Below are 72,089 nucleotides of genomic sequence, written 5' to 3'. Positions count from 1 at the left end.
TCTGTATTGTGTGAAAGTGCGTCCAATTCAGTCATCCGCTACCAGTCCTGCCATCTCTATCCATGAGCTCGGACACACAGGAGCCACCAAGACAGAGCGGACAGGCATCAGAAAACTCAAGACTGAAATTAAACAGGTGGAGTGAAGGGAGAGAAACCCATGCAAATTATTATTAAATGAAAGTATTATAATAATTTATAATGATAATGCTAAAAATAATAGTAATAATAATAATAATTATTATTATTTTTATTATTATTGTTGTTGTTGTTGTTAAAATGTATAGATATGTAGGTATTGTAATTATTTAATTATAATTATTAAATTAAGTTTATTATATCTAGAGTTTTCATAAATTCTGTTTGTTTTTACTGTGTCCTTAAATGACATTTCTATTATTTTGTTTTCAGCTTGATGACTCCAGACCCATAAGCGTGGGTTGAGTTTGCAATATATATATTTTCAGGCATGCAGTGCTAATACTTCAGAGCAGCTTTTTTTTGTGCAGAGCCCATTCTGTCTAGACGTCATAGCAACATTTGTTAAAACCATGAAACCAGCATTAGCATGATTCTAGTAATATTCATATCATACACATGGTTGTCAGTCATCTTTTTGACTGTACGAGTGTTAGTTTGTCATGTTTGTCAATACCTCAACTGTTCATTCATCTGAAATACTCCATTCTTCTGTTTGTTGTGCTTTTATCCTGATAGATCTATTCCAGCAGTCATTCCATCAGCAGTAATGTCACATCACCCCGATCCACGGTAACTCACAAAATAAATGACTAAAATCCTCTCCGCTAACCCCTGCTCTCCATTGTATCAAATATTATTATTACATTAAGTCTGCCTGAAATATTGAAGAGGCAAAACAGTGGCGCAGCGGGTAGCGCTGTCACCTCATAGCAAGAAGGTCACTGGTTCAAGCCTCGGCTGGGTCAGTTAGCATTTCTGTGTGGAGTTTGCATGTTCTTTCCGTGTTCGTGTGGGTTTCCTCCTGGTGCTCCGTTTTCCCCCACAAGTCCAAAGACATGCGCTATAGGTGAATTGGGTAAGCTAAAATTGTCCGTAGTGTTCGTGTGTGAATGAGTGTGTGAATGGATGTTTCCCAGTGTTTGGTTGCAGCGGGAAGGGCATTCGCTGCGTAAAATATATGCTGGATAAGTTGGCGGTTCATTCCGCTGTGGCAGCCCCAGATTAATAAAGGGACTAAGCCGAAAAGAAAATGAATGAATGAAAGATTAATCTGACTTGGAGCGGTTAATTAATTAAAGTTGTTTTCAATAGAAATACAAAGGTTATTTTTTGGTGTTGAGGGTTCCATGAAGAACCTTTAGAAGAAACCTTGTGGAATTAAAAACTATTCTCAACAAAGGGATAGTTCACCCTAAAAAAATAATTCTGTCATCATTTTACTGACCGTTTCATAAACATACAATATTTAAGTTTCTTTTTCTAATGAACATAAAATAAGAAATTAGTAGCCATTGACTTCTATATTTGTTTTTCCTACTACTGGTATCCAACATTGTTCAAAATATCTTCTTTTCTGTTCATCGAAAAGACAAGAACTGATAATAAATGTTTACAGCCACATTAGGGAGAATAAATGGTAAGCACATTTTCATTTTTGGAATTTTGGGTGAACTATCCCTTTATGGGAACCCAAAATACTCTTTCTTTGGCAAAAACAATGTTTTATTTAATTCTTACTTTTTAAGAATATGTTGTTTGAATACATTTGCTTTGAAAGACTTTTACCATTACAGCCAACTAACAATTTAACATGCCACATGTCAGTCTTTGTCTTTTTATGGTCATTTCACTTACTTATTATGGCCTGACATAATGACATCATAACTGTGTTTGTCTTTGGTGACCAGACGTCCTGTTTTTCCATAATTTCAGCTCTATTTTTAATGTGCCAATTAACTTTTTAGGCAAAAATGATCTATTGTCCTGTTTTTGTTTTTCCTGAAATGAAAAGTTGTCATGACTAACGGTAATCAATCATGTCTTGGAATATTCTGAGGACAAAATTACCATGAAATCCCTTTAACAATATATTAAAGGGATAGTTCACCCAAAAAATTATATTTTCGCCATTATTTACTCATCCTTTACTTTTTCAAAACCTATTGGAGTTTCTTGTTTCTATTGAACACAAGAGGATATTTTGAAAATGTTAGAAATGGAAAAGTATGGCTGTCGGTTTCAATCTTTCTTCAAAATAATTTATTTTGTCTTCAACAAAGCACATTTTCACTTTTCGTGAGCTATCTCCTTAATTTGATGATGACATTTATGTTTATTTGTTATTGGATATAATAAATATACAATTTTGGGAGGTGGGGTGATCCATCTCATATTGCACTCCCAAAAATCTGCTAACCCTATTTTTGTCCAAGTTTGTGTTTGCTTATCATGAAGCATGCTTTTTGTTGCTTTAGGTGACTTGCTCATTTTTAGTTTTGTGTTTGTGCATATTTCTGTGATAAACTGAGGATGGAGTTTTGTGAATGTGTGTAGCGATGCAGTAGCCCATCCACTCCCAGCGGGATCTTGTCTCCGACCGGAACAGGAGACTGTCACCTGCAGTGGGAGGAGCGGCAGGGCCAGTGGCTGAGAAGGCGCAGGCTGGACGGGGCCATCAACAGGGTCCCCATGGGTTTCTACCAGAAAGTCTGGAAGATTCTCCAGAAGTGTCACGGCCTCTCCATCGCCGGATATGTCCTGCCTTCTTCTACCACCCGTGAGGTGCATACACTTGCTTACAAATACAGTTGAAGTCAGAATTATCAGAATTATCAAATTCTGTTTAACAGAAAGACATTTTTTTCAACATTGATTGCAGATGACGGAGGGAGAGATTAAGTTTGCGGTGCATGTGGAGTCTGTCCTGAATCATGTTCCTCAGCCGGAGTACAGGCAGCTGCTGGTGGAAGCCATTATGGTGCTCACTCTTGTGGCCGACATGGAGATTCCCAGTGTTGGTGGAATTATTCACATCGACCGCATCGTCCACATGGCCAACGATCTCTTTCAGCAGGATCAGGTGACCATCATGTTTAAATATGCTATAATATACACTGCCAGGTACAAAAAGTGGCTGTTTATGTCGTGTTATAAACAGGGGATGGACAATGAAACTGAAATGCCTGGTTTTAGACCACAATAATTCATTAGTTTGGTGTAGGACCTCTTTTTGCGGCCAATACACATCAGCTTATCTTGGGAATGACAGATACTAGTCCTGCACAGTGGCCAGAGGAATTTTGAGCCAATCTTCATGTTTTTCTGGGTTGCTCCTCCAAAACACCCCAAAGTGGCTCAATAATATTTAAATCTGGTGACTGTACAGGCCATCGGAGATGTTCAACTTCACTTTCATGTTGATCAAACCGCTCTCTCACCAGTCTTACTGTGTGTATTGGTGCATTATCATTCTGATACATGGCACTGCCTTAAGGATACAATGTTTGAATCATTGGGTGCACATGCTCATGGTTCGGTAGTCCTTGGCAGTGGCACACCCATCTTCCGCAAGTATTGGCACTAGAGAATGTCATGATATTGAAGCCCAAACCATCACTGATCCACCCACATGCTTCACTATGGGCATGCAACAGTCTGGGTGGTTCTTTTCTTTGGGGCTTCTCCACACCGTAACTCTCCCAGATGTGGGAAAGACAGTGAATGTGGACTAGTCAGGGAACAATACATGTTTTACATTGTCCACAGCCCAAGATTTTTGCTGCTGACACCATTGAAACCAATGTTTGGTATTGCACGATATAGCATGTAGAGCTCCCGACGAACAGTTTTGGTAGAAACTAAAGAGTTAAATTCTGTAGCGAATTGGGCAGCTGTGGTTTTATATTTTTTGGATACAATCCAGGTTAGCACCCAGACATCCCTTCCAGACAGCTTCCTCCTGAGTCCACAGTTACTCCTGTTGGATGTGGTTTGTCCTTCTTGGTGGTATGCTGACATTACCCAGGATACCGTGGCTCCTGATACATCGCAAAGACTTGCTGTCTTGGTCACAGATGCGCCAGCGAGACGTGCACAAACAATTTGTCCTCTTTTGAATTCTGTTATGTCAACCATAATGTTGTGTGCATTGCAATATATATAAATACATACATATTCATTTAGTTACTTGTATATGTGTGTGTGTATTTAGTATACTATGGATATACAGTATTTGTAATATTGATTCGATGACTTGTATTGTCTTCATTTGTAAATCGCTAAGGATAAAAGCATCTGCCAAATGATTAAATGTCATGTAAATGTAAAACTAGCTTCATCAAAGTGTCCTGATTTTGTCTGGACTCCAGCTTTGCACATTTTGATCATTGTTTCGTGTTTGTTTTTATTGCAGAGATCCAGCGGGGCCAATGAGTATTTCTTGGAGCAAGATCCTGCCACAGGAATCTGTAACTTCTTCTATGACAGTGCTCCCAGCGGCAGCTACGGCACCATGACTTATCTTTCCAAGGCTGTGGTCACATATGTGCAAGACTTCCTTCCAAACAGCAGCTGTCTAATGCAGTAACAACTGCCAGTGACCTTCACTGCTGATCTATGACCAGTTACATCAAATCAAACGGTGAAAAATATTACTGAGTTCAGTAGCAAAGGACAAGCTGAAACAGGGAAAACACTAAAAATAATGCTGTGAAGAAAACAGACTGCAGAAAACGGACCACTGTGCTGTTCTGTGAACAATTCTAATTTAAAAAATGTAAACGCAAATAACTTTAAAAATAGTTAATTTATGTTTAATTTACATGACAGAAATATCTCTTTAGTCGCCTATACAGTATTTAATGATATTTGAATAATTTATCTTAATTTATCGTTTTATGTTTATAAACGTATGTTTTATTTAAATTAGCACTTAAATTCTTCAACTTTTTAGGCCACAAGACCCGTTCACACCATCCATGTGAAAAAACTATAGTAATTTAAAGTAAATACTATAGTGTGTTTTAACCATACTATAGTAAAGTGCGCGACGCAGTGGCGCAGTAGGTAGTGCTGTCGCCTCACAGCAAGAAGGTCGCTGGTTCGAGCCTCTGCTGGGTCAGTTGGCGTTTCTTTGTGGAGTTTGCATGTTCTCCCTGCATTCGCGTGGGTTTCCTCCGGGTGCTCCGGTTTCCCCCACAGTCTAAAGACATGTGGTACAGGTGAATTGGGTAGGCTAAATTGTCTGTAGTGTAGGAGTGTGTATGGATGCTTCCCAGAGATGGGTTGCGGCTGGAAGGGCATCCACTGCGTAAAACATGGCGGTTCATTCCGCTGTGGCGACCCCGTATTAATAAAAGGGACTAAGCCAAAAAGAAAATGAATGATTGAATGAATGAATGAATAGTAAAGTGCTTGAATTAATGTGTTGTGGTAATTCTGTAGTTGCTATTGTAGCCTAACAGCTTTAGGAATATAAACAAATGTTAAAACTAAATCATTCTGCAATATACCAAGACTTACTGTAGATGAAACTAAAGTATACTACAGTATTTAATACATTTTACTATAGTTCACACTACAGTATGCTGTAGCATTCTTTTACAAAGTTTTATAAATATTATAATATATACAGTATAAATCTCCAGGTTGGAGGAGAATCCTTACCCACAGGTGGAGGAGTTCAAGTATCTTAGGGTTTTGTTCACAAGTGAGGGAAGGATGGAACGTGAGATTGACAGGCGGATTGGTGCAGCAGTAAAGTTGATGTATCGGTCCGTTGTGGTAAAGAAGGAGCTGAGCCACATGGCAAAGCTCTCGATTTACCCGTTAATCTACGTTCCTACTCTCACCTATGGTCATGAGCTTTGGGTGATGACTCAAAGGACAAGATTTCGGATACAAGAGGCCGAAATGAGTTTCCTTCGCAGGGTGGCAGGGCGCACCCTTATAGATAGGGTGAGGAGCTCTGTCACCCGGAAGGAGCTCGGAGTAGAGCCGCTGCTCCTCCACATTATGAGTCAGCTGAGTTGGCTCGAGCATCTGTTTCGGATGCCTCCTGGACGCTTACCTAAGGAGGTGTTCCAGGCATATGCCACCAGGAGGAGGCCTCGGGGAACACGCTAGAAGGACTATGTCTTTCGGCTGGCCTGGGAACACCTCGGGATTCCCTCGGAGGAGCAGAAGAAAGTGTCTGGGGAGAGGGAAGTCTGGGGTTTTCTCCTAAGACTGCTGCCCCTGTGACCCGGTCCTAGAAAAGCGGATGAAAATGAGATGAGATGAGATTGACTATAGTATACTACATAGTATACTTGACTATAGTGTGGTTCAAAAACACTATTTACTATGAATTACTGTATTATTTTTTATGTAAGCAATGACAGTAACTGTAACTATATTAACAATAAAACTTGGTCTAAATATAAAAGACACGAGTCCACGTCACACCTACAAATATAATGGAAACACAGAAGCACAATATTGTTTCAGTCCCATTCAATTTAAGAATATTTTTAAAGAAAATTAAGAAAAAAAAATCAACAGCCAATCAGAAATCCTCCTATTTTAAAGAGCATTTAAAACAAAATGTGCTTGTGATAAACAGTGCATCATCATCCAATGATGTTAATATATTCATTCATTCATTTTCCTTCTGCTTAGTCCCTTTATTCATCATGGGTCGCCACAGCGGAATGAACCGCCAACTTATCCACCATATGTTTTACACAGCGGATGCACCTCCAGCCGCAACCCAGTACTGGGAAGCATCCATACACTTACATTCACACACATTCACTACGGACAATTAGCGCATGTCTTTGGACTGTGGGTGAAACCGGAGCAACCGGAGGAAACCCACGCGAACATGAGGAAAACTTACAAACTCCACACAGAAATGCCAACTGACCCAGCCGAGACTCGAACCAGCAACCTTCTTGCTGTGTGGCGACAGTGCTAACCACTGAGCCACTGTGTCACCCGATGTTAGAATAGTTATCATTTAATCATCCTTATTGGTGTGAACGGGTGTATATACTGTAGAACTCTGTCTAGATAAACAGACACTGTGCTAATAAAGTTTCAGACTTGTGTTTTCCATCAAATATTATCTTATAGCTTTCATGTGATACTTAGCTGGTGCTTCTAATTCAAAGACACAATACAAAGTGTAATGCCTTTGATATTTGTGAAAAATGAATCTGTTTTATTGCATGTAGACATGCAAGATTGTGGTAAAACCAAGCATGTGCAATTCTAGCTTGTAATGTTTTGCACAGGAAACCTGGCAAATCATGCATTTAAATCAGTGTTTAATGAAAACATATGTTTAAAAGTTTTTATTCATTTGAGAATGGGATAGTTCACTCAAAAAATGAACGCTCTGTCATATTACTTCATGACATTTTGAAAAGTGTTGGTAACCAAACAGTTCATCATTGACTTACTGTAGTATGAACGTCAACATTTGTTTAATAAACTCTTTTCAAAATTTCTTTGTGCCCACCAGAAGAACAATAACAACTTGAGAACTAAATGATGACCCAGTTATGTTTTCTTTAATTAAGAAAATGAAGAGATGTCAGAAAGACTATGAATAATTTTGTTAGGGAAAAATGTTTTATGTTGTGTTGTAAGTTTCAACCTGTGGATTTTAAAGGTCACACAGGCTTTTGATATTCTCTTCAGGACATTGACTATAGAAATGTGACTGTCTCGTCATTTTAAGTTTGTTATATAGTTCTATTACGTTCATGGAGAAATACTAAGGGAAGTACTGTATTTTAGCCTCCATTAAGCATTTGTTTGACCTCAAACTAATACTATAAAATTAAAGTAATTACAGAAACAAATGACTGGCTTATGGTGTGGATTTATATTTAATTATTCAGTTATTTTTATTTTTTTTAGAATGATGATTAGTTTATTAGTTAGTTAGTTAACTTTATTTGTCCCCATAGGAAAATTTCAGTTGCAGCATACACTCACAGAGACATCTGACATTTCATATTTGGCATATATATAAATAAATCATTTAAAAACCTAAAGTACCATGGTACCCCTGCTCTAAATAAATATCCAGTCTGCTGGACAACAACTGCAGTTGAGAGAGGAAGAATTAAAAAACTTAATTGCTTGAGGTATCAATGATAATTTTTCCTTTTTCTTACACGTCTGGGAACAGAATATCCACGACCTGATGGTAACAATTTGACGGTGTATGATAAAGAATGTCTCGTCACAATCATAATAGCCTTATTTATTACTCTTTCTTTATATATACTATCAATGCTCTATAGTTGTATTCCCCACATCTTACTGGTTGTTGTTACCCCCTTCCCCAGTGCCTCAGAAACATTTCCATGCCAACACATTACACAAAATGTTGTAATACTTTCGATAAAAGCACTATAAAACATTGGTTGTCAGCATTAACAGACAATAGTTTCATTAAGAAGTATGTTCTCTGTTGAAGCTTTTTCCTTACACAGTCAGTCCATACATCTCAAGTTTATTGTCCAACATCACACCCAAAGATTAAGTGGTAATTGGGAAGTTAAGAATATAGTTATAATTTAGTTTACAGTTTATGTTATTCTCATTTACTAATACGTTTTTTTAAATAAAGACATTACCGTTTGAACTAAGATGAACGTTTTGATTAATTAACATTAACAAATATTTAATTCAGGGGAAAAGTATAGATTGTCGTTAGCTCATGTTAGATAAAGCAACTTTTGTTAACTGTTAACAAAACGAAAGCCCTGTAAGTGGTATAAATAGTATACTAAATAGTGTTCTTTGTCTTTAGGTGTTTTTTGACCGATTGTAGACTGAACTAGGCATGGGCTGGTATAAGATTCTGACGGTATGATAACCTTGGATAAATAGTATCATGGTAACATGGAATTGTGATTACTGTTCTAAAATATATAATTTTTAAATGTCTGGGTAAAAACTAAAAAGCTTTTTTCCCCTTTAAACACAATATATTTTGTTTTGACAGACATTTAAAACATTCATTCATTCATTTTTTATTCGGCTTAGTCCCTTTATTAATCGCCACAGCGGAATGAACCGCCAACTCACCCAGCATATGTTTTACACAGCGGATGCCCTTCCAGCTGCAACCCATCACTGGGAAACGTCCATACATACCCATTGACACTATGGACAATTTCGCTTACCCAATTCACTTATACCACTTTTTTTTTTTTTTTTTTTTGCACTTGTTGGGAAAACCGGAGCACTTGAAGGAAGCCCACACAAACACAGGGAGAACATGCAAACTCCACACAGAAATACTAACTGACCCAGCTGGGGCTCGAACCAGCAACCTTTTTGCTGTGAGGCGATTGTGCTACCCACAGCACAACCATTCTGCCCCACAGTAAACATGTCAGGCTAAATCATTTAAATGAATCATTGACTTCTGCTGTCTTCATTAGTTTCAAAACACAGATTTCTTTACAATTTCAAATGCCATCTTTGGAGATCTTTTCTGCTGGAAGTTCTGTTTTCCTATAAAAAAAAATCTTACTCATACCTTAGAAACGGTCTAATAGAAAATTTTGGTGGTTTTAAAAACTTGACTTTTCCAAATCGTGGTATACCTTGAAAACGGTTATCGTCTCATGCCTAGACTGAACACTCAGATTCAGAAGAGTTCAGCTCAGAAATTTGTCTAAGGAAAAAAGTATATTTAAAGGGCACCTATTTTAACATTTTTTTTAAGATTTAACAGAAATCCTGAATGCGTCTGTACAGTTTCTAAAATACCTATCGGATAATATATTATAGCTTTTTAAATCTGGGAAATTTGAGCTGTTATGGTTTTGTAGCTGTTTTTGTTGCCTGTGCATTTTCATCACAGGTGGCCTTTAAATATATCACTGTCGTCCTCTAATGGCCGCTGTGGTGAAACTGCAGTTTCTGGTTGCTGAGAGTTCTCGCGAGACTTGCTCAAATGCGATCGCGCGCTAACTGAGTGAGTGCAGCAGTTCTGAGGTAAACAGAGAAACGGCGATTTCGCTTTATTTTTAGTTCGCTTCGAGCTCATCCTTGGTTCAATGGACTTGTTGGATATGTTAGACCAAACGGACTGTGGACATTTTAAGACCGAGTAAGAAACATACGTTAGAATTTTGTTCTAATAGTTATTCAATTGCTTCTCGTCACCGTGAAGAGACCTAACAGATATTAAAAGTTTGGGTTAGCGTTAGTATTTCTAAACTGAGTACGTTTCTTATTAACAGGTTAACGTTACACTTAAAATAATTACCTCAATTATTTGAAGTAAAGTAAATACTGACGACGACCTCAGTTCAATGTAAGTTATGTACAGTGTGTTATCTTAAAAGATTAAGGTAAAGTTGGTTTTATGTTTGCACATTTGGACTTTCTCCATAATAATATATTTTCATAAAAGTATTATTGAACAGCCAAAATGGGGAAATCACATCAGAAGCCAACGACTATCAAAGTACAACATTGTTCACAGTCACTTAAATAGTGCTAATGTTGTTTTGAAGTCATAATTATGTTACATGCGGTTTCAGATTAAATATTCAAAATACCATAGTAAACAATATAGGGATTGTTAAAATGACTGAATGTGCGAATATTAAACCAACTTCACCCCAATCATTAAAAGAGGCTTCCCAAAGAAAGAATTAACATTAGTTCGTTTTGTCTTAATAATTGTAACAATTTTGGTTGTGTTCAGGCTGAATATATTATTGAGGTAAAGTTGTTTGTAAAATTGCACATTTGGACTTTCTCCTTAATAATATAATTTCAGAAAAGTATTTTCCATTAAACCCAACAGTCAACTTTATCAAACGAAATGAGTGTAGTTAACTCAAAATTTCCTTCAAGTTAAATCTACTTATTTGAAAGGAGTTTTGAACTCAGTGTTAAAGGTAAAGAGTTAATTTAGTACTTACTTAAGTTACTCAGTTTGAGTTCTCTTCATTTATCAGGGTTTACTGTGCTCATATTGCTTCATTTACTCAAATGGATTAAATTTACAGTACTCATTAGGATTAATTTTTTACTTTAATGGTTTGTTGCAATCGATTTCCTCAAACGATTTGAGTTGCCTTAACTATTTGGGTTTTCCAGTGTACTGATCATATTAGCAGCCAATGACTAATTACAACATTGTTCAGTCATATAAATAGTGCTAATGTTGTTTTGAAGTCATGTGATTTCAAGCTAAATATTCAAAGTACCATGGTAAACAATAAAGGTAGTATGTAACAAGTTGTCACTGAATGAATGTGTGAATATAAAACCAACTTTACCTTAATGACTATATATATATATTTTTTTTCATCACTGTCATTTGTTGCTTTCATACATCTATGGTAGGGCTGGGCCGATAAGCGATATTTTATCGAATCGCGATAAAATTTATGTCAATAACAATAATAAGCTCTGGACTTTTTTACTCCATATTGATCAAAGAGCCAATCACACAGCAGAAATGTGCATTAATGGAAATCTAAAAGTGTGTTGATATTAGAAATGTTTCGAATTTTTGGCCACCGAAAATTTATCAGCCAAAAATATGTCATGCCATTTAATGGACCCTCTAATTTTTGTGGCTTCAGTTCAATATGGAAAATAATTATTGAGATTGCATTTTTGCCATATCGTCAAGCCCTAATCTATAGTACACTGGATGGGTACAAAAAATAGTTTCCAAAAACGTCCCATATAAACCTATTATTATAAATCAAATTCAATATTTAGTTCCAGTGCCGTTTGCAAGCAAAAAGGCATACATCTTTATTTATAAATTCCCATATTGTTAAAATACGGTGTGTAAGTGTGAGTTGAGACGGCGTAAAAAATAATGCATTAGAACAAATTGTTTTTGATCATTGACTTTTCCTAGACTATAATGAAATTAAAATCTTAGCTTTTATAAAATGAAAAATTTTAGATTTTTTTTTTATTTTTATTTTAATAGATTTTATTTTATGATAAAAACATGACATTATGTAGACAAACTGTAATTTAAAGGCTTAAGATCCCTAAAATTAATAAATATTTGTGACATCAGGACTGATGCTAAACACAGTATGCCAGTGAAGGTTTAAAAATAGATTAAAATATGCTACTTTAAAAGCAATCTCAAATTAAATGTTTCATTTAAATGTTAATTGCAAATACGTAAATAAATACTTTGTAAAAATGTAAATACTGTCACTCGACAGATAGAGGCAAAATCAGGTGCAGCTTGACTAGTATAACTCCATTCTGTTATGAATAAGATTGTTTTTACAGTAATAAGTTCATTATAAAACGTGAAAAACTGTATAGTGTATTAGTTAATACAAAGCAATTTTTTTTAAGCTATTTTTAAATATTATTAAATAAATTAGGAAGTACCCATGTCAGCTATATTTACCTTCAGCCCACTAGTCTCAATCTTATTTGGTTTTTGGCCCTTTATAAGAAAAAGTTTGGGCACCCCTGCACTAGAGTTAGCACAATTCTGTCATAAAGGGAGCCGGATAAAACAAGATGATGGGACATTGATAAAGCAAGCGATTGCTTCATATTTTACATTTCTGTAAAGTTCACCAAGCTTAAACTTTGGAATGTAGCAACATGCAAAAATTGTTGCATGAGCTTGCGTTTCTGGTCTGCCGCATTTGCGTGCATATGAATGGAAGTCTATAGGGTGAACAGTGCAGCTTTAAGGCCATCTAGTGTGCAATTTTTACCTATTGTTTAGATTGAACTTAAAACTATAATGACTAGTTAGTTTACATTTAGTCACTGATGACTATTGTTTTCAGGGCAAACGACTACTACCTCAATAACTTTCCTCAAAGACAAGTTTCAGGATGCTACAGTGAGGTAGAAAATCACTTTTTTATATAAGTCAGAATCTATTGCCTGGAAGAGATCTTGTAACGTGTCTATGATGTTGTTTGATTAATTAATGAAGTGTCCTAATTCTTCTTCACAGGTGAACATTTTGGTTCTTAGTGAAATCACTACCAAGTCTGTGTCAATGAATCTGCGGCGCTCCACAATCCTCAAAGGCCGACAGCAAGAGCCTAAAAATGTGAAAGGCTCTGAGAGCATCACTGTGCTGTTGAGTGACACCGACTCCAGCAAATCAGAGAGTATTGAAGAAATAATAGACCAAGTGTCTGTTGTTCGTGATATGAAGCAGCCAGTAAGAAAGTATAAAGCTGCTGCTTCAAGACGAGCATGTAAAAAGAGGCTTTCTGTTGTAGAATCACAGCATGATTCGGTTCAGAAGATCTCACTGGCTGTTGGGGCTATGGCCGAGGACACTTTAGAGGAACTCAGGTTGATGTCGAACAAATGTGAGACCGAGTTGAGGCCTACAAGTCCTGTTCATTCACGAGAAGAACTTGTTGTATCGGATGATTCCAGTAGCGATCATACTGTAAATTCAGGCCCCAGCTCGCCCTCTCGACCTGTTGATAATATAAGATGCAGAGAATGTGAGAGACTTTTCACCAAAGTCAGAAGATGGCCAAGCCCTAATAAGAAAAGGAGAGATAAAAGTAAGAAATGAGACTCTAAGGCATTTATTTTTAATACAAAGTGCCTTTTTTGTGTTAATGATTTGTTTGTTTGTTTATTAGATCCAGCATCTTTATCTTGTGATATGTGGATTCTGCTTAAAAAGCGTCACCCTCAGAGACGCCGTCATCGGGAGAAGGGGTATGTTTTCTTAAACTGATTTCACATTGCAATGGGCTATTTACAGCTAGTGTTTTCAGCCACCGATAAACTTTCAGTAAAAGGTTAATGAGTTTTAAACTTCATAAAGTTACTTTTACAGCACCAATTAAGGCTGCACAATATATAGTTTCAGCACTGATATTGCAATGTGATCATTCGCAATAGTCACATCGCAGGAAATGCAATGTTGAGTTTGTATCATCATTTATCATTTGCATGGTTTCCGCTACAATCATTCTTCCATGGTGGGGCACCACACCAAAATTCATCCTGCCACGGCTACATTACAGCTTCTCATTCAAAACATTCAGTCGTTGTTTTCTATTATAGCGGGTTATAATCGCACTAAAACATATTAAAAGGTAAATCAATTATAACACCGCAAACTTTTCTGTAATCGTAGTAGTGCTGTGCATTATTTATTTAACCCTTTAGGTGACATGCTGACTGACTGACAGATGCGTGAGGCTAGCAAACATGACGTAGCTTTCAGTTACGATGAACAGTTTCCAGAATTATACTTTATAGATAAAGGTCTATGGTTCTGCATACAACTTTATTGTATAGACTTTATTTTGCTGGAGTTTATAGCTGTTTCACTTTACTTCAGGACGCATTATTATTATTTTTTACTTCTTTATTATTATTATTTACTTCTATTTTTTTTATATATATTTATTATCTGTTTTTTGTCCTGTCTCTGTAATCCTGTTGCACTGTAGAAGCTCTGTCAAGAAAACAAGTTCCTCGTATGTGTGAACATACCTGGCAATAAAGCTCTTTCTGATTCTGATTAATGCTGCTCTGTAGGTCTATTGGAGTAATTCATAAATATTCCTAGCAAGTCTAATAAATTTTGGAGACATGCTCATTACATAAATGCACTAAATCGCACTTCAGCAGCATTTAGTTGAGAGCGCACAAGCACGCAAGAAGTTTTGTGCATAAACAGAGGAAATCGGCGCTCAGGCAACGAGATTCGCGTGCTCGTATTTAGGGTTGCACGGTTTACTGGTACTTTGGTAGCATTGCGATACTATGGCTCCAAAATAGTGGCGGTGCCACTGTAGTTTGTAAATGGTAGTATCGTCCTTAACGGTTCTGCAATAGTTAATGTTGCATGTGGAAAAGTCACTAAAGTGCTCACTCATTTGTGCTGGCAAATAATCAATAGACCACTTTATTTTAGTTCAATTTTGACAGTCTGCAGTAAGGCTAAGAAACTGTAGAATTGGTGCCTTTTATGCTATTGCACGCTTTCTGATGGTTCAAACACACATCTGAATCAGTTCATTTCTGTTCCAGTGAATAAGATTTAGCTACAATGACTGTGACAATCTCTTAAAAAGAACAACTCACTAAAGTGAAATTTGTAATTACTTTGGATTCTTACCTGATAAGACTGAAAAAAATACAGCTGATGATAAAAAACGAAAATGGCAACAGGAAACACTAAGAAAACAATATTTATATTTGGTTGAAAAAAATTTCTTCTTGTAACCAATTTTGTTTGGTATAATTTGTATCTTAATTTTATTGTACTTTTTGTTGGTCAATTATCTACAAAATAAACTAAAAAACAAAAAACAAATACATAAGCAGTCAAGATATTTATATAAATATTTATCTAGTTAATTAATATTATTGCAGTAACAACACAACAGTCCCAGTATATACAAATGAAACAGAATGTCTGTACAAATAACAGGTTTTCAATAATAAGGGAATTATACATTTAATTTAAGTATTATAACATATAAAATATAGTATTTGTGAAAATTAGCTTTTTTTCATAGATTTGAGTTATGAACTAATACAGTATCGCGATACTACTTGGTATCGTGATATTTCAAATGGTATAGTATCATGGCCTAAATTTATGGTATCGTGACAACTCTACTCGTATTACATAAATAGGATTTCTACTTATAATGCTGCTCTCACGACATTTGTCATTGAAATAATGCCATAGGTACTTGGTATATCTGTGTAAAAGGCCTGCCGGAAAAAATCCTAGAGGAAAATTTGCATGTGTTTTTGATGCCTGTGATTCTATAAGGATTTTAAAAGCATCCAGGCATAAGAAATTGTATAATTTGTGACCTTAACTATGATTAATTTATTGATTTTTTTTTTTTTACTTAAACTGTTAGACTTGGGAAATGATGAAAACACTTTGTTTCAGTTGTATCTTTTTCTTGATTGTATTTATAGAAAGTTATGCATGAAAATACTCACAACATAGAAACGCACTGCAAGTAGCAGAGGTCACAACAGAAATGTGTCGGAGGACCCCAAAAAGTTTATAGATTGTTTATTAGATTTTATTGAGATGTATTCTCACTGCAGAATCATCTCAATTGATGTAACATTATAAATTCTTTCCAAATAGAGATATGAAGTCATCTGGTGAAATTCTATTTATATCGCAATATAAAAAAAATCGCTATGTTAGAATTTTCCTATTTTGTGCAGCCCTAGCACCGATAATGTAATTTAATTAAAATATAATCAGTTAAAAAGACCTTAGTATTCTTTTAGTTGTTCAAGCATAAAACGAGATGAAAGGCTGTTTAAAAGCAAGCACCATCAGGAGCAGCAAATAAGAGTGGTAAAATAAATTTTAATATTTTAAAGGCATTGTGCAGAACGATGGATTTTAAAGCAGTGCTTTTTGAAACCAGATCCTAGTTTGGGGGGACCCAAAGGACCCACCCCTCACTGACAAAAAACAAACAAACATTTGTCTCATACATGAGCTCATTTGTCCTATTTTAGCTGCTTCGCCATCCTAAATAGTGAAAATAACTTTAGTGAAAAGGCTTTTAGACCTTTTTAAACCTAGCAGAATCCTCTGTTGGCTGTCGTTTCGGTGTGACTTCAGCTAATCAGTATTGTCCAATGCAAACAGTTATTTTTCATGAGTCCAACATCCAGCCATGCAAGAAAGCATACAATCAGATGTAAGTGAAATAATCTTTACAACACTACAATACACTACTGTATTGTTTTTAAATAGAGAAAACATTTTACGAGTAACTTTTATTCTAAATGTTGGACCATACTATGAAAACAAATAATGACCCATATTAAGATTCATTTGAATACTATTTTGGCTATTTTTGTTATCCTTGTATTTTCAAATTAACCTTATTACAAGAGAGGCTATAAATATCGTGAAGCTGTACATTATTATTGTTATTATTATTATTATTATTATTATAATTATTATTATTATGTTTAAATTTTTCTATTATTCAAATGGTCAAATTTTGACTGAGGAAAGTTGAATGTGCTGGCCAGTTTGTTAATTGCCTAATAAATGACAACATGCTACAGTTTTTAAATAAAAAAATTAACAGATTTTTTTTTTCTAATGATGTAATAAATTGGTATTTTAAGTATTTTTCATATTTCTTTATTCTAAATCTTTAGAAAATATTTTTTGTATATCAAAAAGTGTGGAGTTATGCGGACCACCCGACAAGCAAATCCAAAAAAGTAGTGCTTAAAATGTCACTAAAATGCAGTATTTAAATCTCAAAATTAAATAGAAAATGAGGCGTATAACAACAAACAAAACAAAGTCCACTTTTTGAGAAAAAACCCTACCCCTTTCACCAGGCTGGCTACGGGCCTGCCTCACTAAGGGGCCTTTTCACAACAGTATCAAAAGGGTGAAGCTAGACTCGCTGCTCAATGCTGACTGGTTTACAGAAAATCATCTCTTGCGCATGCAACTAGCAGATGGGGATTATGCTAATTGTGTATGAGTGTGCACTGCACATGTAGCTTGTTTATAAATGATTTTTTTATTTACTAGCATACACATCAAATCTGATGTTTACAAAGCGCTCATGAATCCATGAGGAGAGGTTTGTTTTATACACCAATTTCTCTGAGTTTTAATGTTTCACAAATGAGGCCCAATGAGTATTTGTGCGAACTTGGGAAGTCTCATTTCTAAAAAGGAGAAACTGAAAGATAAATATAGAGAATTGTCCATCTTTATTTTTATAGATGTTTGCCAGTTTTAACTAGTTTATTCATTTATTCATTTTCCTTCGGCTTAGTCCCTTTATTCATCAGGGGTCGCCACAGCGGAATGAACTGACAACTTATCCAGCATATGCTTTACACAGTCCTTCCAGCTGCAACCCAGTACTGGGAAACATCCAGACACACTCATTCAAACACATACACTAAGGCCAATTTAGCTTATTCAATTCACCTATAGCGCATGGGGACTTGTGGGGGAAACCGGAGCTCCCGGAGGAAACCCATGTTAACATCGGCAGAACATGCAAACTCCACACAGAAATGCCAACTGGCCCAGCCAGGACTCGTACAAGCGACCTTCTTGCTGTAAGGCGACAGTGCTAACCACCGAGGCTCTGTGTCACCCTTACCTAATTTAATATTGTTAAATCAGTAGGATGAAGGATCTTTTGGCCATCAGTCAATTGCTCCTTTTATAATCATAATTTAATAACGTTGAGTGTGAATTGTGTGAATGTTGTGTTATCTTGTGTGTAATCCTCAGGTTATTGTGGACAAGCTTGAGTCACATCAGGAAGATGTTGGCACAAGGCTCCGGTTCTTCAGTCATCAACAGAACTTGGATGAAGTGCTCCAGACCTCATGTGTTTCAGCAGAGGTGAGTCAACATCTCATTGCAGAAATAACAGAGAATGAAAGGTGCTGTTTTGCATGTTTTCACTACAGGAACAGGAAGTGATTTTAGTTATAGGAACTCCAGTTGTAACCATATTAGCTCCTACTTCAGTAAAGATAACTTAAGTCTTATTTAACAATTAGAGATTAAAATGTGAGAACAAAACAATCATGATGAAAATAATAAAAATATTAAAATATTGAGTTACTCCCCCAAAAAAGTGACTAATTGCGTTACTTTTTATGGAAAGTAATACGTTATATTACTTTTGAGTTACTTTTCCTGTTTTACTTTTGTACATTTTGTGTTATTAGTTAAGTACATTCAGAGCCCATTGAGATAAAGATTGCAATAAGGCCTAAGAGTACTAACATGAAAATGTATATTAAGACAAAAACAGATTTTAAACCTTTAAAATGTTTAATAACAAAATGAACAGTATGACGATAAAAAAAATCCCCAAATCAAAATAAATCTTTAAGCTTTATACATTGAATAAATTGCTTCATGTGGCCTTAACAAATGTGAAAATTGTTTCTCAAAAGAGAAAAAAAATCAATAATCTTACTATATTACCAAATGTAGTCGCTTCTACAGTAGACAGTGGCTGTCTCTCCTCAACAATAAAAGCTATAACCATTTTTCTGAGTTTAGTCAAATTAATTGTTTTATTTGGAGAACGTAAACTGATGTCAATAGGTGGGGTGTGAGTGTAATGCTTTGCATCCAGTTTTGTTTTGTTTTTTGATGTCGTGTTTCTTGCAGTTATCAAGAGTTTTACACATTTGTGAAATTTTTTTTTTTTTTCTTTGCATTTTAACCAATGTGTAAAAGTCCAGTGTATCTACCTTTGTTAAAAGTGTTCTTGTAAAAAGTTAAATGCAGAGGTTAATTAATTTATTTACTTTTAGTTATTTATTTGTATGTATTCTACCTTTTTTATTTATTTATTTTTAATTATTACAATTATTATTATTATTGTTGTCTCTCTTCTTGTTTTTGGCTCTGATTTGTTCTTTTTGGTTAATTATTTTTTATTTTCGTGTGATGTGGGGTAACAATAGAAAATGCAGTTGGTTGATAGCCTTGTCTATAGCAATGTATGCTAGATTATTTTCAACTGTTCAATAAAAATTTGATCTCAAAAAAAGAGTTTCACACATAATCTACACTTCACAACAATCCGCTTTTTTTCTTTTATGAGTTTAAAATAACAAGAATCCATTGCAAAAATGTAAGTCTCCGGTCTGCCATTGTTTCTGTTTCTGACTGTTTGTAGTGATGAGGGGCCATTCGCAAACCAGTTCATTAAATTGAACCGAGTTGTTAATTACAAGTACTTAATTACTTACTTTTTAACATACCGGAGACCCCCTCTGACTTGAAATAAACCAATATCCTGAGATATTCAGTTACTAGAACAGTACACCGACTCATCTGCTGTGAAAAAAGATGATGATGATGAGTGCGAGCTGACTGTTTGTTCCCTAGCAGCATGCTCTCTCATTAAGTGTGTGATTCAACCTGACTAAGGTCATTTTTATTTCATAAAATATTTTTTTAAATCCAATTAAGCAAGGTAAAAAATAACTCACGTTTTTTTAAGTAGCTCAAGCAATATGACTTTTTTTTTTTTTTTTTAAAGTTACTTTAGAAAAGTAATATTATTATGAAATGTGCGTTACTTATAATGCGTTACCCCCAACACTGATAATAATAATAACAATATTAATAATAATGTGAATACTGTATACTGTAAATTCACAAACATTCATAATATATTGGTTTATTTATTAATTTTAAATACATTTTTTTATTGAAAATGCAGTAAAATAAGATTTTTTTAATCGTCATTACAATTTAAAATAATTATGATTTTATTGCATTTTAAAATGTAATTTTTATCTATAAAGCTGAATGTACAGCAGGCATTACTCTTCAATTTAAATTCACCTAAATCTTCAGAAAGTCAGGCTCATTGTAATAATTAAGTATTACGATAATGCACCACATCATTTTTTGTGAACAATTGTTTTTATTATTTCAGTTTTTGTTTAATATAGAGAGCATACAGCATACGACTATATTATAAAACAACCCCGAATCCCCACCCCCCACCCAGGTAGACTTTTTCTATAATGACAGAAGTTAAAAGCTTGCTGTGTTATTAAGATAATGCACCACATCATGATAATGTACAAAATATGACAAATAACTGAGCACCATTTAACTTAAAATTATATGATTCAATGAAAGATGTCAACTACTCCAGTAATAAGCACACAGTAATAAGTAAATTCATTTTCTGTACTTATGTTTAGGATTTTGCGTCGCTGCAAGTATCTAACCTCCATTCAGACCGACCTGTCTATTACCCGAGCAAAGCCACGACATCGAAAGAGGCCGCGAGTGGTCTTTCCACCCGTTGCCGGCTGGAACTCCTCTGTGAAAAGAAGGCCTTCAGTGAACAACACATTTCTCCAGAAGCTTTCTCCATTCAACCTCAGTGTCAGAGAAGCACAGGAGGATGAACTCCATGCAGAAGACAAGTTTTCAAAATCAAACCAAAAGAACTCCAGCAATCAGAAGAGCGCTAATGCCAAGGGCAAAATGAGGGAGCTGGAAGTGTGTGATGGCATAGACGTAACACGCCGGGTGCTGAAGTTTGATGGACAATTGCAAACCATGGAGCGGAGGAAAAGCCCACGGCAGCGGCATGAGCATGAAGAGATTCATGAATCCCAGATTGAGCTGCAGGACGAGTCGTCTGAGGATTCCGATTGGTTCAAGACGCCCACAGATCTGTTCAGTGTGAAGCCCAAGATCAAACAGGGGAACCAGAAGAAAGTCTCTGACCCAAAACCCAATGCGCAGAAACCGAACTTCATGTCCTTGTTGGCCACAATGGTGAAGAAACAGAACCAGATTATTAGGGAGTCCTGCAATTGAGTCTGCAGAGAAGCTCTGTAAGTAGTTTTGTTAGTTGTTTTGTGATTGAAGAAACGTGCATCACTGCTGCCGAGTTTTTGTTCATTTTATAAATGGATAGATTTGTAAGTTCAGATATTTATTGTGTTGTTCTTTTATTTGTGCTCGAACACTGGCATTTTGTGTGAGTAAATAAATCCTACATTAACACATCGGTTTGTCTGCGCGCTTGACTCCACAGAGGATTGAACTGCAGTCACTGTTACAGCCACAGAGCGGCGCTGTTTCCAAATATTTTCATTTCTGAAGTCTGTCATTGTAGTTTTGAAAAACATTCTTATAACAACATATGTCTCTCTCTCTCTCTCTCTCTCTCTCTCTCTCTCTCTCTCTCTCTCTCTATCTATCTCTGTCTCTCTCTCTCTCTCTCTCTCTCTCTCTCTCTATATATATATATATATATATATATATATATATATATATATATATATATATATATATATAGTTTTATCAGATTGAGCAAAAGTGATGTTTTGTCATCTGACAGTCAAGCATGGCATTGTGCTTTTCTATTCTTCAAGTGAATCAACCTATACTATTTTATCATACAGTAGTTTTATATAGATATAAATCATTAATCAATGTGTCGGTGCTTTTAAGGGAAAGGATTCATCAGATTAAACAGCAAAGGTAAACCCAAGGCACTCAAAAAATGTGGAAAAAATATTAAAAGCCATTTTTGAGATGGCTATTCCTTTTGTTGATTAATTTCAGATATTGAAGCAAAACAGTTTTGTTCACTGTATTGGTCGATTATTAATTAATCTATTTTTATGATTAACCGAAGAAAGTCACTGAAAGACCATTCAGTACCAAAATGTCTTGTCAGGCATATTTGGAACAAACACTGATTAATAATTAGAATTTTAAACATGGCCACTATTTTTCAAGCCACTGGGAGTTACCCATATGTCAGCAACAAGTTTTTAATCTTCAAAAAAAGCACAAGATTCTAATGTGTCAGTAAGGTATATTTTATTTTTTGCAAAATATATCTTACACTGAACATTACTTTTTGTCCTTTTAATTTTATGGCAAGTACAGATGTCATTTATACAAGTTTATATATATATATATATATATATATATATATATATATATATATATATATATATATATATATATATATAATGAACCTACTTTAACAAACCCTAAATACACTGCCTAATATATTGACAGTAATGATAATAAAAATAGTAAAGACACACAAAAAAGCAAAATTGTATAAAATAAGGTAGTATAAAATAAATAAATAAATAAATAAAATAATAATAATAAAAAAAAAAAACCACTAAATAGACAACAATAATGTTTTGCTGTCTTATGACTCCGTTCATTCATCAGGTGGAATGCCAAACAATGCAGATCCTGCACATGGCTTAAGCTGTACTTCACACACTTTAGACAATATATCGAATAGGGTTGACCAGTAAGGAGTAAGCTTGGGCCACATCCGAAACATGTGAAACAAGTCTTCTTCAGTTTGAATGATGTAAGTTGCGATGACTAGGAAAGTTGATTTGAGTTTTCACAGTTTGTCTGATAAGAGTTTTTCTTCTAGAGGAAGTCTGATTTGTTTTATTTCGCCTACAATAAAATTGTACAATCATTTTTTAAAAAACATTTTAAGGTCAAAAATTATTATCCCCATTAAGCTATATTTGTTTTCAATAGTCTACAGAACAAACAATAACTTGCCTAATTACCATAACCTGCCTAGTTAACCTAATTAACCTAGTTAAGCCTTTAAATGCCGCTATAAGCTGTAGAAGTGTCCTAAAAATATCTAGAAAAATAGTAGGTACTGTTATCATGACTGTTATCATCAAAGATAAAATAAATCAGTTATTAGAAATGAGTTATTAAAACTGTTATGATTAGAATGCATACATGCATTTACTTAAATATTTGTATATTTTTTATTATCTTTGTATGTGTATATATATATATATATATATATATATATATATATATATATATATTTTTTTTTTTTTTTTTTTTCACTTTTGATTTATTATTATTATTGTTGTTGTTATTTTGTATGTTTGATTTCAGTTGTACATGTTAAAATCTACTAAAATCAATAAAAACCGTGTTAAAAAAGTAACCTAGAAAAATCATATATTTTTATTTCCCCCATTATTATTATTATCATTATTAATATTATTATTATTATTATTAATAATAAATATAATACGTAGAATAAACAAGTTTCATATCCAATACATAAAATGTTTTATTCTTGCAGTCTCCTAACAGAAAACGAACTCTGCCCACAAGGCAAATTCACCTTCTGTTTTACGAACCAACAAAGTGCTTCTTTACACTCTCTGGGTTCATACAGTTTTACATGCACATAAAAATCTGTAAAGTGTGATGATGTGTGCTGTTATTGGTGCTGATGTTGAGGGGTTGGGCTCAGTGACTCCTCTGTCACAACCTAAAAGCGCACTGATCCATCACACAACATCAGTTTAGCAAAGAGAGAGCGAGGATGCAGCAAAGCTGGACTTTCACCCAGGGGACCGCTTAGAGAGCAGTTTCATTATTTGTTTTCTTTCGGATAGACAATCGCATCCACACATAATCGCGTTAGGATATGTGAGTGTTGCAGAGAAAAGGCGCGCAGCCCAGATGAGCAGAGCTAAGAGGATTTAATGCAGCTGGACACGAGCCACGCTGAGTAAAGAAGAAGATTATATTGTTTTAATCAAATGCAAAGAAGTTTTCATTGCCGGTCACTTTGAGTTCGGACTGTCCAGGAGAGATGTTCGTCTTCACTGGGTTTCAGTCTCGCTCTGTGCGCACTGTAAGGATGTTCAACGCACAGAAATGCATGGCTCCAACTCTACTGTAGAAGGGTGAGTAATAAACCTTATTACTTTAATAATAATAATAATAATAAGCATAATTTGCTGTTTGTTTAGTGATTCATTTGGTAACACATTGCTGAGTGTATTTAATTAAAGAAACACTGCACTGTAAAAAATATCCAGATTTTCACAATGTTACTGTAATTTTCACAGTAAAAACTTTCACTTTACAGGATTTAACTGTAAAATTCACAGTAATGGTGTTGTATTCATAATGTTATTGTGAAATTAAGGCAGATTTCATGATTACAGCAAATTGCTGTAAAAAGGACTATATCTTTGGTATGTTAGTTATAGGAATTCAAACTCTTCTGATTTCATTCAACATATAGACATTAAAACAAATGAACTTTTCTGCCAGTATTGGCACTTTTTTATTGTTTTATTGCAGCTCCAATAAAAAATTGGTTACATCTTCAAAAATAATTTGAAAGAAAATTATCCTGTTTTGAAACAGCATGAATGTCATTGTAGATGTTCATTTTTGGGTGCACTGCACCTTTATTAAGTTTTATAAGGTTAACATGGAAATATGAAATCATTTTTAATGAACATAACTTTGTGCTTAGCCAAAAACATAAACTGGAACAAAAGATAGTGATTCATAAAACCAAACAATGTTAAACACCCAAAATGATTTCAAAGTCAGGTTAGATGTCAGAATGAAGAGCCGGGGAAAGCCTGCTTCACAGTAAAATATAGGTAATTCTACAAGATTATACAGTGAAATCATAGTAATGGACTTTACTATCTACTGTAAAGTTACACTATATGTCACAGTGATTTAATGTAACAAAATCAGTAATTTGCTGTAAATTTATGTAAAGTATTTTACTGTGAAAGTAATGCAATTATTAGCCAGTAATTTACTGTGTAAAAAAGAAATAAGTAAATTACCTTAAATTCAATGTGCAAATCTCTTCAGAAAAATAGCTTATACTTGAAATTGTGTGCTGTGACGGAGAGATGTCAGGCTGAATTTAAAACTTTAAACAACATGTATGTATTTTTAAAACATGTTTTAGGACCTAATTTCATTAGAAAATCTTTGATTTGTCATTTTTAAGATGTGTTATTCACACCTCAGCATTAAAATAATAATAATAAAAACTAATCATTTATTCATTTTCTTTTCGGCTTAGTGCCTTTATTAATCAGGGGTCACCACAGCGGAATGAACCGGCAACTTATCCAGCATATGTTTTACACAGCGGATGCCCAGCTGCTACCCAGTACTAGGAAACACTCATACACTCTAGCATGCACACACATACACTACGGCAAATTTAGTTTATTCAATTCACCTATTCACCTTATTCTTCAAGTACGAGCGGGTGCAGCCATTTCAATCTTTTTGGCTCAACTTCCGGTCTCATTCACTTCCATTCATTTTTAGACGTTAAAAACAGCTCGTCTTGCTGCTTGATGTTGCAAACTGATGTTTTCTTATTTTATTATTCTACTTGGTCTGTGTTGTCATGCAAACAGTTGTTTGTAGAGCTAGGACTTCTGCATTGAAGAATAAGGTCAATAGCGCATGTCTTTGGACTGTGGGGGAAACCGGAGCACCCGGAGGAAACCCACACGAACATGGGGAGAACATGCAAACTACAAACAGAAATGCCAACTGACTCAGCTGGCACTCAAACCAGCGATCTTGTTCTGAGGCGACAGTGCTAACCACTGAACCACCGTGTCACCCACATTACAATCAAATCAAGTTAGTTACAAACAAATATGTCATTATATACAAACCTCCCTAACCTGCAGTTTTATAGCATTAAGGTAATGTCTATGTGTACATGTTTAATGAAGTGTAGTAAGTGCTTGTGTTGTCCTCGATGGTTGGCAACTTTATTTGTTATATAGTTACTAAAATTAGTACTTCATTATACACATTCTTGCTGTTTTTGTTATTTGTTGTTTACTAATGTTGATTTCAAGTCAGTATGACAGATTTTTGTCTTTTTAGGCAAACTGATACCAGACCAAGCCACAAGTGGACCTGATCTTTACTAACTCTGAGCTGGACTTATAAAATACATGAAGATGTGCCAGTGCTACTCTGCCCTGCTAATGCTCTGCTTACACATGGTATGACTGTTATTTCAATTATTTTAGCTAAATTGAATTTATATGCCTGTTGCAGTGATTATTCTGATGGTTTCACAATAAATGGATTGGCAAAAATAAAACTAAAAACTAAACAAAAAATTTATTTAATTTATTTATAAAGTATAAACAAATGTATAGAAATTATAAATTATGATAGAAATATAAAAATGTATTTAATTGATGTATAGTTTAAAATATATTTAATTTGCGTGTATATACAGTGCTCAGCATAACTGAGCACACCCCATTTTGAAAATGAATATGTTTGTCCATTTCTCAGTGAAAATAGGCAATGTATTTTGGTGCATTTAAACAAAACAGATTTATTAAACAGACAGATTTATTAAAACAGTATTTTAGTCACCAAACATATTTAGAAATTGAATAATACAATTGAATAATTAGAAATTTAATAATACAATTAAGTTCAAGCAAAATATTGCAAAATAAATTACAACCTAAACATTTTTTAACTAATTTTTAAAATATTTTTTGCTTCTTGATTTATTAACAATTTACTCAATATCATACCCAGCTAATCCAGGGAAAGAAAATTAAATGGATGTGCTATAAAATATTGAATTGCTTTGTATGTCATTGAATTACATAAAAGGCAAAATGATTAGGATTCAAATATTCTAATACGCCGTAGCTTTTTGTCTCCTTTCCTTAATAAATCTTCTGATAATCCAGTTTCTGCAGGGCCTCTTAATCCATCAGTTTGACTTATTTCTCAAAGGAGAACGAAACGCGTATGATTGTTATTATTTCCAAAGATTAATCTGAATGCATATAAACTGCCTTCACCAATGCCAATGCAGATTTTAATTTGAAGCTTTAAAGCCCAGAAACTACTTTAAGATGAAATGACAATCTGTGCGATGACCTTAAGTCCTCTCTCAAGAGACTTTTCTTTTCGTGTCCATCACTAAGCCAGACTTTTTTATTTATTTTTAAAAATAAAATTAATTTGTCATCATCCTTGAACTTTAATAAAATGTATTTACTTCAGATCAAGTCCCTGACCTCATAATTTTGAAAGTAAAAAAACAATTGTGTATTTTTTTAAACAAATTTGTGATTGTTTATTTTTTCACTTTTATTTATTTATTTATTTATTTATTACACATTTAGCATGTTTCGTCTCTGCATTCTTAGTAATATTTTGTTTTATTTAACAATTATGAGATATAAATATATATACATAAAATTATGAGATGTGTGTGTGTGTATATATATATATATATATATATATATATATATATATATATATATATATATATATATATATATATATATATATATATATATATATATATATATATACATACACATACATACACACATATATACACGCAACATATGTAGCATAAACATATAAACAGAAGATGATAATATTCACATTTTTACAAAGCCAGTGTCATGAATGTATAGGTTAGAGATGAAAATTTACAAATTTGAAATGCTAAATTCCCATAAGTCTTAAGATAGGTTCCTTTGTGGTTTCAGCTTGTTTCTATAGTCTCAAGATGTAGATGTTCCATTTGAATGACATAAAGCAGCTTGTTCAACCATCTCTCATAACAGGCAGCCTTTGGAGATTTCTAATCAAGTAAGATCATCTTTTTAGCTGTTACCATGTCAACCATCAGGGCTTGCTGTTGTCACCACTGGCTTGCATGGTTCGGGGTCTGTAGAGCTGCGCATCGTTGGATTTGCCCTTCAATATTTGGACTCTCAGTAGTGATTATTAAACCACACTGAACTGAGCTAAACTGAACTGAACTTAAACACTACAAACTGAACTACACTGTTCCTATTTACTATGACCTTTTATGTGAAGCTGCTTTGACACAATCTACATTGTAAAAGCGCTATACAAATAGAGGTGAATTGAATTGAATTGGGTTAATGGAAAGCTGTCCATTATTAGAATATCCCAAAATAGCCAAATTGTAGTCAGGTTGGATATTGGTTCCATAAGCACTGGAAAACAATTCAAAAAGGCTGGACCAAAACTCATTAAGAACAGGACAAAACCAAAATCCATGTGCCTTCTGCCCCACCACATCTGACACGTCTAGGAGACCCAGAAGGAAATATTTTACTTAATCTAGTTTTAGAGAAATGAAGGCGACGTAAAACTTGAAATTGGATTAATTTATGTCTCGAATATATCAAACCTTTCTTTATTCTCGACATGGCTTCTTCACAGATCTCATCAGCCACTTCTTCATTCAAATCCATGGCCTAAGCTAAGTTAATGTGCTTAGTGCATTTTGGTGCCTCAAAAGCACGAACAAAGCTTGATATCAGATGTCTAGTATTAGGGTTTGGGGATAGAAGATTCTGAATAATATGACTTTCTGGTTTATTTAGAAATTGTGAAATATTTTCCTTTACATAGTTTCTAACCTGCAGTTCATCTCTGCATTCTTATAGAGGATTTCGCTAGTTTGCGATTGTATCATGAATTTGCACAAAATTGTGAAGAAATTATATATTTGTTAATGCGCAAGTTTTAGTTCTCATTCATCATAACTGCTTTGAATTGTGGCGTCTAAATATCTGCCCTCTTGAGTTCTTTATCTCTGAAAATAAATGAGAAATGCTGGAGAAAGCGGAAAAAGATCGACTCGGGAGCTGGAGACTAAACAGCCTTTTGGGACATATACACTCTTTCATTCCATCAAATTATCCGCTTGAAAGTATATACGAGCGTCTTTTGAGCCTTTTTCTGAAAGATGGAGAGATAGAGAAGAAGAGTAGGGCAGCTCCTCCCTTATCTCACTCCTTTGCGCTGTTTTCTGTTCATTTATTTTTCACCAAGCCTACATTACAAAACAAAGCATTCACACTGATAGGCTGGAGAACTGATATGAAACTTTAGATTTAAACCATTAGTAGGAGTCTTGTGTTTTTTAAGCATCCAGTTTTGCTGGGTTTGTTTGAGGATGTCGCTGGTTTAGATTGGATGTTTGTAGTGTTTATGGTGTCAGTAATAATCTCACGTTGCAGTGAAGGGTTTCATACTCTGGAGATGTTACATCCTGTTTGCATCATTTAAAACAAGTCTGTCTGATGCAGCTTTCAGTTTCTCATTCCCTATTTATGTTGCGATTATTTATGTAGCGATGCACCTCCTTTGATTTCTTCTACAGTACATTCTACTGTAGCTGTAATCTGAGTCATGTCGTACTGTAGTAGATTATTGATGTAGAGTTTTGCTTTGAGTATAAATGTGCGCAGCAGTTTATGATGCACCTTAATATTTAAAAATGAAAGTTTACTTCAATTCATCTTCATTTCTATAGCCCTTTTACAATGTGGATTGTTTCAAAGCAGCTTCACATAGAAGTTCTAATAAATTGAAACTGTGTCAGTCCAGTTTTCAGAGTTGAAGTTCAGTTTAGTTCAGTTCAGTGTGGTTTAAATTTCACTGCTGAAAGTCCAAACACAAGAGCAAATCCATCGATGCGCAGCTACAAACCAAACCAAGCAAGCCAGTGGCAACAGTGGTGAGGAACAAAACTTCACCGATTGCCGAAAGTGAAAGGAAAAACAAACAAACAAGAGAAACCAAGCTCAGTTAGGCACGACCATTTCTCCTCTGGCCAAACTTCTTGTGCAAAGCTGCAGTCTAGGTGCTGGAGGCTGGAGAACGCTGGATGTCTAAATCCAAAGGTGTCAAAGTCAATTCCCGGAGGGCTGCAGCTCAGCACAGTTTTGCTCCAACTCTAATCAAACACAGCTGATCCAAATAATGAAGGTGTTCAAAAGAATATTCACCACCTTGATTGGTTGCATCAACTGTGTTTGGTTACGGTTGGAGCAAAGCTGTGCAGAGCTGCGGGCCTCCAGGAATTGGCTTTGATCCCTTTGGATTAATCTGTAAAGTCATTATAAAAACAAAGTGCACGTTTGAGATTTGGGTTTTTGAAGACCTTATTGAACGACAAATTTTTATTTTACGATACTTGAGGTGTTATTCAGTGTCCTCCGATTTCTACATTGGTAAATTCCTGGTTGAGATCCTGAGGGATTTTATGCTACAATCTATATTTGTACAAAAAAGGACTAAACACTTTAATCACTAATGTCTGTTGGAATCCTATTATAAGAGAAAGGTAATTGATTTCACACTATAGGACATCAGAAGAAAGTTCCAAAATCTTTTAGGTTCTATAGACTTGGGACCCCTCATGGGACATGGTCTCCTCATGGGACCCCACCCTAAAATTAAATATTTCGCATATAATACACTGTGAAAGTATATATAATTATTTTTTCAGGGTTTGCACGTTTTTAATGGATAGGACAGTAGAGAGTATAGACAGGAAAGCGTGGGGAGCAGAGAGAGGGGAAGGATTGGAATAGGACATTGAGGTGAGAATTGAATTCGGGTTGGCATAAACACCGGAGAGCCATGTGTCAACTCACTAACCACTATGCCATTGACACTAAGCTAATTGAAGGCCAGCTAATGTCAGCTAATTTGTTTACTTATTTAATTTTTGCTATTGATTTTTTAAATCAAATTAGTAAATTGTTTTGTTTATTCTAATATTGGGTTTTTAATAAATCATATTTTTGTTTAACATTTTTTTAAAATGACTTCAATATTGTCATTTTGTAATTAGGATTGTTTTATTATGTTTCTTAATAAAAAAACTACTTAATAAGAATAAGAGATTTTAATAAGAAATAATAAGTGCTTTTTATTTAATCTTCAGCTTTTTCTTCATGTGGTAAAAATCTGATGTATTCGTTCATCTCTTGTTTGCTTATTTAATTTTTCCCATTGATTTTTAATTAACTTTGTAAAATGTTCGTTTAATTTGTGTAATTAGTATTTTGTTATTTTTCTATTATATATTTCTATTTGTTATCTATGCTTTTTAATAAAAAAATCTGCTTAATTATAAAAATAAGACATTTGAATATGAAATAATAAATGTTTTTTTTATCTAATAATAAAAATGTTTTTTCCAGCTTTTTCTCCATTTGGTGAAAATCTGATGGTTCCTTCAATACATTTAATAATTAAAAGAAGTTAAATTATGGAAATAGACTGTTGTTTTGGGAAATAATTCAATTTTATTAAGTTACATTCTTACTTTTTTCCTACTCATGATAGTACTGTATTTCTTCAGCTATTTTGTTTGCTAATTTAATATTTTCAATTGATTTCTAATTAACTTTGTAAATTGTGTTTTTTGTTAGTATTGTAAGTTTGTAGTTAGTATTTTTTTATTGTTTATGTTTTTCTAATAAAAATCTGCTTAATAATAATAAGACATTTTAATATGAAATAAGTGTTTTTTATTTAATAATAAATCATGATTTTTTTCCAGCTTTTTCTCCATTTGGTAAAAATCTGATGGTTACTTTAATATATTTAACAATTTAAAAAAGGTTACATTATGAAAAAGTCTGTGTTTTTGGGAAATAATTAATTTAAGTTACATTCTGACTTTTTTCCTACTCGTGATAGTACTGTATTTGTTCAGCTATTTTGTTTATTTAACTTTTCCTATTCATTTTTAATCAAATTATTAAATTGTTTACACAAAATTTGCATTTTTAAGAAATGTTTAAGAAATGACTTCACTATTGTAATTTTCTAATTAGTGTTTTTAATTAATTTTATGAATTATTTTTAGTAAAAACATATTTTCTGCTTAATAATTAATTTTATTTATGTAGCGATGCACCTCATTTGATTTCTTCTACAGTACATTCTACTGTAGCTGTAATCTGAGTCATGTCGTACTGTAGTAGATTATTCATGAAGAGTTTTGTAAGTGTTAATGTGCGCAATGTAAATGTGCAAGTGTAAATATTAAGGTATTCCTTAATATTTAAAAATGAAAGTTTACTAAATTTTTAAAGTCGTAGTAAAATACAACTTTTATTCTTAGTACATTTTTGAGGTTTGGATTTTTTTTAGAAACCCTAAAAATTGTTGTAAATATGTACTTTTTTGTAAAGTGTTTAAATATGTAATGAAAATTCAATAAGCAAACAAATGAGCTGAGCAAATACAGCTCTATCATGAGTAGGTCGCTATTGTAATTTTATAATTAGTATTTTTTATTGTTTTTATGAATAATTTTTTTCATCTGCTTAATAATCTTAATAAGAAATTGTAGTGCTTTTTATTTAATAAGTAATAATATTTTTATTAACTATTTTCATTTGGTAAAATCTGTTGCTTCCTTTAATACATTTAATAATAAAAGTTTGTATTATGGAAAAAAACAGTATTTTTGTCCACTGTATTGGATGGGATCTCTGTTATTCTCCAAATTCACATTAGCATCCTCCAGCTAATGGGTTAACACTTCTCTCTGTGGTTTTGTCTTTGAAGGTGACATGTGGAGCGGAGCTCAGAGCTGCTGTGGCTCCTCTGGGTTGGGCAGAAAATGATAAAGTGGGAAGTGTTTCTCCTTACGCCTCTCGTTCTGAGATTCTCAAATCCCTGCGGCTTTTCTCCCACATGTCCCAATCTAACAGCCCAAACCATGAAACCGCTCCAGACCCTGGGGCACTGGATCTGTGGGCTTGGTTATCCAACCACACCGATACCGAAGGAACCCTCTCGAGGGCCAAACGTCGTCCCTATGTGAAAACCGGCAAGTTTAAGAAGATGTTCGGCTGGGGCGACTTCCATTCCAACATCAAAACCGTCAAGCTCAACCTTCTCATTACTGGGAAAATTGTCGACCACGGCAACGGGACCTTCAGTGTCTATTTCCGCCACAATTCCACTGGTCTAGGGAACGTGTCTGTTAGTCTGGTCCCTCCTTCCAAGGCTGTCGATTTTGAGATCACTCAACAGGAGACCATTGAGGTGCCCAAAGACAATAAGGCCTTCAACTGTCGAGTGGAATACGAGAAGACGGACCGCAGCAAGAGGACATCCGTTTGCAGCGACTTCCCCAACAGGGTTTGCTTCCAGGAGCAAACCCAAAGTCATGTGTCCTGGCTGTGCTCCAAGCCCTTCAAGGTGATCTGCATCTACATTGACTTCTTCAGTGCAGACTATAAGCTGGTACAGAAGGTCTGTCCAGACTACAACTACCACAGTGACACTCCATACACCTCAGTGGGATAGCATAGCCTGGGTTGGGTTTGTGGAGGTATGTGAGGTGCCGTTTCATTGTTACAGTCTCTCTGTCCTGTAGTTTGCTCGTCCTGTTCTTAAAGGATGGGATAAATGGAAGAAAGGTCAGATATGGAATCCCTCTTTCAAACATACCTGACTTGCCCTTCTTTATGGAGGTTGAGGTTGCACTTTATCTTACAGTTCTGTTTCACATGTACTAATGACAGCCATTACATAAAAATTGTAATAACTAGAGCCAGAGTGAATCTGCGGACATCTTTTGCTATTTCTGTGCAGAATTTTGTACAAAATTTGCAGATTTATGTTAAATGATTTTGGTAGTATCATAACAAAAAACTTAGTATATGAAATAAAAAATAATACCTTTTTAGCTTTTATTTAATGTTTACAATGCAATGCCAATTAGATCCACTTAATTGATAGATAAATCAAATCTCTCATATAATATATCTACTAAAAAGAGAATATATTACTTTACAAACTGAATTGTAAACAAAATCATATGCTCATTTTCACATTAGTCAATAATATCACTGAAATTAATTTAAAAACTGAATAAATATAAATGTACACACATAAATAGACTCGATAAGCTAAAAATCTCTGGAAATCTGCAGATTCCCTGTGGACCTTGTAATAACTAACACTGGCTCTAAACTATAAAGGAATTGTTCACCCCAAAATGTATTCATTTATTCACCATTCACTTAAAATGTAATTCTTTTTCTTCTATTAAACACAAAAGAAGATATTTTGAAGAATGCTGGTAGCATGCATTGACTTTCATAGTAATATTTTTTCTTCTACGGAAGTTGATGGGTGCCAGCAACCAACATTCTTCAAAATATCTTTGTTTTTTGTGTTCAACAGAAAAAAGAAATCGATAAAATCTAAAAAAATAAAAAAATTAATAAAAACCATGAGGGAGAATAAATGACGACGTTTCATTTTTGGGTGAACTATCCCTTTAACCCTGAATCTAACCTTACCTCATGTTGTCAACTTGTATAACTCCGTACTTTCTTACATCAGTACACTGTTAGTACACCTACTGTACAATAAAGTGCAACCACAGTTGGTAAGAGGAATAGTTCACCCAAGAAAGAAAAAATGTATTAATCATTTTACAAACTATATCAAAGAAAAGGCCCTGATATTTATTCATTTATTCATTTTCTTTTCGGCATAGTCCGTTTATTAATGTGGGGTCACCACAGCAGAATGAACTGCCACCTTATCCAGCATATGTTTTACGCAGCGAATGCCCTTCCAGCTGCAACACATTTCTATGCTTTTGATGATAGACTTCTTTTGCGAACAAAATTTTGACAATGTGACGACACTGTAAATGATTATTTCATTTTTGGGTGAACTAACCTAAGTTGATTCCTGAAGGCTAATTAGTGTGTTACACTGTAAAAAAAAAAAAAAAAACTATTATTTAACTTTTTTCTTTTTTCTGAAAAAAAAGTAAAATAACGACCATTAAATTATAGAAATTTGCTGTAAAATAACGGAGAATAAATCACACAAATTTCCTTAAATTTGAATTTCTAATGAATTTGCGTCATTTAACGGCCATTATTTTGCAGTAAATTTCTGTAATGTAACAGCTGTAATGTTACGGTAATTTTCTGTCATTTAACAGTTGTTATTTTGCTGTAAATTTCTGTAATATAACAGCCATAACGTTACGGTAAATTTCTGTCATTTAATGGCCATTATTTTACGATAAATTTCTGTAATGTAACGGCCATTATTTTACGGTAAATTTCTGTCATTAAATTTTTGTAATTTAACAGCTGTAATGTTAGGGAAAATTTCTGTCATTTAATGGCCATTATTTTGTGGTAAATTTCCGTAATATAACGGATTCTATTTTACGGTAAATTTCTATAATGTCACATTTGTTATTTAACATAAAATTTCTGTTATTTAACGTTTGCTATTTTACGGTAAATTTCTGTAATATAACAGCCGTTATTTTATGGTAAATTTCTGTAATATAACAGCCATTATTTTACGGTAAATTTCTGAAATGTAACAGCTGTTATTTTATGGTTAATTTCTGTAATGCAATGACCATTATTTTATGGTAAATTTCTGAAATGTAACAGCTGTTATTTTATGGTTAATTTCTGTAATGCAATGACCATTATTTTACGGTAAATTTCTGAAATGTAACAGCTGTTATTTTATGGTTAATTTCTGTAATTTAACGGGTGTTATTTATTGATGGATTTCTGTAATTTAACAGCCGTTATTTTACTGTAAATTAATGTAATGTAACGGCCGTTATTTTACAGTTAATTTCTGTAATGTAAAGGCTGTTATTTTGCAGTACATTTGTCATTTAACATCCGCTATTTTATGATAAATGTCTCTAATGTAACAGCCATTATTTTACGGTAAATATCTGTAATGTAATGGCCATTATTTTCAGTATATTTCTGGAATTTAACGCCCGTTATTTTACGGTAAATGTCTGTAATGTAATGGCCATTATTTTACAGTAAATTTCTGTAATGGCCATTATTTGCAGTATATTTCTGTAATTTAACGTCCGTTATTTTACGGTAAATGTCTGTAATGTAACGGACATTATTTTACAGTTAATTTCTGTAATGTAATGGCTGTTATTTTGTAGTACATTTCTGTCAATGTAATGACTGTTATTTTACAGTAAATTTCTGTAATGTAACGGGTGTTATTTTACGGTAAATTTTTGTAATTTAACGGGCTTTAGTTTTCCGTTAGATTTTTGCAATTTAATGGCCGTTATTATTTTTTTTCTTGCACACCAGCTGCCGGAAAAAAACGTAAAATAACAGATTTTTTTTTACAGTATAGTTAAGTTGAACAAAGCCAAACACGTCTACAGTTTCCACAGTGACCCTTTCTCAGTGACACTTGTGTGATGTCATCAGTGTGAAGTTTTAAAAGATTCCGAAAAAAAATGTAACAATCAGCATAAACTGGGATTCAAGAACAGGAAAAAAAAGAATATTAATCATCTTGTATTGCAGCCGTTTGTGACGCCCTCCTTTTCATGCCAGCGTGTTTTTGTTTTACAGAAATGGTCTCAGTAACTAAGATTGATGTTGAAGCCATAATGTGCTCCACTGTGTCCTCGGTTCTTTTGTATTTTGTTGCGGTTATTAAAAAAAAGATGAGATTTGAGTTTCCAGAATGCTCCCTAGTGTATTCTCTCATTCACTCCAAAGAGTGTCGGCAGATTTGTGGCTTCACAACTTTAGAAATCGTCTCCCAGATGCTGAGAACAAAGATAAATTGTACTTCAGACAAACAAAGTCAAATCTGCCCTGCATTTGTAACAAAAATCATCTTAGAAGCCATTTTTACAGTTTAACCTGAATTGTGAAAAAGGAAACCTTGTCATATGCAGGAAGACATGGTTCATTTGCAAAGGACTGATTGTATGCGCAGACTCTGATGTGAGAAATGTACATATAATGTCGGTGCGAGTCTGTGTAATCTCATGGTTTGATGAACAGAGCGTTTGAGGATTTGCTGCTCGCTGGCTTTGATCTCGGCTTAAGTCGTCTCCAGATGTTTAAAGACTAAAAGGGAAGATTTTTAAAAGTTCATTTAAATGACTTTTGAAGCTGAAGAGACCGTCGAGCGTTCACAACGTGTTTGTCCTTTGGAGATGTACATAAAGCACTACCTACATTATACTTATTTTCTATATTTATATCCATTGGGAAGAAAAGAAAAACAAAATGTCAAAACGTTGATGTTGATCATGAAAATTGTGGTTTAAAAATTAAAGACTATAAAATGTGAATTAGCGATGCACAGCACTAATTTAAACATATAGTCAGAAACCTTTTTTTTTTCTTTCGTTTTTTCTTTAAATAACCGATATTTAGGCTGATAAATTCACTACTTGATGTTTTTTTTGTTTTACAGTTGAAGTCAGAGTTATTAGCCCCCCTTTTAATTTTTTTTATTCGTTTTTAAATATTTCCCAAATGATGTTTAACAGAGCAAGGAACTTTTCACAGTATGTCTGATAATATTTTTTCTTCTGAAGAAAATCTTATTCGTTTTATTTCGGCTAGAATAAAAGCAGTTTTTAATTTTAAAAAAAAAAAACTATTTTAAGGTCAAAATTATTAGCCCCTTTAAGCTTTTTTTTTTTTTTCTACAGAACAAACTATTGTTATACAATAACTTGCCTAGTTAACCTAATTAAACTTTAAATGTCACTTAGCTGTATAGAAGTGTCTTGAAAAATATCTAGTCTAATATTATTTACTGTCATCACGGCAAAGATAAAATAAATCACTTATTAGAAATGAGTTATTAAAATTATTGTTTAGAAATGTGTTGAAAAAAAATTATTCCGTTAAACAGAAATTGGGGGAAAAAATAAACAGGGGGGGGCTAATAATTCTGACTTTAATTGTATGTATAAACAAATAGTGGGCAACTGACTTTAGTTTAATCATTTACTACATTTAATTTAGTTTTTTTATAAAGCTGCGGTCACACTGCACTTTTCTCCCCATAGACTTTCATTGATACACATGCAAACGCGGCAGACCGGAAACGCAAGCTTGTGCGACAACTTGGCAGTTCGCTGCTTTAATAAGTTCAAGCTGGGTGAACTCTAACCTGTGAAACCGCATCACATGGCTGCGTAGGACCAATTGAAGGTCAAAACAGTGCTTTTATTATTAAGTGTGTGTTTCAGTATAACTGCGCGCTTGTTTCACCACTTCTTTTTTTAATATTTATACACACAACTTTGTTCGTTTTGACCAGTTTTATTTCCAAAGCAATAAATCAAAGATCTTTTGAACCACAATAAATGTTTTCTTCCCCCAAACACAAAGAACTCTCCAGATCACGGAGTACGTTAAACCATGGAAAATAAGTCCAACTAAAAGTCCGACCTAACTCTTGTGCGGGAAAAAAAAAAGGGAAATTAATTTCTGTAAACAGCACGGTAAACAAATCTTCATATTTACCAATAGTATAAGTTGGTGCAAAATATCGACATCTTCAGCCGCTTTTTTCTTTCGTGTAATACTCGACGTGAAACTCTTCTCACCAAGCATCCAACAGCACGACCTCAGTTAATACTTCGTTTTTTTTTAACGACGATAAACATACAAAGCGACATTCTGCCGACAACGTCATCACTTTAAAAGTGTCAGTGTCTCTGCACTCGATGCGTGTGCGTGGCTTTGCGACTAGTGAGTGTTGGTGAAAAAAAATCAGACCATGAGTTCACAAAAAGGGCGACCGCAAACCTTCGCCCTCCTCAACAACACGTAACATACAAGGTCCTAAACACCACCATGTTAAAACTACTGCATTATGTGGGAGCTAGTGCAATCCAGACAGGTCTGGGATCAGTCGCAGCAGGCAGATCCTTTAAGGCCTTTTCTCCGATGCCACTCGTAGTAAACATTATGGCGAAGTCCATTTCTTCGGATTGAACGAGCTCCTCCATCGTGTCTCTGGATGGGGCGACGGGCGAGTGAAAACGGAGGGGAAGAAGGGTTGCTTTTGCCTCCTCATGCGTTTGGTTTGTAAGCAGTCTGTGAGGACGGAGGTCAGGATTGTTTTAGCCGTTTTCGAGGCAGGCCGAATGGTGTGCACTGGGCCGAAGCCAGAGCGCGGAACGCCTCTGCTACTAAGTGAGGATGGGATTGAATCATGGCTTTCCAACCTGCCGTTTCCATTATGTCTGCGGCGTGACTGTCAGAAAAAACAAGACTCAAGGTTACTATGTGTAAATGACATGACACTGGTCACACTGACGGAAAATAATCGGGGATTAAGCTTTATCTGCTGGATCTGTGGCAGGAGGTTTAACCAAATAAATATCACACATTCTGCATAGTAATGTTGCAAATCAACAGACAATTTACTAGCGTTTCATTACAGACTAATAAATGATGAAATGACTGTGACACTGAAGACTGACACTGATGCTGAAAATGCAGCTTTACCATAAAAAATTATAATAAATAAATATTATAATATAAATAATATATTGTATATTTCTAATTCACTGGAAGGCACCTAACAGCATAATGATAATCATATTCATAACAAAAAAATGCTTACCTTTGGTTGTGTAAAATAAAAATAAATGATACAATACATGTATGCCTGTATTTCTTCAAAGATGATATTAATAATAGTAATATTAATAATATAAAATAATAATATATAATAATAATAATAATACAGTTTTACTTGCATAAATAAGGTAAATTTGCACAATATATATTTTTTTAAATCTTCAAGCTGTTTCATAAACAAATGGATTATAATATAATAAAATACAATACATGCTTTTCCCCCCCAAATTTAATATTAATATTTTATTAATAATCTAAGATGATAACAACATTTTGTTTGCATAAAAAACGAACATACACAAATATATATTTTTTTAAATCCTCAAGCTGTGTCATAGATGCATAAATTATAATAAAATACAATACATGTAAGTTTTCTTTCAAAGATAATTATAATAATATTTACTTTATAAATAATTAAAATAATAATAATAAAATGTTGCTTGCATAAAAAAGGTAAATATGCAAAAATATATAAAAATTCTCAAGCTGTGCCATAGACGCATGGATTATAATTAAATGTAACGTATAAAACTTTTCTTTAAAAAATGCAAACTTTATTTTTTATAATAATAATAATCATATAATACAATTTAAATACATGTATGTTTTCTTTCGAAGATAATAACAATAACATTTATATTATTATTATTTTATTAATAATAAAAATAATAATAACATTTTGTTTGCATAAAAAAGGAACATGAACAAATATATTTTTAAAAAAATCCTCAAGCTGTGCCATAGATGCATGGATTATAATATAATATAATATATCTTTAAAAAATGCACAAATATGTTTTTTTTAATCCTCAAGCCATAGATGTATGGATTATAATAAAATAAAATAATAATAGTAACATTTTGTTTGCATAAAAAGGTACATTTGCACATATATATTTAAAGAAAACCCTCAAGTTGTGTCATAGATGATTGAATAATATAGTATAACATAACATAATATAATATAATATGCATGTATATTTTCATCCAAAGCCAATAATAATAATAATAATTATTATTATTATTATTTTATTAATATATAATCATAACATTTTGTTTGCATATCAAAAGGATCATGCACCTAAAACTAAATAAATAAACTATGCACAAGCTGTTCCGTGACTCATGATGCTTGGCAGGTCTTAGTCACTAGCAAACTAGAGTTCCTGTTAAACACAGACATGATTTTTATTTACAGAGGACTGTGGGAGATGGTAGCATGTTGGCACACGTACTTGCTATTCCAGTTCTTGCCATCTTTACAGCCGAGCTGTCGAAGAACGCTGCATCTGAGGAGAGAGAAGAGCAAACGTTACACGGATATCCCAACATGCACTGCAGCTACACCCTTCACCATCAGAACGTTCATCATCCAATCAGCTGTCCCGCAAATGAATCACAAGTAAGAGTGTTCAGTTTGGTTCTTTTGGTAAAAATGACACATTTATTCCTGGTTTAAGAAATTCTGTTTTTAGTTTAAGAGGTGTGTGTTTGTGTTCATGTTACAGTCAAACTCCAGTACAGTTCTTTTAACTCTTCAACCTTAATATCAATATAACAGGAGGAATTTTTTTTAAGATAGATACAGTGGTCCCTCATTAATCGCGAGAGTTACTTTCTAAAAATAATCCAGAATAGGCGAAATTTGCAAAATAGTGAGCTTTACAATTATTACAGATGTTTTAAGGCTGTAAAAGCCCTCACTACACACTTTATACACTTTTGTCAGACAGGCATTCACATTTCCACCCTTTTCTCTCTTGTTTAAACACTCTCAATGTTCAAACTTTCGTAATAAAATAAGGCCAGTATTACAGAATCAAAGCAAAGATCAAAACCTGTCGTCAAAAGGTTCCGTCAGCAAAAGGTTCTTAAAGCTGTTTAGTTTTTGTGCGGATAATGTTGGCATCCGGCGTAATGTTCTTTATCCTGCTGTCACTGATCCACAAACTACGCCGCTCACATGGCAGTTAGAAGTAACACACACCAGAGACGTGCATTCACATTTTTTGTAGTCAGAGCGTTGTGAACACTCGCGCTCGCCTCCCTTGCCATAGTAAGCTACTGTGACATAGCGCATATGAGATAAATGACGTCAGTACATAATAACCGGTTATGATTATTACTGAACCGATACCGAATTGTCCTCATCTGTATCGCGGTGCACCGAAGAAACTATTAATTTTGACATCCCAATCAGATGGCACTCTGTGGCGCAGCAGACATATGAACAGTGTCCGGAGTCATAGTTGGGCACTGCAGACAGCGGCACTGGTGTGCTCACCCTGATATAAACCTATGTTTACAATTCTAAAATGCATGGCGCTGCGTGGCGTGGCACATCCAGTGTGCAACCCACTTTACGATGGTCTTGTTGCGGACAGTACAACCCTTTTTGCATGCTTGTTAAACCTTAAACTGCAAGTTATCAAAGATTTATTTTAATTTGGCAAGCTGAACGCATACTGTACTGTACAGGAGACACGGAGGAGATTGATTGACAATTGTCTACAGCCAATCAGGACGCAGAACACAATGCGCTGTAAAACAAAAAAAAAGGATGTCAAATTGCTCAAAAAAAAAAAAAAAATCCACGAAACTGCAAGGCTGCAAAAGGTGAACCGCATTATAGCGGTTATAAAATATAATATATAGCGGTTATAGCATTATAAAAACCCCATATGAAGGTGTGCATTACTGACCAAAAATATTCATATCTCTCATATAGGATAAATATTACACACACCAGCACCACGGTTATTAAACTGGTAAATATTTACACAGTAAATACAATAGCCTGTCTGTTTATCTACCCGTCTGTCTATCTATATCTATCGTCTGTTTGTCATGTAAATTTAAATTTACTTTATTGGCATGACAAATATTACATATGAATGCTGAAACATTCGTTGTGTTTACATCAAACAGAGCATTATAAAACATTTATCATCTGTCTGTCTGTCTCGTCTGTCTTGTCTTTAATTCAATCCCCAACTGTTTTGTCAACCTTTGGTGTGGGCTGGGGTATTTGTAGGTTGCTAGGCGACCATCAACTGTTTTCTCAGAAGAAGACAAGCTTACAAAACATTGCTGTCTCTTTGATACAAGTGTTATTCATGGATTAAGTGTTTGGGTGTTCTGTGTTTGTCTGAGATAGTTAGTCGACCAAACTGTGTATATTACATATTATGTATGAAGCTGATTGGTCTATTCTTGTCACGTGACTGTGCTTACGGCATTCTTTCAACTGGGCCCTTCTAGAAGCGCAAGCCGCACACCTCCATTGGAAAAAAGGTACTTGTCTGAACTCTAGAAAAGACGTGATATGAGAACAGGCCCTAAGAGGCCGCTCTCATTTGCGATCTCCAGTAGTTGATCTTTTTGCACAGACATGGTGGATTCACCTGATTTGTTGACAAATGTGTTGTGGCTCTATTTCTTGGCAGTTCGGGGGTCCTTCACTCTGCCTTTTCCCTTTAGCAAAAAAGCTTTCCAAAGACGTCTGTTTCTTACTCATTTTGCTGCTTGTGGGTTAAATTTAGGCACTCAAGTGACCGAGATGTAACCAAGAGAATACGGTCATTATTCAAAATAAAAGATTTTTCAAAATAAAAGATCGTTCAGACCGTTCAGATAATAACTTTATGAACTCATTCATTCCGATAATGAATAAAATGACAATTATTAATGATTCTTGTGCGGACCGGTACCACTTGATCCAAGAACCGGTACCAGTCTGTGGCCCGGTGGTTGGAGACCACTGTTTAGATCTTTCAATCACACAGTTTATTTTTATACTGCTGTTATTATACATAGATAATGTGTTTGAACACTTTCACTTTACAAGTGACCGACTATTTACTCCTCAGAATTTTCTCTCTTTGCATTCACCCAGGTTTCTTTGCTGCTCTAATAGATATAGATGTATGACATTGTGGTATTACACATGGATATGTTTGCAAATAAACTACACTGAAAAATCTCTGTTGATTGACTTAATCATAGGCCAGCCCTAGTGAACAAAAGATTGCCTTTTGTTTTTTGGGGGGGTTTTTTTCAGATAGTGAGCACGAGTGTGTACTTGCCGATTGATGAAGTCTATGGCTTGTGCTTTGAGCTGCTCTGCACTGTGCAGATCCGCCAGAATGAGGACATCAGCCACGTTCTCCACAGACAGACTGTTACACAGAGCCTCCTCACACAACACCTTCAATCTCTCCAGAGCGTACTGAAAACACAAACAATACACTACAGATCAACCACAGACAGCAGAAACAAGAAGAAAACTCTTCAGAGTCACTAACCTTGTCTGCCGCAGCTAACAGGTTGTCGGCCATTTTCTCCAGGTTGGGAGCTTTACCAGTGTAAATAAATACCATCATTTCCCGAAATACATCCGGTTCCACGTCACTGATGTCTACACGGTTCTGCAAAAGGGTGGAGAGTATGATGTTTGTATTGACGGAAATAAAATGTGATTTAAAACTGTACAAAATATCATAGTATTGACTGCAGCTTAGTGTTATTAGACTTTACTAAAGGTAAAACCATGAAACTTAAGACATTTTTGTTACTTAAAGGGTTAGTTCACCCAAAAATGACACATTACTTCTTTTGATGAACATGAAAGGAGATATTTGGAGGAATGTTTGAAACTGGTAACCACTGACTTCCATAGAATTAGTTTTTTCTATTGTGAATGTCAGTGGTTACTTTTTTAAAATATCTTCTTTTGTGTTCAACAGAATAAATAATAATAATAATAATAATAATAATAATAATAATAATAACAACAACAATAATAATAATTCCTCAAATTTATATAGCACTTTACAATGGCATCCATTTTGCACCAGACCGCACACCACACACCAGCTGATTGGTGGAAAAGAGACAAAGTGATGAAGCCAATTATGATATGTGGATGGTTAGTGGGCAATGATCGACAGAGGCCAGTGGGCAAATTTGGCCAGGATGCCGGGGTCAAATCCCTACTCTTTTTTGAAAGACATCCTGGGATTTTTAATGACCACAGAGAGTCAGGACCTCGGTTTAACATCTCATCTGAAAGACAACACTCACTGAGCAGTATAGAGTCCCCATCAATATACTGGAGCGCTAGGACCCACACAGACTACAGGTTGAGCGCCCCCTGCTGGCCTCACTAATACCACAAAAAAACTAATAAAGGTTTGGAACAGGCAGGCCCGGATCAAGAATTCAGAGGCCCCTGGGCGCATTGCCTTGTAGGGCCCCCTACCCGGCAGCACCCCAATAGTTAATATAGAATAAGAATAATATAATAATTTTTTATTACAGCATTCTGTTGAGTTAAAAAAGAAAAGAAAAAAATCTGTATGCTTTTTATTGATGGTGTCATTTTCAGATAATTTAAATATAATGATAATATAATACTATTATTAGGTGGCTACTATTTGGTAAGAGGAAAATATATAGTTGTCTAAGCAAAATGTACTTTTTTAAAGAGAGGGAGGCACCTTTATTGAGACATGTGCCATCTAGTAAACGTCTAGAACGGAGCCATGAGGTCAGAGAATATGGGTGAAGTAGGTTGACTAACATTGTAAATACAAATTATTAAGATGTCGCTAACATTTAACACCAGGTGTACAAGAACTGTTTATGGAATATCTAAAATAACTATTTAGATGCTGTTATACACATGAAATAGGCTAAACTTTATTAAATACCCACGAGGCACTTGTGACTTTTTCATTATTTTCATTTTTAAACAAAAAGACTTCCGGTCTATTAAAAATAAATGTATTTCCAATCTGATATGTGATGGGTAAAAAAAGAAAAATGAGTTCGTCAGACGCTGAATTCGAACAGGGTTGAAGATCGATTGCATCATAACATATTGCCATGTGCTTTACAATCTACATCACTCAAGCTGTTAATAGTGGCGCTCTTTAGTTATCTTGTCTCTGTCAATTAAACCCTGATGGGTGAAAATCGCTTAAATAGTTTATTTTAACGAGGTGCACTATTTGCACTTAGCCTAAACGGACACTCTGAAATCTGCATTTCTCACCCCCTCGCAGTGGCCCAAAGTGCGCACGGGGCCCTGGGCCTGTGCCCATAATGTCCATTGGTTAATCCGGCCCTGGGAACAGGAGTCTTAAACTCAAATTTGTGGGGGGCCATTTCAGGGACTGACAATTCATAGGACGGCCGTTTTAACATTTAAGCACAAGAAAGAAAAAAAAAAAGTTCCTGATGTTTATAATTCAAGCATTTTGCTTCACACAACTGCTGAAATATATCAGTGGCTGTTTAAATGAGCATTTTGACATTTAAATAGTCATAATAATGATAATAATAATTATTATTATTCTGTCCCAACCAATTGTTGCTTTACCAAGAGTTTAACAGCTAGCTTAAGAACAGCAGAAAGCAGTTTGGATAACTTTACTGACAACTATTCTTTTTATTATGTAAAACTACAACAAAGACGGGAAAAGTAAGTATATATATTTACATTTACTTTAACATGTTCAATTCAACCAGCAGTAAAATGTACATATAGTTTTCATAGAACAATGTCAAAATTGTTCAACAAAATGCAGGGGGTATAAAACTGAATAATCAAATGACCCTTGAATATTTACAAAAATAAGAGCATTTAAATCAGCCACAGAAATAATCTGCATATGCGTTACTCTCGACCGCCTAAAAAACGAAAGTAAAACAAATACAGTATAATATAGTGCAGTACTTTAAACGTCCAATAGGTCAGAGTCAAAACCACAAGTGGCTATACGCACAACGATTGCGATTCAAAACATATGTTTTGGGGGGCAGAATCTTGTTATATTTTTAACGTCAGTAGCGGGCCTGAGGTAGGAGGAGGGGGGTCCGTAAATGGCTGGCAGGCCGGGAGTTTGAGATGCCTGGCTTGGAACCACTTGAGGGTGAATAAATTGTGAGCAAATTGGAATTTTTGGGTGAACTATCCCTTTAAAACGTATATGCAAAAAATGCAGAAGTATAAATTGAGTTATTTAGCTTAAGACATTAGTTTAAAATAAAAGAAACATGTAAAATGTATTTAAATATATTAATATTATATATAAAATAAACATTTAACATCAATGTAGTTTATGTTATTTAAAATGTTTATTTTTAATCATTTTAATAAACAAAATTATTTGCATAAACATTTTAAATAATAATATACATATATCCATCCATCCATCCATAATGTAGTAAACAGTAATAGTAAAGAATGGAGATCAACTGTATCTTATCACTCACTTTTTTACTCTCCTCCATTTTGTGTTCAAACATGGCATTGAATACTGGCGACCTCGCTGTGAAAGCAAACATGAATCATCAGTTTGGAGTGAATCATGTGTGTGTAAAGTACAGCCAAATTCATCATGTGCCTCATTATCATTTGACTGAACGTTCTCCATTGTTGTCTGTGCAGCTTGTCTTTTTTAGAGAGGCAAAAGTCTGTGGACCCCGAGCGTCTGTCGGTGACTGAACTCACCTGCCAGGATGGATTTGTGCGCTTTGAACTCTTGTCCTCCAACAAACAGACTGCAGTCAGTGAACCTGGAGCCTTCCCACAGATTGCCCAGATCATCTGAAAGCTGGCACTCAGGAACTTTCAGCATGTTTGTGTTCGACTGGCCAGAGATGTTCACAGAGTCCTGAACCACGCTCACCTAAACAAGTCAGCAAGGATGTTTCTGAGGCTAAACTTTCAGTGTACACTTTCATTTTAATCACAGCATTAGAAAATTCAAGTTAAAAGCCTTTAAATGTTACCTGTATTCAGAACAGAACAAGATAAAACCATAAAATATGAGTGACAATATAATTATAGTACTAAACTGTGTGTACTGTTACTGATCAAAAAGCTGTTTGTAAGTATCATAAACAGCTTATGTCTAGTTTTAAATGTCAGGTTCGAGTTGACAGTAAACGCTTTCATTTTTACCAGTATTCAAAAGAACAACATGAAATTAATTAATTAATTTATAAAGAAATTACTAAAATAAAATAAAAAGTAAACACACAAATCAGAAAATATGAACATAACAGGTCGAGTATGGATACTAGGCATATAAACATCTACCAAAAATTTATTAAATTATTAATACTATTATTACTATTATTATTATTACTACTACTACTACTACTACTAATTACAATATTACTATTACTACTACTGCTGCTACTACTACTATTATTACTACTACTAATAATAATACTATTACTACTACTACTACTACTATTATTACTACTACTACTAACTACTACTACTACTATTATTACTACTAATATTAATACTATTACTACTATTATTATTATTACTACTACTAATTACAATAATACTATTACTACTACTACTACTATTATTACTACTAATAATACTATTACTACTACTACTACTATTATTACTACTAACTACTACTACTACTATTATTACTACTAATAATATTAATACTATTACTACTACTACTACTATTATTACTACTAATAATATTAATACTATTACTACTACTACTATTATTATTATTATAACTACTAAAACTACTATTATTATTATTACTACTACTACTACTACTACTACTACTACTACTACTACTAATAATAATAATAATAATTAGTAGTAGTATTACCACTATTACTACTATGACTAATTATAACAATACTATTACTGCTACTACTACTACTACTATTATTACCACTACTAATAATAATACCATTACTACTACTATTACTAGTACTACTAATAATACTATTACTACTAATATCACTATTACTACTACTACTGCTGCTACTACTATTATTATTACAACTACTATAATTATAACTACTACTACTACTGCAACTATAACTACTTCTACTTGTACTATTATACTTGTACTACTACTGCTGCTGCGATTACTACTACAACTACTACTACTACTACTTATACTACTATTATTATTATTATTATTATTATTATTATTACTACTACTACTGTTACTACTACTATTACTACTATAGACTGATTTCACGCGGCCGCCATTTTAAACAGCGAAATCGAGGCTGTGGTGGGAAGAAACCCGGAAGTATCGCTTGAGTCACACAGGAATGTACCCGGCTGTATATCTTATCAGTGAAGAGAAATCGACACAAATTTATACTTTCACTGCCTTCCGAGTGACTCAAATGTCCGTTCTGAATGAATAGTGAAAATAAAAAGGAATATTGGACCTCATTTTCAGCTATAGTGAGGGAAACATTTTCTTTCCCCCTACACACGTTTTAGATGCCATTCATCAAACTCAAGTTAATGAACTGATTCTTTCACTGTATTAGACTTGTCACGATACTAAATTTCGGTTCTGAAATAAAAAAAAAAAAAGTCCATTCCCCATTAACATTTAAGGCACGGTTGATGGCATTCTTAAACAGCGCTGATTTGCTATTGTGTTCATGTGCTCAACAGAAATGACTGTGATTGGCAGTGAAGGTCATCAGTTCACTGCACTTCACAGATGCTTACAGAGCACAAACACAGATGAGCGATCCACTGATGAATCGACTAATCTTCACGGCTTTAAACTCTACAAAGTCCTCTCTGTTGAGCACTGGTGAATACTACGGCTAATCAGCGGTGTTTATTAGCGCTCAGTGGCGCTTAAATGTTAGCGGGAATTGAACATTTTTAAAACTTCAGTTCCAGGACAACACTATTACAGACAACACAAGGATGTGCTACAGAGGACTGCATAGTTTTATCACTCCCCGGGTTACATAGGCTGAAGCTGGGAAGCATCACCATGGTGTTTACCTGCTGCCATGAACAGAAGCCTAGGAGGACACTTGAGCATATTACTCTGAAAGAGATTGTGATGTTGTTTGATGCCTAATATGCTTTTAATTGTTTAGATTAAACTAAACTGAATGATATTAAAGTAATGTTTACACCATATCTGCATTCTGAAATTGTGGCAACAGCTGGGGGGTTATAGTACAAAGCATGTTGCTGCAATGTTTACAGTGCTGATCCTATACTTCCGGGTTTCTTCCCACTGCAGCCTCGCTTTCGTGTTTTAAAATGGCAGCCGCGTGAAGCGTACTACTACTACTATTATTATTATTATTATTATTATTATTATTACTACTACTTCTACTACTACTACTACTACTAATAATAATAATAATAATAATAATACAAACACAGAACAAATATGATTGTTTTGCTATGATTGTTTCTCATTACAACATGGATATAACTTGACAAAAAAACCTACAGGATGAGCTTTCTTTGAACTTGAGGTGTGACACTAAAATAACCTATGTAATGGTCATATAAGAGGTGCTTGACAAAACAAATGCAATCACAGAGAATGTGGACAGCTACTGAAATGCAGCCCAAGCTAAAACATCTGCAGGCTTTTCAAATACCTCCATGTTTGAGGGTTGAAAACTAAGTAGCGTGGACGCCATGCATAACCATTGCTAAAAGTTGTGGATTTTAAAACAATAGCACACTAATGTAGCCATAGCCAAAGTTTACATGAAACAATCCATTACCTCACAGAACAGGGTGAGCTTGTCGTCAGGTAGAAGTCCGTTTGCTTCATCCAGCAAGAAGTCTCTCCTGATGAACTTCTTGAAGCCCCAGTCCTTTCCCTGGACGAAGCGGTAGGCTCTTTGGCTTTCTGACAATTGATGCATGGATATGATTAAAAGGCTTTTCCATGTAATTAAAGTCATCTCTCTGAATGTCCAGAAAAGTCTTACCCATGGCTTTAGTTTCTTCTCTTTTGGCGTTCAGTAAAGAAAACTTGAACTTTGCTCTTACTTCGCTTTTTGGGCAGCTGACAAGCAGTAAATACAGTGAGAGGTAATCTTTACTCTCGTCATCCAGACCCTTTGGGTTCACTCGCAAACACCTACAGACAAAACAAAAAACATTTCATTTTTTTAATCCAACAAAAATATGAAAGAAAATTTGTGTCAAAAATAATAAATCAACTACACTACTAAAAACATTACTGAAATCTAACCACTTAAAAAGAATAAGAAAAGATATATCAGGTATATAAGAAAATCATAAAGCTAGACTATAATTTTTCTAATCAATCTATACATCTGTCCATCCATCCGACTAACCATCTATCCGTCTATTTATCTTTCTGTCTGTCTGTCAATCAATCTATATATCTGTCCATCTATCCCTGTCCATCCATCTATATATCAGTCTATCTATCTGTCCATCCATCTAACCATCTATCCGTCTATTTATCTTTCTGTCTGTCTGTCAATCAATCTATATATCTGTCTATCCATCCGTCTAACCATCTATCCGCCTATTTATCTTTCTGTCTGTCTATCAATCAATCTATACATCTGTCCATCCATCCGTCTAACCATCTATCCGCCTATTTATCTTTCTGTCTGTCTGTCAATCAATCTATATATCTGTCCATCTATCTCTGTCCATCCATCTATATATCAGTCTATCTATCTGTCCATCAACATATCTATTCATCCATCCATCCATCCATCCATCAATCAGTTTATCCATCTATCTGTGTCTATCAATCTGTCCATTCATCTATCGGTGTCTATCCATCCGTTCGTCCATCTATCTACATGTCTATCTATCTGTCCATCTACATAGCTGTCCATCCATCCATCCATCCATCTATCTAACTGTCCGTCCATCCATCCATCCGTTCGTCAATCTGTCTTTCCATTCATCAATCCATTTATCTATCTATCAATCCATTTATCTATCTATCCATCCATCCATCGGCTTGTCTATCTATCTGTCTGTCCATCCATCTGTCTGTCTGTTCATTCATCTATCCATCCATATCTATCTGTCTGTCTGTCCATCTACCAGTCTGTCTATCCGTCCATCTATCCATCCATACGTCCATCTGTCTGTCTATATATCTTTCCATCTGTCTGTGTATCCGTCCGTCCGTTCATCTATCAATCTGTCTATCTATCTGTCTATCTATCCATCCGTCCGTCCATCCATCCACAGTGCTTAACATAAACAAGTACACTCCATTCTGAAAATTAATATTTCTATCCATTTCTCAGTGAATATAGGTCATATATATTGGTGCATTTAAACAAAACAGATTTATTAAAAAGATATATTTATTAAATTGATATTTTAGTTACCAAACATCTTTAGAAATAGAAAGATAATTTAAATTCATGCAAAATATTTTAAAAATAAAATAAAAAACTACAAAATTTCAACAAAATATTATACTTTTTTTGTTTCTCTTGAATTTTGCTTTTTTTTCCCCCTAACATATAAAGTTGAGTACTAATTTTGGACTGCTATCATATGTTATTTTGTTAGATTAATCAGTACTGAAGGTAAATCTGGAGCTAATCTATTGTATATGCACAAATATAACATTGTAAAGCTTGCTATAAAAAACAATGTCAATGAGAGATTTGTGAGGGGTGTATTCATATATGTTCAGCACTGTATCTACCATTTTTTAAGGACTGCAGAGGACACTGCGGCAGGACTGTGACCCAAAATATTAGATATTGTCTGAACTTTATTGGACTCTAGCATTCATCGTAAAATCAATTAATCAGTTGTCAGTGTAAAACATATCTTTGGCCATCTCCAAAATGTGTCCCAGAAGATTTCAGTGTAAACCCAACCTAAATCAAAATGGGCCGCTGTGGATCCACAGACAATGATATTTGGAAAGGTCAAGCCTGTATTTGAGCGTGTCTGCGAGTGTGTTTGGTAGGGCAGGATTGACAGCATTAGAGAGAAGACTTAAGAGGCCACTTGACAACACTCTGAACGCAGAGAAACACACCATTTCATCTTGTCGTTGGGGCCTGAAGAGAAGGTTGAGCTCCTCACGACTTCTCCCATCTCCTCCCGACAGAAGCTGAAGTTGTTAATCGTCCACATATAAGAAAATTTCACAACTTTCACCTGCAGATTAAAATAGAAGATAAATAAGATATTTATAAAAGTCACACTCTCAGCTTAGAAATATCCATCTTCTATTTGCTCAGGCCATGGTAACACTAGTCTGTTTTCACTTTTTCCTAAAAAAAAAAGAAAAAAAAAAAGCCTTTACCAAAGAGCTGTAAAAGCATAAAAACAAAGCAAAAAAAAACATAAAACAAACATACAGCAACAAAGATATTTGATATTTATATTGTGATATAAATATTTGATATTTATAGATTAGATACTTATAATGTGTTAAAAGCCAAAGAGTAGAATCAGTTTTAAGGCAACTTTCTCCGTTTTAGCAAATGGAATGATTTATGGTGACAAATCTTACTTTGACACATATTTTGCAAAAATGCTTTGAAAATTTTCAAAAACTCAATGAACTCTGGGCAAATTTACTACCCTTTATAATGTTCGTGGCTGGTTTTGCCCCATTGACTTCCAATATAAAGACATTGTTAGATTACAAAGCCATGACAGCATATAATCATGCATTCTTGATTGTTGCTGGTTTTCCTTGTTGGGGAAGATACAACTGGTCATTTTTGCTGTTGATCATCAGTTGCACTGCAAAAAAGCTTGGCTGCTTTATATGGAGATATATAGTGTGTGCGTGTGAGAGAGTGCAAGACTTTGCACACTTACCTTGACATGTCTGAGAAAATCTAAATAAGCAGCTCAGCTCGCAGAACAGACAGTGCATCCGAAAAGTATTCATAGCGCTTTAATTTTTCCACATTTTTTTATGTTACAGCCTTATTCCAAAATGGATTAAATAAATGTATTTCCTCAAAATTCTACACACAATACCCCATAATGACAATGTAAAAAAAAGAGTTTTTGAAAAACTGAAAAATCACATGTACATCAGTATTCACAGCCTTTTTGCCTTGAAGCTCTTAATTGAGCTCAGGTACATTCTGTTTCCTCTGATCATTCTTGAGATGTTTCAGCAGCTTAATTGGAGTTCACCTGTGGTAAATTCAGTTGATTGGAAATTATTTGAAAAGGTATGCACCTGTCTATATAAGGTCCCAGGGTTGACAGTGCATGTCAAAGCACAAACTAAGCATGAAGACAAAGGAATTGTCAGTAGACCTCCGAGACAGGATTGTCTCGAGGCACAAGGCTGGGGAAGGTTACAGAAAAATGTCTGCTGCTCTGAAAATTCCAATGAGCACAGTGGCCTCCATCATCCTTAAGTGGAAGATGTTTGGAACCACCAGGACTCTTCCTAGAGCTGGCCAGCCATCTAAGCTGAGTGATCGGGGGAGAAGGGCCTTAGTCAGGGAGGTGATCAATAACCCGATGGTCACTCTGTCTGAGCTCCAGCATTCTTCTGTGGAGAGAGGAGAACCTTACAGAAGGACAACCATCTGTGCAGCAATCCACCAATCAGGCCTGTATGGTAGAGTGGCCAGACAGAAGCCACTCCCCACCTGGAAATTTCCAAAAGGCATCTGAAGGACTCTCAGACCATAAGAAACAAAATTCTCTGGTCTGATGAGACTAAAATTGAACTCTTTGGAGCTAATGCTAGGCGTTACATTTGGAGAAAACCAGGCACCGCTCATCACCAGGCTAATACCATCCCTGCAGTGAAGCATGGTGGTGGCAGCATCATTCTGTGGGGATGTTTTTAAGCAGCTGGAAGACTAGTCAGGATAGAGGGAAAGATAAATGCAGCAATGTACAGAGACATCCTGAATGAAAACCTGCTTCAGAGTGCTCTTGACCTCAGACTGGGGCGACGGTTCATCTTCCAGCAGGACAATGACCCAAAGCACACCTCCAAAATATCAATGGAGTGGCTTCACAACAACTCGGTGAATGTCTTTGAGTGGCCCAGCCAGAGCCCAGACCTAAATCCTATTGAACATCTCTGGAGAGATCTGAAAATGGTTGTACATCGTCGCTTCCCATCCAACCTGATAGAGCTTGAGAGGTACTGCAAAGAGGAATGGGCAAAAATCCCCAAAGACAGGTGTGCCAAGCTTGTAGCATCATATTCAAAAAGACTTGAGGCTGTAATTGCTGCCAAAGGTGCATCAACAAAGTTTTTAGCAAAGGCTGTGGATACTTAATACATTTGCAACATTTTCAAAAATCTTTTTTCACATTGTCATTATGGGGTGTTGTGTGTAGAATTGAGGAAATAAATTAATTTAATTAACTTTGGAATAAGGCTGTAACATAAAAAATATAAATACTTTCCAGATGCACTGTAGTAAATATAGTAAGTGTATTTATCCACATACTATAATTTGCTGTTACAACTCTATATAAACGCCAGAAATGTTTTTTCAGAGGCCTATCTCAAGGGTTAATGCTGCCAACTGATAATCGGCGGTAAAAATTACAAATTTTAGCTTTCCCCAAGAGGGAAAACCACCAATAACAAAATGGTGTCAATGAATGTTATTATAATGGACGTCAATGGGGCAAAACAGCCACGAACATAACAAAAGGGTAGTAAATTTGAACATTACACAAGGGTTAAGACTATATTTAAAAACTATGTTTTTTGGCCAAACACACAAATAATCTCTAAGTCTTGGGGCTACTATTGCAAAAGAACCTGTACCCACTTTTTTTCAACCTCATGCAAGAAAAATTAAACAGTAACTTTGCTCAGCACATCTAAATGCCCTTGATGGAGTATACACTTGAATTAATTCCTAAAAAAGGTATCCACAAAATGACCCTCCAAATTGTAGATTTTGAAAACACAGCAGACTCAAAAAATTCCATGTGACTTCAGTGGTTCAACTGTAATCATACAAAGCTCCAAGAGCAGTTTTGCGCTCCAAAAAACTTTTAAAATGACTTGTTTTCTGTTCCTCATCAGGGTGCACATTTACTATTGACATTATGATGTATTCCCATTAGAATCAGCAGCACAGCACAACACACAAGTGCTATATTGCCTGAAGTAAACATGCACTGGAATGTGATGTGGCAAATAATAATTGCATGTAGAATACAATTTTATATGCATTTTTGCCTCTGACATGCATTTTCAGTCATGTAGGAGATGTTGATAGGGATGTTTTCTGACACATTGGATAAATCAGTATTAAAAAAAAGGTTGATTTCATTTTAAATCACTATTAAAACACAAGCACACACAGCATCATTCTCTTTCTCTCTTACCTGCGTATAACACCAGCTCTCCGCCACAGGTCCGGATGTCATTTCCCCCGGTGGAGGGGGCGTGGGAACCCGTGACATGGCCTGCTTTCACCCTTCCAGGTCCCTGAATTAGCTCACTGCTCGGCCAACACACAAAATTAAGTCAAAACTGTACAACTGTATTTAAAACAAGCCACTCAGTCAATATGATTTCCCAATACAGAACTGGTTACAATCATAAGGCGGTGCGCTCAAATGTCTATAAATAAATCACAAGCGAGGTTGACTATTAGGTCAAAGTTTATATTTAGTGGTTGCTAAAGGCAGAAGTGTTTAATTATACCAATGCAAATGACATGAAGAAGGGAACCAATAGCAATGGTGTTTTGGCATATTATACGGCTGTTTTAGGGTCTCTAATAGTGTACCATAATAACTGACAATATTTGTTTTATCGAACAGTTCAACATGCAAGATTTTATTATTGAGTGATTTCGCATTTTAGACACAATGTTGCTAATAAAAATGATAAATAAAGCAGGAGCAAAGAACAAACTCAGGAAAACACTGGTTACTAGTTATTGGATTTTTTTAAAACTCCAAAACTACTGAGATATTCCCTTAAATGATGCAAACCTACTGCATTTTATTATTCATTAAGATGAAATCATAAGCCCAATCACAAAGTCAAAACATGCCTCCTCAAGATAAGAAATAGCAATTAATTTGACTTGATCCAAGTTGACAATACAGTTTAATGTTTGGGGTTGGTAAGATTTTTTTAAAATAATGTTCTATTTTTGTCCAAAAAAAGTTAATAAATATATACACTCACTGGTCACTTTATTAGGTACACCTGTCCAACTGCTCGGTAACGCAAATTTCTAATCAACCAACCACATGGCAGCAACTCAATGCATTTAGGCATGTAGACATGGTCAAGACCATCTGCTGCAGTTCAAACTGAGCATCAGAATGGGGAAGAAAGGTGATTTAAGTGACTTTGAACGTGACATTATTGTTGGTGCCAGACGGGCTGGTCTGAGTCTTTCAGAAACTGCTGATCTACTGGCATTTTCACACACAACCATCTCTAGAATGATATGCAGTGAGCGGGGAATATTGGGGGATATTTTTTTCTTGGCACACTTTGGGCACATTATTACCAATTGAGTATTTTGTCAATGCCACACCCTAGTATTGTTGTATTGTTGCTGACCATGTCCATCCCTTTATGAGCACAGTGTACCCATCTTCGGATGGCTACTTCCAGCAGGATAACACGCCATGTCATTAAGCGCGTATCTTCTCAGACTGGTTTCTTGAACATGACAATGAGTTCACTGTACTCAAATGGCCTCCACGGTCACCAGATATCATTCCAATAGAGCACCTTTGTGATGTGGTGGAACGGGAGATTCGCATCATGGATCTGCAGCTGACAAATCTGCAGCAACTACGTGATTTTATCATGTCAATATAGACCAAAATCTCTGAGGAATATTTACAGTACCTTGTTGAATCTATGCCATGTAAGATTAAGGCAATTCTGAAAGCAAAAGGGGTCCAACCCAGTTCTTGTACCTAATAAAGTGGCCGGTGAGTGGCTAAGCTGAATTTTCAGCAGTCTTCAATGTCACATGATCCTTCAGAAATCCTAAATTGCAAATTTGCTAAGGAGTTGTTTTTATTATAACCAATGTTGCAAAAAGTTGTGCTACTTAATACTTTTGTAGAACCCACAAAACATTTTTAGGACTCTTTTATTTTTATTTTTGTCTTTACTGCTACTTTGATTAATGTATGTTTAATAAATATATTAATTTCTTTCAAAAGATGAATCTTAACCCTACTGGCCTAGATTTTGCAAATAGCAGTGGATACGTCAAAAATAAAGTTCCAATGGTGGCAGAAACATAACTGTATATTACTGTAATGGAAGGGGGGCGTGGGGGGGCAAACAGAAGGTCATTGAAAATGTATAAGATCAAAGAATACCTTATTTTCAGAGATCAGCAGGTTGTGTTTCCATGTCATCCCTGTGCTCAAGCTCAGAGACACAGCCGTCTGTGACTGGAAACAATGACTAACAGTGCATACTGACCTCAGCCTCTAAAACAAGTCATCCTAGAAAGCACAGACACAACTTACCACACACACATGCATGAATTTCTTCAACACCAGCAAAACCTACAGCACTTAAATAATAAGTTATATAAATAATATATTAAGTAATATATTCGATGTTGCAAGAACAGATATCAATCAATAAAAATATATAAAGCCAACTGATTTCTTGCGATTTCTTGCTATTTTTGTAAACCAGACATTACAAACTTGTGCAGACTTTAACTGACCATCATTACAAAACAAAATACCTTCAGACAGACAAGGACAGAAAGCTATTTTATACTATTGCGAGGCTATAAATGTCCTTGTAATTGTATAGGTGATAAGTAGGGCCAGACAGAATCTGCAGACATTTCTTTGCTATTACTGCAGAGAATTTTGCAGAAAAATAAAAATAGTAGCATAACTAACAACTTAATATATGAAATAAAAAATAATCACTTTTATTTAATGTTTAAAATGCAAATCCAATTAAATCAACAAAGAAAGTCTCTCGTATAATATATCTACTAAAAGACAGAAAATGTTACAAACTGTATTGCAAATAAATCATATGAACATTTTCACATTGGTAAATATTAATACTGAAATTAATTTAAAAGCTGAATAAAAATAAATGTACACACATTTACACAAGTTAATACATAGACTCAATGATGGGCTACAAATCTGCCAATTTCTGTGCGCACAGATTCTGTGTGGGCCTACTGATAATTATTATTACTGTATTAATCAACAATATGAGCTTCAAATCAAGTCTTCATTAAACTCATCTATACTCTCCAGCTGACCGTATGAAAACGCATACACACACTGACCTCAGTAAGAATGCTGAATCTCACTTGTGGGAGTTTTGCGTGCCTTCCAGAGAGGAGAGCTTGGCAGATGAGGGCGCTTCTGTGGGATGCCACTCTCAGCAGACTCACTGAACCCTGGCAGGGAGAACTGCATTTTAAGACCACATATACACTGGCACAGCGTCAAGTTCTGTCCCAACTGCTCTGCAACCCATGTTTCTCTTAGACTACTGACATCAGAATGCTGATTTGAACATCAAAGATTTGAGGGAGGTGAACACGATGATCTAGAACTAAAAGGGGGGGGGTTGAAAAAAAAACAAGATGTGTTTGGGAACGTTCTGTCATCTGAAAGGTGAAACGACGCAGAAACAAACACAAGCCAACTGTGAAACATTTGAGGAGAACACACACACACACCATGAAATTGAGGAAGGAACTTTCTCAAAGTCCTATACATTTTCCTTCGGCGGAATGAACCATCAACTATTCCGACATTTGTTTTACGCGGCGGTACTGCGAGTACACTAGTACACCAGTAGTACTGGGAAACACTTATACACTCCTACATTCACTCACACACTACAGCCAATTTAGTTTATTCAATTCACCTATAGCGCAGGTCTTTGGACTGTGGGGGAAACCGGACCACCCGGACGAAATCTACGCAAATACAGGTAGAACAGGCCAACGTCACACAGAAATGCCAACTGGCCCAGTTAAGGCTCAAATCCGCAACCTTCTTGCTGTATGGAGTCAGTGCTAACCACTGAGTTACCATGCAGCCCCAAAGGTCTTTTATAGACCATTTCGATGTGACCATGCCATTGGCCCATGAACACTTCCTGCTTGTTGTCAAACTATTTCACAACCGTAACAAGAGGCAATTCAATCATATCTTAACATAATAACAGCTATCATAACATTATTTATCAATATCTGGACCTTTTGGGATTCTCAGAAGCTATAGAAAATGTAAAACTAGGAAATAGAATATGACCATTGTTATTGTTTACATCCCTCAAAATGGTCAAAACGCATAGTTGCAAAAAAATACACAGTGGTTTTTTTCAATAGTAAAGGTCTAAAGTTAACTGGTTTAATACAATGGGTATATGCAGAAGCATGCAAAAGGACTTTTAATTTGTCAGTAACCTGGCTCAAATGTTTCTGGTGAACGGTATGCAGTTGAAATTGGCACGTTTAAAGTCTATTTTCTTTAAAAAATCAATTATCTTCACTGCCGAAATGATATTCACTATAAAGTGAGTCTCAGAATGTACAAGAAGCGCTGCATTACATTACATTTTCCCACGCCATATCTTTAAAGTATTTAAATTTATTATACTCCAGTATTTCCAATGGCGTTTCTGCGCTAGTCTGCTGATCCTGACGGGCGAAAGTAAATGGCTTTTTATCTCTGTTTACACTTGAACAACTAAATGAACACTGAAGTCTATTTACCAGATTATATTTTAATCACATTACAACATCGATGCTGTAAAAGGAACTGTATAAAATTAAAAAAGTCACATTAAACATTCACCAGAAGTATATCGGTATGGAAAGAAACACTAGTTCTGCAAATACCCTATTTATAGGCAATGGCAACAGCTATTTAGCAATCAACATTTGAAGTGGATCAAAACATTTCATCAAGGCTGTCCTAAACCTTGAGAACAACACCCATTCTTGTCTTGACTTTTTGATCCACTTGAAATGTGGATTACTGTAGTCAAATTTAAAGGCTTGATTCACTAAATTCTGAAAAGATGTAGCTTACTTTTGTTCCCCTTCGTTTAACCATGAATGTTTGGGGGGGGGGGTTTGGCTGAAACCGTGGTGAACCATAAATTCAAGTAAACGGTCGCCAGCACTTTTAAAGTAAATAAAATTAAGACAAAACAAAACTAATATCTGTGGCCCATGATGATACACTGGGGTTAAATGTGACAAAACTGAACATTATTTACAATGTCATTAGCTTCAATCCATAGCCTCTCCAATCAGTCCTGATCTTTCACAACAGTCTGAAGGACAAGCTTCCTGTCGCATTGACACATGTGGGTGCAAACACACACACACAAACTCAAGTGATTGTTTACAACTTTTAAACACAGGCTGAAGCATCCAGGATAATCACAAGTATCAATATGATAAACAATACAACAAACCCTCCCCATAGAAAACAAACAGCATCCACTTGCATTGGAGTTTATGTCAGTGTAAGTGTCTAATGACAGCAATCAGTTACTTTGGTAAGACTGGCATTATAGTACATTGTATGATGCATTGCAAAGTTAACTTACACAGTCAGATGCAAAAGTGCTAGCAGTTCCCATAAAGCGAGGCAGATATAATTATTTTATACATATAATTATATAAGCATTATGGTAAGCACTGTCACCTCACAGCAAAAAGGTTGCTGGTTCGAGTCCCAGCTGGGCCAGTTGGTGTTTCTGTGTGGAGTTTGCATGTTCTGCCAGTGTTCGTGTGGGTTTCCTCTGGTTTCCCCAACTTTTTAATACAGGCTGAAGGATCCAGGATAACCACAAGTATCAAAACGATTAACAATACAACAAACCCTCCCCATAGTAAACAAACAGCATCCGCTTGTATGAGTTTGTATCAGTGTATGCGTCATGTGACAGGCATCTGAATGCATTCAGAACTGTTTGTCGAGGCTGAGGATTACGGGTAATAATATCATAAATGTCGTAATAATGTTCAGCATCTTGCAAGAGAATGATTTGCTTCCTAAGACTCACCAGAAGCCACAAATTTAAACGTATAGGGACAATACAAAAATAAAACCTGTAGCAGACATGTCTATCGACCATATTGAGGATTGTAAACAATAACAGTGGTCCTTATGTATTTCCCTTTTTTACATTTTAATTTCCATAACTTTCAAGAATCCAAAAAGGTCCAGATATTGATTAATAATGTTATCATAGCTGTTTTCACGTGAAAATAGGATTAAATTGCTCTTGTTATAGATGAAAATATTGAAATTGTTTGATAACAAGTTGGAAATATTCAAGGGCCAATGAAATTACCACATGATCTATTAATTTTGTGTTGTCTGTATATGTTTAATTTTACTCTCAAGGTGCTGGTAGTGATTAACTGTTTTTTAGGAAACAACAAAGACATCGAATTCAGCTTAAATCTTCTTTAATGTTGTATTTAAGGGAAAAGGGGCACCTACATGTTGAATGGCACGGGGACAAGTAAATATACAGCACAATTCGTTTTTAAGTGAACTACCCTTTAATACGGTTGGTGCGCGTGAGCTGTTGCAAACCGCTAGAAACGATTCGATAGTAGCGAAGAAACCTAGCACTAGTTATGCGAACTGGATTCACTGAAAAGATCCGACTCAAAAGAAATGATTCGTTCGGGAATCGGACAACGCTGTAATGCGCTACGAAATCATTCCCATCCGCCCCAAGTTTCTGTTATAATTCGATAACCGTGTTTCTTACCGCGTTCGAACAACTTTATACAGACATGTGAACGCCGAACACTTGTCGCCATTCCGTTAAACCCGCTAGTTGTGCGACTGATGCGGAAAACGAAGAGAAAAAGAGTCGAGGAAACCAAGTTAGCCAAGCAAGGCTCGTCTCGTCTGGCCTACATTTCACGCACGGCCCAAACAAGAGACAGAACCACAACAAAGCCGAGCCAACAATGTTGCTTAACGGCCGAAACAACTAAAGATCCTTCTACTAAACCCCGCACGGATCTGATTTGTTTGTCCCAGAGCAACACATAATAGTGCAGATCGAGTAAGCATCTGTCTTTGTGTCAGTGCGCAGAGCGGTGTTCAAAATGCAAGAAAAAAATAATTTTACAAACCTCTCAGACACTCCGCATCACAGACATAGAAACACGGTACGATATGTGACCTGAGTGAGTCGCAGAAAGAATTTTGTGCGAAACGAGTGAACTTTTGAGCCTTTCTCTACAGATAAGGGGTGTTTTTCTCTCTCGGTCTCTCATAGCGCTGCCTGCGCTTCAGCTCTAGGCAGGCGCACTGCGCATGCGCTCAGAACTTCCTCTCAAACCATCTGTTCTAATAACAAGCTCAGTTAGTTAGCAGCCTACACTAAATTCTTATTCGATTTTCCACTACTGATGTTCTAATTATCAGGGTTATGTTTTTAGTTAGGTTTGCTGTCATTACTTACATAAGACTGGCATTAGTACAGTAGTATATTTTATGATGCATTGCAAAGTTAGCTTATACAGTTAGTTGCAAAAGTGCTAGCAGTTCCCATAAAGCGAGGAACTGATATGATTATACATATATACATGAAAATATAGATAACAGATCGTAAAAATAACGCATTTCATCAGTACGAGAGAGCGACAAAAGTACCATTTATCATAAAAACCTAATTTTAAAAGATAAAGTTTTTAGCAGAAATGTACTTTTGCTGTGGTTACTAACTCACAACAGTGCTCTATCAAAATCAGGTGATATTTTGAACAAATGTAGCACAACTCCAATATAACTTCACTTTAAACAAAAGTTGCACATTGCTACTTTTGACTCCTTCAGCAGGGATGAAAGTCATACGTGGCTGGGTCAAAAGTAACACAATATTTGCTAGATTTGCTGGCTTAATCTTGTTTATTTTAAATATATCTGACTATGACCTTGTTAATTCATTCATTCATATTCTTTTCAGCTTAGTCTCTTTATTAATCTGGGGTCGCCACAGCGGAATGAACCGCCAACTTATCCAGCATATATTTTACACAGCGGATGCCCTTCCAGCTGCATCCCATCACTGGGAAACATCCATACACAGTCATTCACACACATTCACTACAGACAATTTAGCTTACCCAATTGGGTAATTTAGCTTACCCAGTTGGACTTGTGGGGGAAAGAGGAGCACCTGGGGGAAACCCACGCCAACACGGGAAGAACATGCAAACCCCACACAAAAATGCTAACTTTTAGTTTGATTCCTGGCTCGAGGTCCTTTGCCGACCCTTTCCCTATCTCTGCTCCTCATACTTTCCTGTCTCTAAATCTCCACTGTCCTATCACAATAGAGGTGAAAACCCCTAAAAAATAATACAAAAATAAAATGCCAACTGACCTAGCCGAGGCTCAAACCAATCGACCTTCTTGCTAAGAGGCGAACATGCTACCCACTGTGCTGTCCTCCTTGTTAATGTTTACTGCAAATATATTTTGTCCTTTATTTTTGCAAAAAGAAAAATTAAATGCATTTTCATTTTAAATTTCACTTTCATCAAATGTTTCAAAAGCAATCCAACAATGCAAAATGTTAACATGTTGTACAATTTTTTTTTTTAATTATAATTGGCAATATGCATTCATTTTTTATTAATAAATAAATAATAATAATAAATCATCTTAATCTAAATACTGAAAACTCTAATGTGGAAGTGAAAAATAACGCATGTCTATTAGCAGAGGGGGATAAATATCAGGAACAAGAACTCTTGCCATTTAAACCTGATTTACTTTTAAACTGTATTGCAAACTTAAGGATGTGTTATTGCATTAACCTGTAGATTGATCATTAGTGTGACACATGAAAAGAGAAACAAAACTTATAATAAGGAAAAAAACGGCTAATAATTTACTTTATGCACTTAAAAGCAGAAATTTAGACCTAACTGTGGCACACAAACCCGAAACCACATGATATTTGGCAGCTTCATCAAGGGTTGCATGCTGAATGTGCTGTTATAGTCTGGAAAGCAAATGCTGTCAGGGTTCAAGAAAATCACTTTGTTACTTTCGTCTAATGTTACTTTTGTCCCCGCTCTGCAATAGTTTATCAAATAATTCACATAATGCAGCATAAGTACACTTAAGTGATTCTGTATAGTCTAAGTATCTTTTCAGCAATAATGTTTTCTTGGTATTTGTTTGAGGAAATCAAAATCCTTTTACATATAGTTGAATTGAAGGTCAGAATTATTAGCCCTCCTGAGTTATTAGCACCCCTGTGTATTGTTTTACCCAATTTCTGTTTAACTGAATTGTTTTAACACATTTCTAAACATAATAGTTTTAATAACTCATTTCTAATAACTGATTTATTTTTGTCATGATGACAGTACACAATATTTTACTAGATATTTTTCAAGATACGAGTATTCAGCTTAAAGTGACATTTAAATGCTTAACTAGGTTAATTAGGCAAGTAAAGGTAATTAGTAGGGATGTCCAAATCCGATCACATGATTGGAAATCGGGCCTGATCAAGCAGTTTCCGACTCGATCTGAATCGTACGTTACCTCCCGATCAGGACTCGATATATATATATATATATATATATATATATATATATATATATATATATATATATATATATATATATATATATATATATATATATATATATATATATATATATATATATATGTATATATATATATATCATCACTCTGTTGTAGAGACGCTATTGGTTAAATGGCAAAGTAGAACATGGAATCAGCTTGAAGCAGAAATCGCGAGTATGTTTGCGGTCTGGAGGTATTATAAAGTTGATGACGACAACATTGCCATAGCAAATGGAGATATGTAAACTTGCCATTGCCTGCCAGGTATTTTAAGTTGAGGTGCTATTTGTTTTATATTAGATTTTTTAAAATATTTATTGTTGCACTAAAGTCCAAAAGGGAAGAATTGATGTTATTTATTACTTGATTGTTCAAGCTACCTCACAGAAGTGCTCTGTTTGTTAACAGAGTTGTTGAATATTAAAATAAGGTGAATTAAATAAAAAATAAGGAACATCCTGGATCTGTTTCTTCACTCTTCTCTTTTTTTTTTTTTTTAAGTATTATAGAAGTATCAGACCGGGTTTCGGTATTGGTAGATACTCAAAATCAAATCACTCGGACATGAGGGCAAAAAACCTGATCGGGACAATTAGGCAAGTTATTGTATAACGACGGGTTGTTCTGTAGACAATTGTAAACAAATAATGCTAACAATATTGACCTTAAAAAAATTAAAACTGCTTTTATTCTAGCTGAAAAAAAACCAAATAAGACTTTCTCCAGAGGAAAAAATATTACCAGAAATACTGTGAAAAATTCCTTGTTCTGTTAAACATAATTTGGAAAATATTTAAAAAACAAAAGTAAAAAAATCCACAGGAGGGCTAATAATTGTGACCTCAGCTGTACATGATGAAGGCATGACTATTCAATTCCCTAACTTAACCTAAATGTATATTTTCCATCATTAGCATATCCTCAATGATCTGTATCATGTCCGTGAGAGCGAATGAGATGCCAATACATATCATCCTTTGATATCTCTGGAGAAGATAACAGTATTTTTGCAGGGGCCGTTGTAATGGTAATGATCCTCAACAAATCCAGGCTTTCACTCAATGGAAAATGAAAGGCAGTTCCTTTAAGCCAGGGGAGATATACTTCATGGAAAAATAACAGATGAAAAAGTGACTTGCCGGTTTGAATAGTTTAAGAAATAAATGCTATTATTTGTGTTAAAAGATGTGAGCTCATCGCCTGTGAATTAAAAGCTGTCTCACTTGCTTCATTACCATGACAAAATCTGAGTCTCAGTGCCCTGTGACCTACTGCATGGCACTATCAATGTTTGAAAGTAAGAGGATTATCAAATAAAAATGAAAAAGATGAGAGTGGATGAACTGGTAATTGTGTGGAAAAAAAAATCTATTATCAAACGCAGACCAAAGTCTAATAAAAGCCTTTTTATAATTCAGTGTCAGTGGTAAAATGTAGATCTGGATTACATGTTCAACAGCCCTGCATACAAATCATTATATTGAATGAAATCAACAGAGGTTTTGTATAAACAAGTTCAAAGGCTACTTTGAGTTATAAAAAGCTTGGCACAAATATTAGTTAACTCATTTTCATAGCATGCAAAAATCATTTTTAATTAAACATTTTTAAAGTCAACATCACATTTAAATTCATGGAAGCATATGTTTTTGTATTATATTATTATTAGTAGCCCAGCAGGCACACAACGTCATAAGACATTAGGTAAGATTTAGGTTATGACGACCAAAATTCAATGTCTAGCCAGCATCTTAGGATTTTGACATCAAATGACGTTGATATTTGGTTGTGTTGGAAAGTGACCAGAATCCAACGTTAAGCCAACATCTTAAACCAATGTCATACTGACGTCAAATACTGACATTTATTTGTCAGGTATGGCAACCAAAATCCCATGTTTGATAGACATCATAGTGGTAACATCCACACAATGTCAAGCTGTAACATCATAGGATCTTTAAAATTTGTTCATTTTAGGTTGGACATTGACGTCAACCCGATTTTCCACGATGTTGAGGTCAATCTGACGTCATGTTGATATCCTGTGCCTGCTGGGTAGTATTGTTAGTTTGGACTCATACTTTTTCCAGAATATCATCACTCATGATGAAATTTTCTCTGATGACATGCCATTTTCTCTAAACATTTATTCCATTTACTGCAACACGATCTCAACTCAATTCGTAACGTTTTGATTTTAGTGGCTAATTCGTATAAATTCATACAGTCTCATTCGTACAATTTAGTATGATTTGCTTATCCCTCAATAAGTGTTGGGTTTAAGGGTGAGATTTGGTGCCGCACCTCCTTTTTAATGTAACCCTCGCTGGTCCTTCACCACCCAACGCGTTCTGATCTGGGATCGAACCGACAACTTTCCGCAAGGGAGTCGGTTGCTCTGCTAAGGAGGCTAAAGACCATGACCCCTAACATCCGTCACTAGAGCACCTTTAGAGGTCAGAGGAGTGAGGTTTACCTGCACAGCACTTCACTAGCTGGCCTCCACTACAATCACCCCCTAAATCTTACTCCCATCCGGGTCATGGCACCAATGTAACCCCGCTGGTCTTACACCACCCAACCTGCTCTGAGCTGGGATCAAACTGGCGACCTTTGAAATGGGAGTCGGTTGCTCTACCATGGAGGCTAAAGACCATGGCCCGTAGCATCTGTCGCAAGAGCAAGTTTAGAGGTCAGAGGAGTGAGGTTTACCTGCACAGCACTTCACTAGCTGGCCTCTGCTACACTCACCCCTAAGTCTCACTCCCATCTGGGTCACGGCACCAATATAACCCTGCCGGTACACCAACCAACCCACTCTGATCTGGGATCGAATCAGTGACTTTCCGCATGGGAATCAGTTGCTCTAACAAGGAGGCTAAAGACCATGGCCATTAGTGTCTGTCGCTAGAGCTTTTTTAGAGGTCAGAGGAAATATTTACCTGTACAGCACTTCACTAGCTGACCTCCGCTACATTAAAATCGGACATTTATGTTCAACCGAACACGAATGAATTGGCCACTAAATTGACAAAATATAAAATAGTTATGTTTCCTCATGAGATCAGGCTGTTTATTCACGTGCCTTTATTCTTCCTAAAATTTAGACAGCATCTCATAAACAACCAACAAGTCTCTGCCCTATATTTTTTCATTGATAATAGTTACACTTTCTTGGAGATCATAATAAACGTATGTCTCTATACTTCTGATTCATCACAAATGTAAAATGCATATTTAGGAAGACAAGATAAATACTGTAAAACACTGAAAAAAATTATTCAAAGATGATTCCTTGGATTTACTCAATTTATTTGGGCTGAATTTAAACAAACAAATTAAGTTGAACATTGTTCAATTTAATTTGTTTGTTTGAATTCAACACAAATCAGTTTTGCATGCAACACTTTTTTCAGTGAACTTAAATATTGGTAAATGGATGTTTTATTAATATAATGGTTTTAGAATTAGAATATAATAAGTTATATTAGCATTTAATTAAATAATTATATACATTTATGCTAGTAAATCGTTTATAACTATATGCATTTGGCAGACGCTATTATCTAGAGCTATTTATATTGCATTGAAGGCATTGTATTAAAGTCACCATGAATCCAAATGTACAGTGGAGAAAATAAGTATTTAATAAATCACCATTTTTCTCAGAAAACATATTTCTAAAGGTGTAGTTGACTTAAAATTTTCTCTGGATGTTGGTAACAACAAAAGAAATCCATACATACAAAGAAAACAAATCTAATTATTTACAAATGAAGTTATGTGTAATAAAATGAAATGATGCAGGGAAAAAGTATTAAACGCGTGAAGAATGGGAGGTGTAGAAAGGCAGTGAAAGCCCAGACAGCAGCTGAAATCTCTCAGTAGTTCTTTAGCACCCCTCTACTCTTCCTCAGTGTAAATGAATATTAGCTTCTTCAGCCCAACATCTACAATAGCAGGATGATGAAGATGAAACCAGGGTGGACATTTCAGCAAGACAATAATCCAAAACACAGCCAAGGAAATTCTCAAATGCTTTCAAAGAAAGAAAATCAAGCTGTAGAATGGCCCAGCCAATCACCTAACTTGAATCCAATGCAAAATAAAGATCAGTTTGATAGTCGAGACCCACAGAACCATCAAGATTTTTACACTGTTGAAGTCTGAAAAAAAAAACCTCCTGAGCAATTCATGTGACTTCATTTTCTATATGAGGCGTCTTTAAGCTGCTATCACCAAAAAAAGCCTTTTATATAAAGTATTAAATACATTAGTTCCAACACAACCTCACGGCAATTCGTAACTTTTTGATTTAGTGGCTAATTTGTACGAATTCGTACGATCTAATTCATACAATTTAGTACGATTTGCTCATCCGCCAATGACGATTGGGTTTAGGGGTGGGGTTAGGTGCCACGGCTCCTTTTTAAAATCGTACAATTTCGTACGACTGAACTGGTACGAATTAGCCACTAAACTGTAAAAACTTAAAATACTTACGTTTTCTCGTGAGATCAGGCTGGTAGTTCAGTCTTTTCTCCTTGTGTCATTTCATTGTTATTACACAGAACTAATTTTTTAGATTTTGTTTTTATTATTGTTTCTATTAAATTTCTATTCAAAATCTGGTTCAACTCCATGTCAACAGCTCCTTCAGAAATAACATTCCCAGTAAAAAAACATGATGTTTTCAATACTTATTTTCCCCACTGTATATATTTGTTTAGAATATTACAGTTTATTATATACATTTATCTGTACACATAATAAATTTAACATGTCCTCATATACGCTATTTAAAATAACTTACCTGTCATTCACATGAGATCAACCAATAATTTATCCTTTTCTAAATGTTTGTCATTTGATATACTTCACAATTAAACTTAAACATCACAATTGTCTTTCATGCTAAATGCTTTAATGACACACATGCTGGAAGTGCAAAATATTCAGGCACCAAAATGCTTCCAGAAATGCTTAAAACATCACTAGATTTTGAACAGATTTTTTTTCCCAAGCAAATCTACCAGTTTTTTTCTTCTTTTCCATGAATTAAAAAAAGAAACGAAGTATGAAACATGAAAGAGAATGGGAGCCAATGAGAAAGAGAGAAAGAGAGAGAGAAGGACGAGAAACAACTCTATGATGTTTCTGTGGTGTCTCTGTTGAGTTTACCCCTCTGGCTTTCCCAATTATGAGACAGAAATTCCCTGTCAGGAAGTCGGCACATGTTCTGCTAGAGACTGACGGGAAAGATGCTTGATCACATTTTCCAGCATGAATGTTGTTACTACATCAATAATAGTTTGAAAGTAATTGGCATTTCTTTGCATTTTTGTCAGGTTTATGTTAAAGCACTGATGTTCACATACTGGGAAACAGCTATCGGCTAGTTTCATCAGACTGAACAGCTGAAATGCTGCATCAAACTGAGAATTTTGACTTTGTAGGAGTGTGCAGGCAGACACATCCAGCATCTAAATATGCCTATACAGATGTGGAAAGATTACTGTAAAATTATACTCAAGTAATAGTACCATTAAGCCTGCTCAGATTACAGGGGTTTTAGCCCGATTTATGCTTGATTTTCACCTCCCGAGAATCGGAGATGAAATCTTGTCGAGGACTTCGATCGGTTCCAGTTCTCGGCACAGATTATCTGGTAATGTGAGCTGTTGAAAAATAAAATCTCGCACCTTGCGATCTTCTAGAACAAACATTGGAGCCCCTCCAATAATATCAAACATGTTTGATACAGGACTTTAAATCGAGCTGATAACTGTTCCAATCTATTCCGCATCACCAATATTAAATTAGACATTCGTTTGGACATAATGCGTTCTTTTCAACAAGTACCATTTTTTTTCATTCTGCAGACTGTTCGCTCTGCATGTGTGTAAAATAATGAACACGCTCACTTTGCGTGTAGATATGCCGCATTGATTTACCAACAAACATGAATACAAACATGAAACAAACAAACAAATATTTCATTTTATAACCGCCACTAGCAGCTACGCAGACGGGAACCTATTTTGGGTGCATGAGAGTGTTTTGTATAGTGTCAGTTGGTCAAATATTTGTAACCTAGACCATAATAAATAATAATCATTGATAAAGCGAATTATTCTGCGATGAAGTGATGTGCTCCATCGGGCACTATAAACTTAAAAGTCCAGTAGGTGATCTGCTAAAATGCTAACTGGTTTGCATAATATCTTTGAAACAGTCCCTCCCCTGCCATCCAAAGGCATGCCCCCTGAAATCTTAAAGGCACACCACTGCGCCGTAGTAGTTGTGATTGGACCTAATGTAATGTGGTTAGTGGATGGCTGGCGCCGTGCAGGAATTACACTTATTACTAAGCCATACTTACTTGAATGGGTATTTTAGGCTATTATTGAAATAGGCGAATATTGAAAGTACCATGGTAAACTATATAGGGAGCGTGTCACAGGTTGTCATTGTTCAAAAATGAACCAATGTGATGTGAATATAAAAACCAACTTGACCTCGGTAAATCAGGCTAGGAGGAATAGCGCTGTTTACTTAAGTTTTGTTGTTACTTACAGCATTATCGATGCTGTAAAAGGTCCCTTATGTATGACTGAAAATAGTCACATCAATCTTTCGCCGGAGGATTTCAGTGGCTGAACATTACTTCTGTGCATATAACCCATTCATAACGCTGTTGACATGGAGCTGAACCAGATTTTGGTAAAAACTCAAACAATACAAACATAAAAAATGAAAATCTACATCAGCTTTGCATAACCAAAATACTTTTAAAACACTTTTAACATTACCGGTCTAAAATAAATACTTCAGCCATGGTGTAATCCTTCCTCCAGCAGGCAAAAGTAACTCCAATATTGATTCAGGATTTTAAAAGGACTGTGATTGTCCTGTGTGCACATGAACGCGCGGAGTGCATGCAGGTGTGCACGTGCAAATGGTGTATCTGTGTGAACAGATAAGCGCTGTTGTACAAATCAACATTTGTTGACAGACAGTTTGAGTCTACTTATCAGAATTATGAGAAATATCGGCCCGACAATATTGGATGAACATTTTTTTGTTTTATG

The 72,089-nt window shown here is 35.1% G+C and overlaps 4 protein-coding genes across 4 annotated transcripts in view; 3 read left to right on the top strand and 1 right to left on the bottom strand.

The window, feature by feature from the left end:
- The window catches only part of phka2 (phosphorylase kinase, alpha 2 (liver)), a 43,273-nt gene extending 35,445 nt beyond the window's left edge, over window positions 1-7,828 (top strand). Inside the window, exons 27-31 of the mRNA XM_056467732.1 lie at window positions 18-136; window positions 717-770; window positions 2,535-2,762; window positions 2,860-3,060; window positions 4,393-7,828. Coding sequence (XP_056323707.1) covers window positions 18-136; window positions 717-770; window positions 2,535-2,762; window positions 2,860-3,060; window positions 4,393-4,566 — 776 coding nt within the window. The 3' untranslated portion in view covers window positions 4,567-7,828. The remainder of the gene's footprint in view (window positions 1-17; window positions 137-716; window positions 771-2,534; window positions 2,763-2,859; window positions 3,061-4,392) is intronic.
- A 4,942-nt stretch (window positions 7,829-12,770) lies between these two features.
- On the top strand, window positions 12,771-21,508 carry si:ch211-227n13.3 (uncharacterized). The gene is made up of 5 exons (XM_056467899.1): window positions 12,771-12,848; window positions 12,961-13,531; window positions 13,613-13,691; window positions 18,256-18,369; window positions 20,709-21,508. The coding sequence occupies exons 1-5, from the start codon at window positions 12,771-12,773 to the stop codon at window positions 21,334-21,336; spliced, it is 1,470 nt and encodes a 489-aa protein (XP_056323874.1). The 3' UTR covers window positions 21,337-21,508.
- A 2,362-nt stretch (window positions 21,509-23,870) lies between these two features.
- Window positions 23,871-33,762, top strand: nxph2b (neurexophilin 2b). Its single transcript, XM_056468423.1, has 3 exons — window positions 23,871-24,236; window positions 26,221-26,342; window positions 32,734-33,762. The coding sequence occupies exons 2-3, from the start codon at window positions 26,292-26,294 to the stop codon at window positions 33,478-33,480; spliced, it is 798 nt and encodes a 265-aa protein (XP_056324398.1). The 5' UTR covers window positions 23,871-24,236; window positions 26,221-26,291; the 3' UTR covers window positions 33,481-33,762.
- Window positions 33,763-38,265: 4,503 nt separating this feature from the next.
- On the bottom strand, window positions 38,266-62,694 carry spoplb (speckle type BTB/POZ protein like b). Its single transcript, XM_056468336.1, has 13 exons — window positions 62,523-62,694; window positions 58,683-58,796; window positions 57,733-57,861; window positions 55,756-55,871; window positions 52,454-52,575; window positions 50,388-50,539; window positions 50,178-50,305; window positions 47,134-47,311; window positions 46,896-46,951; window positions 43,922-44,044; window positions 43,703-43,845; window positions 40,853-40,906; window positions 38,266-39,225 (listed from the first exon to the last, which is right to left on the bottom strand). The coding sequence occupies exons 4-13, from the start codon at window positions 55,831-55,833 to the stop codon at window positions 39,081-39,083; spliced, it is 1,179 nt and encodes a 392-aa protein (XP_056324311.1). The 5' UTR covers window positions 55,834-55,871; window positions 57,733-57,861; window positions 58,683-58,796; window positions 62,523-62,694; the 3' UTR covers window positions 38,266-39,080.
- Between the last annotated feature and the right edge of the window lie 9,395 nt (window positions 62,695-72,089).

The sequence above is a fragment of the Danio aesculapii genome, chromosome 11 (assembly GCF_903798145.1).
Source record: "Danio aesculapii chromosome 11, fDanAes4.1, whole genome shotgun sequence".
Lineage (NCBI taxonomy): Eukaryota > Metazoa > Chordata > Actinopteri > Cypriniformes > Danionidae > Danio > Danio aesculapii.
Note: the sequence above shows the minus strand (reverse complement) of the source record. Positions and strands in the feature narration are given on the sequence as shown.

Bases quoted from the DNA above. Each gene is read 5' to 3' on its own strand.
- si:ch211-227n13.3 (XM_056467899.1), top strand. From the start codon at position 12,771: ATGACTATTGTTTTCAGGGCAAACGACTACTACCTCAATAACTTTCCT. The intron at 13,532-13,612 runs GTAAGAAATGAG...TTTGTTTATTAG, and splicing joins TAAGAAAAGGAGAGATAAAA to ATCCAGCATCTTTATCTTGT. The intron at 18,370-20,708 runs GTGAGTCAACAT...ACTTATGTTTAG, and splicing joins CCTCATGTGTTTCAGCAGAG to GATTTTGCGTCGCTGCAAGT.
- nxph2b (XM_056468423.1), top strand. From the start codon at position 26,292: ATGAAGATGTGCCAGTGCTACTCTGCCCTGCTAATGCTCTGCTTACAC. The intron at 26,343-32,733 runs GTATGACTGTTA...TTGTCTTTGAAG, and splicing joins TAATGCTCTGCTTACACATG to GTGACATGTGGAGCGGAGCT.
- spoplb (XM_056468336.1), bottom strand. From the start codon at position 55,833: ATGTCACGGGTTCCCACGCCCCCTCCACCGGGGGAAATGACATCCGGA. The intron at 47,312-50,177 runs GTAATGGATTGT...TGACTTGTTTAG, and splicing joins AGCTCACCCTGTTCTGTGAG to GTGAGCGTGGTTCAGGACTC. The intron at 44,045-46,895 runs GTGAGTGATAAG...ACCCTTTTGCAG, and splicing joins AAATGGAGGAGAGTAAAAAA to AACCGTGTAGACATCAGTGA.